Source organism: Hakea prostrata, chromosome 3 (genome assembly GCF_041222555.1).
Source record: "Hakea prostrata isolate BN-2017 chromosome 3, UWA_Hpros_2, whole genome shotgun sequence".
Taxonomy (NCBI): domain Eukaryota; kingdom Viridiplantae; phylum Streptophyta; class Magnoliopsida; order Proteales; family Proteaceae; genus Hakea; species Hakea prostrata.
In genome coordinates this window covers 74,345,706-74,397,711 of record NC_142602.1, presented here as the reverse complement: position 1 = coordinate 74,397,711, position 52,006 = coordinate 74,345,706, and the positions used below count along the sequence as shown (strand labels likewise).

Here is a 52,006-nt window from a genome sequence, read left to right as displayed (position 1 = left end):
CTAAACTATGGCACATCCAATCTAAAGATGATTGGAGACCATGGAGAGCATTGATAATAGTAAACAATCTGAATGGATATGTAAGTCAACTACTTTTAAAGAAGAGCTAAGAAGAATGCCATCTCTAATGGCTTCAAGTTCAACTAAAGATGCCGAAGAACTGTCCAAATTTGCTTTGAGCTACCACAAAACTGCCATTGTAATCCCATATGATGCAACATCTACCTATGGGACACTTTTGGATGAAAAGAATTCGATCCAAAATTTTTGGCAATTTGCCGTATACAAGGTAACCTAATTGTGTGTGTGTGTGTGTGTGTGTGTGTGTGTGTGTGTGTGTTTGTGAACCCTAGCTCAACCAACCTATGGGACATATATAATATTAGTTAATTAATATTAAATGTCTATGAGAGGCATGGATCATGGATCGTGGGCATGATCCGAAAAATCCATTTTTGGGTTTTTTTTTTTGTGGGGAAGTGATTGTACGATCAGTCACAACTCTTTCTCTTTTAGAGATGATCTTATGAACAAATGTCACTCTCCCCTACGGGTGTCCATGTGAGTTTAGGAGTCGTAATGGGAAAAAATTCAAAAAAGAGTTTTGCTCTCTGGTTTTGGTAGAAAATTTGTGTTTTGAAAAGTGAACAAATTCCGGTTTTGTTTTCTTCCCTTATTGTGTTGTATATTACCTTCGTATCTCCTTTGTAAGTAGAATCTATTGGAATGCTAACTTTCATATCTAAGGAGTTGTTGTATTTTGGAGGTGAGGACGCCAAGGGGAAATCCAGTGTACACTTAGGGGAGGGTGTTCAAATGCCTTAACGAAAAGTACTGTTCGTATGCCTCAATTCACCCTATTTGAGTTCATGTTTTAATTTCGATTATTCTATTTCCTACAGGTAAGTGCTTCTGACATAAGATTATCTTACTTAAGTTGTATTTCTTTATCATATTGCTTGATGTTGGTCTATCTTATACATTGCCTTCAGTTTTTCTGATCCTAACATGCTATGGTAATTGGAGCTTCTACATCTCTGATATATCATATATGGTATGCTTTTTTATAAAATAAATAAAAACTCATCTGTGTTTTAGAATTCAGATTGAAATAAGACTTCTTTTACATGTGATTTTTGCTTCTATTTCAATGTCCTAATTCCAGTTTATATATGAGTTTGCAAATCAATAACATCAATTGATAATGATCATCGTCTCATACTATATCGTCAAGAATTTAAATTTTTTGGAATCAAGAGCAAAGTTGTGTATATATAATAATTTTCCTCCCCTTTTATAAAAGAAGCTGTCAGTTTTATAAAAAAAAAAGTAAAAAGAGTCAATTTCTATCATCCTCCTATGCTTAGGCTTTATTTACTAAACTTTCCTGTTCAGACTTTAATATATGATTTTCCTCAAAATCCCAATGCTCACCTCTTTTTCTTCCTGATATTTTTTTATTTTCAAATTACCCTTGATTTTTTCAGCCACTCTGTTAGTTCAAACTCTCACCTCTCCTTCTTCCCTGCTACTTACTTTTTTTTTTTTTGCCAACTTGTGTCTTTCTTTCTACTTGATCCGGTTCATATTAATTGGTACCAAATGATTAAAAAAAGAAAAGAAAAAAGAAAAAAAAGAAAAGAAAAACAACAACGCTTACTTCTCCATTTATGGTATTTAGACACCCCAATTTGTGCAATACGGGTTTTACAGTGTCTTCACCCCAAGATCAGTCAGCCCAACCTTTAAAGTTGCACCCCAGAAATGTTACTTAAGGTGTATCAGGTTATGTTCACTGCTTAACAGAACAACAACAGGGAGAGAGAGAGAAAGAAAGAGGAAGAGGAAAATTCAGTGTCAAGAATGAACATGAAAATGGGTACCTTTTAGCTCAACTCCCTTCAAGAAGGTACCTATCCAGCTGACCTCTCTGCAAGAGAGTGCCTCTCTAAGTCCCAAGTCATATAGATTTATATATATATATAATCATGGCAGGGTCACAACGGGATTCAGGCTCGATTCATGTCGCACAAATTAATAATACATGAGCCCTTACTATATATAAACCATATAATCAGATCCTCTCAATCCGATGTGGGACTAAATAAAACCATGGATAAAAGACACGATTAAAACAGAAATTTATATAAAATAACATTAATAAGTTTTAAACATATTTACAACATTGAGATGTATAAAAACAAGAAACTAAAAGAATTTGATAAACTCCGCTCTTCTCTCTACCATTAGAAGATTGGAAGAGAGAAGGGTGTTTTTTTTTTCATTTTTTTTAAAAGGAAGTAAGAGTAGGGTTGGAAAAATGCCAATACAGGATTAGTAGAGTGGTAGAGATCCATACTTCTTTGTGGAGAGGTCATGAGCTCGATCTTTGCAAACAGCGTCTCCCCCCTTGTGTTAGGGAAAATGGATGGACAACTACGAATAGAGAAGAACACAAGCAAAGTACACAAAGGAAATTTAACGTGGTTCGGAGAAACCTTGCCTACGTCCACTAGAAAGAAAAGAAGTTTCACTATTTCTAGGAAACCACATACCACTCTCACACCCACAAAGTGTTACCCTTTGCTTGCCCCCAATCCTTATCCTCAGGATGGATTCCTCAATCCCCTACAAGGATTGATGCCTATAGGTTATCCCATAGAGACTATTTATAAGGAAACCTAAAACCCTAATCCCAATGTAATTACAAGTTTAACCCAGTACTAGTAATTGACCCAAACCCTATTTCAATTACAAATACAACCAAAACCATAATTGCATGGACCCACAGAATGCAAGACACCCAAACCCAACAATCTCCACCTTGGCTTGAATTCTGCAAACCACCTTGAAGAAAACCGTTGATGATGTCCCTCTGCAATCATCCATCTCTGTGTATCCACCACACCTTACTGCATGGCCCACATCCCCTCCAGGGATGCTTTTGTTACCGTCATTTCTAAACCAGCATGGCGCACCCCCCCCACCTGGGGTGTCTCGTACAACTCATTGCTACTATACGACGTGACATGGCTCCATCTCTCCTCTGTCACAGAGCAGCTCCGGAGATCACTGCCACTCACCAAATCCAAAGCGAAAGTCACTCGCTTCTTTCCAAATTTGCCCTTGTTTTGCGCTTGAACAACTTGCAAATTCTGTCTACCTGTACCCCTTGCCAAAGTGTTAACTGGAGCTCCACCTATTTCAACACTCCCTACAAGCCTGTACAATTTACCTGATTTGTGGCTTTCGTACCCATCAATCAACTTAAGAACCTCACCGTTGATCTCTGTACGAACTCACAAAATCAATACCAACGGAGCGAAATCTCCTCGATCCATCACTTCCACTGAGTCCAAAACACTCAAAAACCTTAGGAACACTTAAAACCGTACAAAAATCCTTTACAAAAAATCCTGTTGAAACAATCTATACGATCCGATAATACAAAAAAATATCGATTTTTTTTTTTTTTTTTTTTTCCCACCGAATCTTTTTCTCTTTTTTTTTTTTTCCTCCTTTTTTTCTTCTTGTCTTGATGGTCTTCCTCCACGTTCCACTTCTCAACCTTTAAAAAAAAAAAAAATCTTCTTCTTTAAAACAATGTAATAATGATTACATCAAAGGCATAAAAGAAAAGTTAAATAAAAACTTTAAAAAAGAACTAACTCACCGTTCCACCAAACCTCGCTCTGATACCATTTGTTAGGAAAAATGGATGCACAACTAAAAAGTTTCACTATTTCCAAGAAACCATACATCACTCTCACACCCACAAAGTGTTATCTTTTGTTTGCCTCCAATCCTTATCCCATGATGCCTATAGGTTATCTTACTGAGACTATTTATAGGGAAACCTAAAACCCTAATCCCAATGTAATTACAAATTTAACACAGTACTAGTAATTGACCCAAACCCTGTTTCAATTACAAATACAACCAAAACCATAATTACATAGACCCATAGAGTACAAGACACCCAAACTCAACACCTTAAGGATGTAATCAAGGTGCACGCAAACTGGTCCGAATGAACATCAGCTTCCAAAAAAAAAAAAAAAAGAGTAGGGTTGAAAAAGCACAAGATTATTTTGGTGGTTCAACTAATCATTTTCAACCAGTTAATGTAAATTGGCTCAACGTGAAAGAAAGCAATTAGTTGGACTGAAAAAATCGAGCTTTGGGGACTTTGGGGGAAATCAGATATTAAAATTTAAACAGGAAAGTTCGGTAAATAAAGCCTACATGTAAGGGATTGATAAAAATTTGCTTCAAATAAGCCGTAGTTTACAATTTGAATTCTAATAACATGTTGACATATTCAAATCTTTACATCTCCAATCAATTTCAAGTTTTGGATTGCAACTCAAACTCTTTAAACTAGGGTTTCTGAATATGACCTTTTAAAACTGATTCACGGTCACAACTAACAATCAGGAACAAACTAACTGTACTCTCCCACATTGAAGCGACTTCTTCCAATAATATTTTTGTTTTTCTTGGAAGACCTGGTAGTCTCTAGCCATGGCGGAGAACAAGGTCAATAAGAAAATAAGAAAAGATGGTGCAATGGTAACCAACAACCTCACAGAGGACATCATCTTCGACCTGCTTTCATGGCTACCGGTCAAGTCTCTTTTAAGATTTAGGTGCGTATGCAAATCTTGGTGTGCACTAATAACCAATCCTTATTTTATTAAGATGCACCTCAACCAATCCATTGCAACTAACAACCAGAGCATCATCTCAATCGAAGAATACGAAAAACCCATGGAGGAATGTGTCATCTTTTCTGTAAACCTAGATGATTGTGAACGAAGAGGAAAAGCTGCGTTTGTAGTAAAATTCGATTATCCTTTCCCCATCCCCACGGGAAACTATTTTTTGACTTCTTGTAATGGCTTAGTATATATGTGTGACGACACAGGCGTTGCTCTCAGCAAAGACTGCGACTTACCTGCATTCCTTTTTAATCCATCTATAAAACAGCACAAGAAGCTTCCGTATACGCGAACAGATTTTCCTAGCAATTCTCGCTGTGCCTTTCTCTATGCTTATGGATTTGGCTATGACCCTACTACCGATGATTATAATGTGATTAGGGTTTTAGAGTTCTCTGATGATGAGTCATATTCAAACTACATTGGCTTCGAGGTGAAGGTGTATTCTCTTAGTAGCAACTCATGGAGAAAACTGGACATTCCCTTGTTTAAAACCCAACAAACAGTTGGGGTTTTTATAAATTCTGCTTTTCATTGGGTTTTAGATCGCACTACTGCTTCCGCTCCTAATGTGATTGTTTCAGTTGACATTAAAGATGACGAGCTTCGAGAGGTGCCACTACCTGATCTTGTGGAAGATAAGTTCTACATGACCGTCGGGGTTCTAGGAGAAAAACTTCAACTTTGCATGCTGTGTGACTTCCCTGGGGTCGGTGTTGAGTTTTGGGTGATGAAGGATTATAGTGTAAGAGAATCCTGGGAGAAAAGGCTCTTGTTTGAAAAACCAGTGATGTCAAGGTATTTTGAAAATTACTTCAGACCTATATGCTATTCAAAGAAGGGTGGATTTGTACTCAAGACGGGTCAAGCATTGGTGCTTTATGATCCCCAGAAAAGAAAGTCAAGTAATCTTAAGTTTTCTAGCCCGTGGCACACAGTATGCATTGAGAGTCTCGTATCACTTGATACAAAAGATGGAGCTGCTAAGAAAAAAAAAAGAACGAATAAAAAGGGGTAATCTGGTAGAACAGATTTACACTCAGGTTAATATATCATGTTTACATTTCGTTTTCACATCATTTGTTTGTTTGTTTACAGTCTTGTTCTTATCAATTTTGGTTCCATCTCAGAATATATTGTTCCATTCTTGCAACCATCTGGAGTCTTAATGAAATCAATCGAAATTCAAGTGTTGACATTCTAAATAAAGGAAAAGTAGGTTGAAGAAATGAACATTAGTTTTAAGCTTAACAGATCTTCATTCTTCAAATCATACTAATGCATTTAGGTGATGTGAATGGGGCCTATAATTTACTTGTTAGTTGTAATTACTTGAGATTTTTTATATAAATCACAACTAGGATTTTTTTGTATCAATTCTCATTGTCATTTTTGCTCATGTTTTATTTAAAATATTAGAAAAGAGTATAAATTCAGGATTCATTCTAATCGTTTTTGTGGTAAACCTTTTAATTCAATTTATTCAAATCCCATTCTTTTTTAGAATAACCTAAAAACAATGCTCATTGTTTTCACAATACTGTTCACGACTGTGCTTGCTGCTCGCTTGCTGGGGCTTCTCCTTTGGTCAGTATGCTAGGAATATACCATGGCTCTAATTAACCTCGTCAATAAGAATGAACTCATAGATGCTATAAGAGCTTTGGTGTCTAGATAGTAGACAAAAAGTTCTACGACTCAGATATCATATGATAACTGGAAAATGGGATTTATATGGGTTGTAAGTGATATGGGTGGTTTTCTACCCGACTGGCTTTAGACCTGGGCTGGGGCTGAATCAAACACTCGGTTAGGACGGTTACCGACTAACTAAAACAAAGTGTCCATTACGTTGGACCTACATGGCAAGAACGATCTAAATAGAAGGTCAACTACAAGGCTAATTGAGCGAGATGGACGACAAGGAAGTGTAGTCCAAGGAGAGATAGCAGCTTTGACGAGAAACCCGCCCAGCACTGAAAAGGGAATATATACATTATAAAACCAGGGACTCACCCCTCTGATAAGCATCCAATACATTCTGAACATAACCCTGTGTAGCTCTTGCACGGGATCTTAATCTGTTCACTGTTTGACTTAGCCATCGGAGGCGGCTGCCCGGCATACGAGCCAGCCTGCATCTAACCTTTCTTGCAGGATTCATTGTCCCGGAAATGAGAAGGGCCTTAGTCTGAACAAGGATTATAACTGTGACACATCAGTTTGGCGCCGTCTGTGGGAACGATAGTCTTTAAGTCATGGCAAGATGAGGAGCTAATAACAGGCGTACCCGGCAAGAAACTGCTAGCCGTAACTCAAACTTAGAAGATCAAACACATCAAGACAATGGGGCTGAATACTCAACCAGAGTGGAGCAAGATCCTCCAGTGGATAATCTGATACTTGAAAACCCAAACGGGGAGGGCACCTCAAGAAGGCCCCAGGGGCATTCCACTACTACAGATGTAGATGAAATCAGAAAAGGAATGCTAGGGGTGTTGAGAGGTTTGGTCCACCAAATTGGAGTCGAGCAAGGACCAAGACAAAACACTCAGACAGGAAGGTTACTGAGAGCCTTCCAAAATGCAAGAAGAGCCCAACCGAGAGGAGGTATCTCAAGAGGAAGACAAACCGAAGGCCAGAGATCCACTCATATTGGCGCCGAGTGAGATCAAAGACAACCAAATGGAACAAGGGTCAGTGCCCTTGACCATATTTCGGTACCTTCTCGAATCGGATCCCTGCCTCAAAGAAGTCGCGGGGAAGAAATCAAACATCAAGGAGAAAGCCAGCCTCAAGCAACCCAACCGAGGGTATCGGTCTCCCGACCGCAATCCAGAAGAGAGAACACTGCGGAGTCCGATGGAAATAGAACATCGCCTTTGGAGAAGAATGGCTGAGGTCGAGCACAAATTGGAGGATCGGGATCATGATGAAGATTTGAACATGGTTGATTGGGAACCATTCTCAGACGAAATCATGAATATGCCTCTCCCTCAAAATGCTAACTTTCACTCCGTTCGAAGGAAAAACAAACCCAAAAGAGCATATTAGTTACTTCAAGTCAGTAATGACTGTACTAGGTCGGGAGGATGAACTGCTTGTCAAAACATTCCCGGCCTCATTGAAGGGTCTAGCTATTAAATGGTTCAGCAGCTTACAATTGGGATCAATTCATAATTTTAGAGAACTTGCCGGGAAGTTCATAGCCCTATTTAGAAGTGCAATCGGGAGCAAGAAAACGTCTGACAACCTATTTGCTATAAGGTAGAAATGAAGAGAATCCATCCGGGATTTTTTGAAGCGTTTCGATGAAGTGGTAATTGAGATCGAGGATCTTGATGATCAAGTTGCATACAGTGCACTCTGGAGTGGCATCACTCATCAAAGGCTTCTCGAGGTCTTATTGATAGACAAACCCAAAACATATGGGACACTATTACGTAAGAACCAGAAGCAAGCTAGTGTATATGAAGTGATAAGTGCTCGGGTGAAGGCCGACCGAGATTGAAGACCCGACAATGAAAAGAACACTTCCAATGATCGGGATCGAGGGTCAAAAAGCCGGTGGAAGAGTGACCAAGGGCGAGAAAGCTTCACCCCACTCAATACGAAACCATCAGAGATTCTAATGCAAATCCAAGACAAGAAGTTATTAAAATGGCCTGGAAAGTTATATTCCTGATTGGAAGATCGGAATATGACAAAATATTGCCGCTTTCACAAAGACTATGGCCACCACACTGACAACTATCGAATCCTCAAATCAGAGATTGAGAAATTGATCCAAGACGGGAAGCTTGGTCAGTATGTGTGAGGGTCAGGTAAATCCCGTGAAAGATCACCCGAGCCAAGAAAAAGGGCTCGATCAACTAGTCCGGGCGAAATCGCCAAAAAGGCTAACAAAGGAAAGGAGAAGGAAGGTTAGGAAGAATCACCCGTGTATGTAATCATGGGTGGCCCGACTGTGGAGTCAATAAAAAAGGCAAAATAGAAGGCCCAGTTTGTGGGAGCTGTTCATTTGCCAAAAAAGAGGAAAAAAATCCAGCATGCCTTGAAGCTATAACATTCACTGATGAAGATCTGAATGGGATAGTGGTGCCTCATGATGATGCAATCATCATCAACGTAAAAATAGCAAATCGGGAAGTTCAACGAGTCTTAGTTGACACAGGTTCCTTAGTCGACCTACTGTCATATGAGGCATTCAAGAGATTAAAGCTGGCTGATGACCTGCTAACCCCATCTACAACACCTCTTTATGGTTTTGCAGGGTCTTCGGCTTTGGATCTAAAAGATCGGGACATCTCCTCGGGACACCCTTGTACGGGTCAATTTCATGGTTGTAAAAGACCTATCTGCATATGATAAGCATGCATTTACCATTATTTATTTGATTTAATTCCCCATACTTATTTAATTAAAGAGAGCTAATTGAGTATTTTTGTGTATTTTTCAGGAATAAGGTGATTTTGAATATTAGAGATAATATGGAGTAAAGTTGGCAAATATATTAGATATTGGTGGATTTTAAATCATGGCATTCAATCTTGCTTCCCAAGAAATCATGAAACGTGAGATCTTAGCCAAATTGGAAATAGGTGGAGGTCTAAGGAACAAAATTGGTAATAAATCTGAAAATCGGGTAAACAGACCTACCTTCAGTATTTTGGGCATATATCTCTCGTATGAGCTTGGATTTCGATGATTCAAGATGCTATGAAACGATATTGAAAATATCTACAACTTTCCAGTTTTGAGTTTTTCCAAATTCCGAAAGAATAAAGGTCAAATCGACGGGTAAAGAGAGGGGATTCATTGTGTGCGGGAGACATAAAAGAGAAGCCAACCACAGAAAAGAGGACGGCGAATGCAACTCTCATCTCTCTCATTGCTGAAGAAGAAGACCACATCTCTCTCTCTCTCTCTCTCCTTATGTTTCATCTTTATTTTTCTTATGAACTTTGTGATAATGAGTAGCTAGTTCCTTTTCTTTGGGATGTAGATGAACCATGCTTATTTCATTAATTTGATTGTTCTATCTCTTCTAGTTGATTGTGTTTGAGTTTGGCCAAAGATGTTCTATAACTCAGCGAACTAAGCGTTTCAAGCTCCCTCGAAGGACGATAGTCTTGCGAAGATAGGGCATATCTAGGAAGACCATCCCTAATTTACTTTGAAGTATAGAGTTCTATTGGTTAGGGAAAAGCATTGGGGATTCAAATCCCAAAGATCTTCACATATTCAAAGTTAACGTTTTACATTAGTTAGTAGATTTAGTTTAAATTTAGTTTTGTTGAATTCAATCTTAGTGACTTAGCCTTTCAGTTTCCCATAGTTCGACCCCGTACTTTCTGCTTGCTAGATTAGTATAGGATTTTATTTTTGATTGGTTAGCGACACGATCAAATTTTGGCGCCGTTGCCGGGGAACCAAAGCACGGTTGCTAAGATTTATTTTTGTCAATTAGGCATAATTTTTAGAGTAATTTTAGGTTTTTTTTAATTTTTTATTTTTCTTTGCTTATTTAACTAATCTATTTTTCTTTGTTTTGTAGGTAACTGCAAGAGTAGCGATTCGATAATTAGTTTAGGTTGTTATCTTTTCTTTCTTAGATATAATTGTATTTAGGACTTTTCAATTGTAATATTTGCATTAGATTGGGTTGTTTAGGTTAATTTTTAAAAATCCCCATCCCTCAGATCCCACATGTGTAACTTTTGTTCGAAAGATCACGTGGATTGCGCTTCAGGTACGTCCTAAACTCTCCCTTTTGCTATAGTTATTTTCTTTTAATTTTCCTTATTTAGCTTATTCTTTTTTTTATTCTTCTGTGTGTATGCATGGTCGTCCGTCCCTAAACCCTGAGTTGACTCCACTTGACTTAGAGTTAGAAGAGACATTGGCCAACCTTAGCAGGCAAAGAACCATGGCAAACTATGAGCCTCCAATGAGGCCCTTGAGTGAGCATTTCATTCCTACGATATATACTCCGGTTTCTTGTATTAAGTTGCCTAACATAGAGGCGGCTCAATATGAGATCAAATCTAGTGTGATTCAAATGCTACCATCTTTTTATGGACTTGCCAATGAAGAGCCCTATCAGCACTTAGATGAGTTTTTAGAGGTGTCCTCCACGATTAAAATTCAAAACCTCTCAGTTGATGCTTTAATGTTATTGCTTTTCCCATTCTCCCTTAAAGATAAAGCTAAGCATTGGCTTCATTTTTTGGATAATGTTAAAATTTCCACTTGGGCAGAAATGCAACAAGAGTTCCTTAAAAAGTTCTTCCCCATTGGTCGTACCAATAGCATTAGGAGAGCAATAACAAGTTTCTCCCACCAAGAAGGAGAACAATTTCATGAGGCATGGGAAAGACTAAAAGAATTACTTCGAAAGTGCCCCCACCATGCTATTCCTAAATGGCAATTGGTTCAATGCTTTTATGATGGCCTTAGAGACCGACATAGGCAAATGGTTGATTCTTCTTGTGGTGGGACTTTCATGCACAAGAATGAGAAAGAGGCATGGGAATTCTTTGAGACCCTTAGTGAAAATTCCCAATACCATGCTTCAGCAACTAGGATTGAGATTCCACCCATTGGGCATCCAACGAGGAGCGGTCTCTATGAGATCAATCCTACTGTTGAAATGAACACTAAGGTTGACTTGCTATCAAAGAAATTGGACCATCTCTTGTCATTAGGACAACAAACCCCATATCCACCTCCATTTAATATGCACCAAAATGCCTATAGGAATGAGCAACAGCCCTCACATAATTCATCATTTGAGGATAAGGTACTAAAAACACTTAGTGGATTAGAGCAAAATACTCAATTGTTGCATTTCCATTCTCAGTCCATTAACAAATTGGAAACCCAACTTGGTCAACTAGCTGATGCGGGGGAGGCCCACCAGCACCGGAACCCAACATCAAGGGGAAAGCCCGGCCGGGGGAAATATCACCTGCCATCCAGCCTGCCCCGCGGTCGAAGAGGGTGACCCGGGGGGCCACAGCCAGTGGCCCCGGTACCCTTCCGGGGGTGCCTTGTAGATGGCCTACTCCTAAATCTTACACTCCCAAAGCCCCCTTCCCTAAAGCTCTTAAATCCTCAATTCCAGATCCTAGAAAGAATGCTAAGATGCAAGAAATGATTGATTTATTCCAACAAGTTCATATCAATCTCCCACTATTGGATGCTATCAAGCAAGTCCCAGCTTATGCTAAATTCTTAAAAGATCTATGCACCCAAAAGCGTAAGATGGGAACTCAGACTCTGAAAACTGTGCACCTAACTGAACAAGTTAGCTCTATAATTTCCAACCAACTGCCCCCTAAGCTTAAAGATCCTGGTACACCTTTAATTTCATGTGTCATTGGAGATCTATCCATAAGCAAAGCATTGCTTGATTTGGGAGCCAGTGTGAATATTTTACCCGGCTCAGTTTATGATAGGTTTGGCTTAGGAGATTTGAAATCCACTGATGTGATACTACAATTAGCAGACCGCTCAATCAAATGACCTCGTGGGCTACTTGAAAACGTTTTGGTAAAGGTGGATGATCTATATTTTCCTGTCGATTTTTTGATCCTAGATATGGATAATCCAACTACCAATAAGTTACCACTAGTCATTCTTGGACGCCCCTTTTTAGCCACTGCGAATGCTTGCATCAATTGTAGATCGGGTGTCATGGATATATCATTTGGAAATAAGAAACTTAGAGTCAACATCTTCAATGCATCCTTAAGCCCAAATAGAGATAAAGAGTGCTTTGTGAATAACCTTATTGATGAGGAAGTGGCGGATTATACTCCAAACATGCTTATTGATGATCCCCTACAACGTTACTTGTCATCTGGAGAATCTGACCAACTTATTGAGGAAGTCAACACATTGTTGGACTCTTCCACTCCTTTGGAGCAGCCACCATTTCCAAAGAGATTTGAGCCTCTACCTCCATTAGCTGCATCTCCCCAACCCTCATCCCTCATATCTCCCCCTAAGTTGGAACTTAAACCTCTCCCTTCCAATCTAAAGTATGCATTCTTAGGGGAAAATGAAACATTGCCTGTCATTATTTCTTCTGATCTATCACCTAGGCAAGAAGACCACCTTCTAGAAGTGCTTTCTGAATTCAAGTCAGCCATTGGCTGGTCCTTAGCTGATCTTAAGGGCATAGACCCTTCCATATGTATGCATAGGATATATTGTGAGGATGGAGCGAAACCCCGTAGGGATCCTCAGCGTCGTCTGAATCCTAATATGAGAGAGGTGGTGAAAAAGAGGTGATTAAGTGGTTAGATGCCGGAATTATTTACCCAATTTCTGATAGTGAATGGGTCAGTCCTACCCAGGTTGTCCCTAAGAAATCCGGCATTACTGTGGTTCCGAATGACAATGGTGATCTCGTCCCAACTCGTACCACTACAGGTTGGCGTGTCTGCATCGATTACCGAAAGTTGAACACAGTCACCAAAAAGGATCACTTTCCCTTGCCATTTATTGATCAGATTCTAGAGAGACTAGCCAGGCAAAGCCACTATTGTTTTCTTGATGGTTACTCTGGTTACAACCAAGTTCCCATTTGCCCTATTGACCAAGAGAAAACAACCTTCACTTGCCCCTTTGGTACATTTGCATTTAGACGCATGCCTTTTGGATTATGTAATGCTCCAGCCACCTTTCAAAGGTGCATGATGGCCATCTTTTCTGATATGGTTGGCCAATCCTTAGAGGTTTTCATGGATGATTTATCCGTCTTTGGATCTTCCTTTGACGAGTGTCTCAACCGGTTATCACAGGTTCTTAAAAGATGTGTGGAGACCAACCTTGTTTTAAGTTGGGAGAAGAGCCATTTTATGGTTCAAGAAGGAATTGTCCTTGGACACATAGTGTCTGCACGTGGTATTGAGGTCGATCCGGCCAAGGTTGAGGTTATTGCCAAACTACCCCCTCCCACTTTTTGTTAAGCAAGTCCGATCGTTCTTAGGCCATGCTAGATTCTATAGGCGTTTCATTAAGAACTTTAGCTTGATTTCTAGACCCTTATGCAATTTACTTGCAAAGGATGCCCCTTTTACCTTTGATGAGAAATGCCTTCATGCTTTCCATACCCTTCGAGATTTATTGTCTAAAGCACCTATCTTGAAATCACCTGATTGGTATCTCCCTTTCGAGATTATGTGTGATGCATCTGATTTTGCTCTTGGTGCTATTTTGGGTCAAAAGGTAGATGGGAAACCAGTCGTTCTTTACTATGCTAGTAAGACCCTCTCAGATGCTCAGATGCATTATACTACTACTGAGAAGAAATTACTAGCAGTGGTTTTTGCCCTTGATAAGTTTCGTTCATATCTTTTGGGCTCAAAGGTGATTATCTATTCAGATCATACAGCTCTTCGGCACCTTATCTCTAAGCCTGATGCCAAGCCTAGGCTCATCCGTTGGATTCTACTCCTTCAAGAGTTTGACCTAGAGATTAGAGATAAGAAAGGCTCAGAGAATGTTGTAGCAGATCATTTATCTCGGATTCCTCTTGATTCTATCCCCTCTAAGTTGATTAGTGAGACATTTCCTGATGAGCAATTATTCGCTATATCTTCTACATCTACACCTTGGTATGCTCATATTGTTAATTATTTTGTTACGGGGAGGATTCCTTCTGCTTGGGATAAGGCTGCTAAAGACCGCTTCTTCTCCTCACTTAAATACTATTATTGGGAAGATCCTGAGCTCTTTCGTTATTGTTTAGACCAAGTCATTCGTCGTTGTGTCCCTGAGAGTGAGATTCAAAGTATTTTATCCTTTTGTCATACTCTTGCCTGTGGGGGACACTTTAGTGGTAATAAGACCGCAGCAAAGGTGCTGCAGAGTGGTTTTTTTTGGCCTACATTGTTTAAAGATGCCCATTCTTTTTGTAGAGCATGCCTTAGATGCCAACAGGTTGGCAATATTTCCCATAGAAACATGATGCCCCTTAGCCCCATTGTTGTTGTTGAAGTTTTTGATGTATGGGGTATTGATTTTATGGGACCTTTTCCTAAATCATTTGGTCATGAATACATACTTGTAGCAGTTGACTATGTCTCTAAATGGGTAGAAGCTAAAGCTACTAGGACCAATGATCATAAGGTAGTGATGTCCTTCATCCAGAGCCATATTTTTAGCCGCTTTGGCTTTCCTAGAGCTATTATTAGTGACGGCGGTAGTCACTTCCGTCATTGGCGGGTTGGATCTTTGCTGAAGAAATACTCCATTACCCATAAGGTTGCCACTCCTTACCATCCTCAGACATCTGGTCAAGTGGAGGTTTCTAATCGTGAGATCAAGCGCATCTTGGAAAAGACCGTTAGACCTGACCGCAAAGATTGGTCTGTTAGATTAGAGGATGCATTATGGGCTTATCGGACTGCTTATAAAACTCCTATTGGTATGTCACCATACCACTTAGTCTTCGGTAAAGCTTGTCATCTTCCTGTTGAGTTAGAGCATAAGGCATTTTGGGCAATTAAGACATTTAATTTTGATATGTCTGACGCTAGTTCTACTCGCCGTCTTCAATTATCTGAATTAGAAGAATTGCGTAATGATGCTTATGATAATTCGCGCATTTATAAGGACCGAGCCAAAGCTTTTCATGATAAACATATTACTCGGAAGTCCTTTGTACCTGATCAGCGAGTGTGGTTGTTTAATTCTAAATTGCGCTTATTTCCTGGTAAGCTTCGATCTCGATGGGATGGTCCTTATGTGATTGTTCAAGTATTTCCCCCTGGTGCGATAGAGATCCGTAACCCACTCAATGGGCAAACCTTTAAGGTAAATGGCCAATGACTAAAGCCCTATATTGATGGCTTTGCTGATGGCCTTGCTGATGGCCAACTTATTGAGGAGTTGGACCTAGAAGACTTGCCTCAAGACTCTTCATGAGTCTCTCACTGAGTCTGGCTGAAGACACTAAACTTAGCGCTTTATGGGAGGCAACCCATTTGTATAGATGTTATTTCTTGTTCTTTTTCTTCTCTTTTCTTTGTTTGTTGTTAGGTTTTACTGTTGCGTGCTCTATCATGATTTTAAACATCGGGTACACTCTTTCCTCTATTTGCTTCTATTATTTTTTTTGCATGCACTGAGGTCATTGCATAATTTAAGTGTGGGGGGGGGGGTGTCAACTCGAGTAAGACTTGTTGATAGTTGGTAGAGCATTGTCACAAAGATAAAAAGTGACCAATTTTTTCTGGCTTTGGTAAGATAAATGTTTTAATTCCTTGCTTAGATACAAAATGAGAGTTTAAGTGTTTTAGAAATCCCATCTGATGTAATGAACACCCTCTTGAGAGAATAGTAATGGGTTTTACATTTCGAGACCGAGGTTGAATCGGAAAATAGGAATTCCAGGTAGTCCAAAAAGTTTGACCATCTAGTTATCTTGTATTGCCTTGTGCTTATGGTGACAAGTTGAGACCAATTTTAGACTATTTAAATGTGAAGTGAATTGAAGTATAATGTGAAAAAAGAAAAAGAAAAAAATCTGCTGAAGTTTAAAGTTTAGACCTCCTTCTTAGTAACCGGGTCTCGGTGTCACCAACATCGTGCCTTGCGTCAAACAGTTGGGGTGTCTTTGGTCCAGTCTTGGCCTGTAGCCTAGTTGGCTTGAGTAAGTAAGTTTGAGGGGTATTCTACACCTAGTCCCTTAAGGCCATCTGGCTTGAGAGCGGCTGACCCAACACTCGTTACATAGGCCATCTAGAAAGCTTAAGAGGCAAGACATTGCACGGACTAGAACTGTGACCATTAAAGAAAGAAGTGAATTTAATGTGCTTATAGAGGAGAAATGTCTAAGAAGGTCAATATTGCTTAGATCTTAAGTTCTTGGTATTATTTGGTACCTAGTTTAGTCCTATTTGAGGGTGAACTGGTAGACTGAAGATAAGAAGAGACTTCTCGATTGAATTGTTTGCCTAGAGCTAGACTCAAGAGAGGGTGTAAAGAGCTTAAGTGTGGGGGTGCCTATATTCCCTTCAATCTTTAGTGGAGTGTCCTTGTCTTGGAATCTATCTTTCTACTCTTACTACTGCCAGAATAATTAGAAGAGCACTTAAGAATTTTGTGTGTATATTCTCTACAAACACTCACGAGACATAACTCGTCCACTAGGGTAACCTAGGGGTTTAAAGGCTTGTTGCACATGCTAAGTGCAACCGTGATTCCTACGAAAGTGAGTTAGGTTTTTCTTTCTTTATTTTCTGTATTACTTTTATTGTTTTGTTTTGCTCGAGGACTAGCAAACACTCAAGTGTGGGGGTATTTGATAAACATGCATTTACCATTATTTATTTGATTTAATTCCCCATACTTATTTAATTAAAGAGAGCTAATTGAGTATTATTGTTTATTTTTCAGGAATAAGGTGATTTTGAATATTAGAGATAATATGGAGTAAAGTTGGCAAATATATTAGATATTGGTGGATTTTAAATCATGGCATTCAATCTTGCTTCCCAAGAAATCATGAAAAGTGAGATCTTAGCCAAATTGGAAATAGGTGGAGGTCTAAGGAACAAAATTGGTAATAAATCTGAAAATCGGGTAAACAGACCTACCTTCAGTATTTTGGGCATATCTCTCTTGTATGAGCTTGGATTTAGATGATTCAAGATACTATGAAACGATATTGAAAATATCTACAACTTTCCAGTTTTGAGTTTTTCCAAATTCCGAAAGAATAAAGGTCAAATCGACGGGTAAAGAGAGGGGATTCATTGTGTGCGGGAGACATAAAAGAGAAGCCAACCACAGAAAAGAGAACGGCGAATGCAGCTCTCATCTCTCTCATTGCTGAAGAAGAAGACCACATCTCTCTCTCTCTCTCTCTCTCTCTCTCTCTCTCTCTCTCTCTCTCTCTCTCTCTCTCTCTCCTTATGTTTCATCTTTATTTTTCTTATGAACTTTGTGATAATGAGTAGCTAGTTCCTTTTCTTTGGGATGTAGATGAACCATGCTTATTTCATTAATTTGATTGTTCTATCTCTTCTAGTTGATTTTGTTTGAGTTTGGCCAAAGATGTTCTATAACTCAGCGAACTAAGCGTGCCAAGCTTCCGCGAAGGACGATAGTCTTGCGAAGATAGGGCATATCTAGGAAGACCATCCCTAATTTACTTTGAAGTATAGAGTTATATTGGTTAGGGAAAAGCATTGGGGATTCGAAATCCCAAAGATCTTCACATATTCAAAGTTAACGTTTTACATTAGTTAGTAGATTTAGTTTAAATTTAGTTTTGTTGAATTCAATCTTAGTGATTTAGCCTTTCAGTTCCCCATAGTTCGACCCCGTACTTTCTGCTTGCTAGATTAGTATAGGATTTTATTTTTGATTGGTTAGCGACACGATCAAATTTTGTATAATGTGATAGTGGGACGACCAACTCTAAATGCACTAGAGGCGGTCGTGTCACCCCGACACATGAAGCTCAAGATTCCAACAGATGTTGGAGGGGTGAGTGCAGTTTCGATCAATCTACCTCTCGGCAATGGTACGTGAATTATCTAAAGCAAAAGCGGAGGGCAAAAAGCTCAGGAAGCGCCCTGACCATTGCAGTTCTAGACGACCGAGATGAAGAAAACATGCAGAGAGCCGAGCCGGTCGAGAAACTAGAAAGAATCCAATGAAATCAGGAATTTCCCAATTGACGGACATTCGTCGAATTTGAACAACCCGAGGACTTCAAGAAGGAACTGACCAAGTTCTTATGTGACAATTCAGACATCTTTGAATGGTCGGCAAGTGACATGCCATGAATAGACAGGCAGGTAGCTAAGCATAAACTCTGGCTGTCATTTGTTCATTTCATTGCTTTTGGGGATCTTATGTTTTGTTCTAAATCTATTCTTGAATCCTAGTTTTTATAATTAATCCTTGTTTATACAATAAATCCCAAGGCCTCAGTCACATTGTCTCCTATGTTACCTTTTCAGTGATTGTTGTGGAAGCATTGATGCTAAATGTGTGTTACAATTGGTATTTGGTGCAGTGCAGCAAGCATATATCACTGGAATGTTGCTGATTATATAATCTAGGCAGCAAGCATTAACCTCTCAAGGTATTTGGGCCATTTTTGGTCCAGGAAAGTTATTGAAGTGTATGAGCTCATCTATCTGGACATCGAATGGTTAGAATGGAGACTGGTTGATGGAGTGTCCCATTGGTTTTCATTTCTCTAGACGGTATCATGAGCTATGGGATCTTTTGCTGATCAATGTTTAGAGACTTTCCGGAATGTGGATCTTTCCTGTAGTTACAAAAAATTTCAGTCAATAACAAGTGGTAAATTGTTATGATTATTTTCTTTCTTGGGGTGTTAATGGTTGGAAGTTGGATATACTCCAAGAAATACTGTTTGATGCCATTTTGAAGGACCTCCTGATGTACTCTTGAGGAAGGTAGATAGTCTCCCCAAACGTTTTTTTTTCCATTCTCTCTAAGTAGGTCCTGAAAGTGACCTCATGCAGTCCTTTTTACTAAACATCATTTACAACTTTCTGCCTTGGCTGGCTCTTTGTGGCTATTTGGTTATACCACATTGGTAACACATGTAATTTAGGCTTCTGATATTTACAACTCAGTCTTATAACTGTATCTGGTTGGTTACATACTTGCGGGGATTTTTTGGAAACAAAGAGTAACTGAGATCCACACAGGAATGATGTAAGAGCAAGGAAAATGAATGAGAAAAGAGGATAGCCATGTAAATCAGGAAATTTTAGCTACATGGATCCTTGCATCAGGCAGGCTATTTCTGAGTTTATGTGGTGCAACTCCTAGACAATGCAAGCCATTTTGTATGGTCTTGCCTGTTGTCATATCTGGCTCATCAAAGAGGTTTTAGCTACTTCACTATCACTTCTGATCAAGACCTCTCCATGCCTGCATCACGCATGGTCAGACCACCTCAAGACAACATTCTAGAACTAGATTGTAACCATTTTGGAAGTGAGGGTACCTATCAAGGGGAGGGGGGGATGAAGATGGTCTTCTAAAGAATGTTGGTTAAGAGGAATAGAAGTATGGCTTAGCTCCTCATATGGTGAGGAAAGATGGCATCAATGGTGCCAGAGTTTCAATTCTTTAATAGAGTAGGAGTACTGGGGATGTTGAACTGAGATTCAAACTATGGATTGTTAGGTAGAAGGAATTCATACCAATTTCCTACTAAGGTTACACACAATTCAGCTGGGGTACGGTGTGATGGATGCTCTTTCAGGTTCAAGATCCACAGAGATTTCCCATGGAATAGTATCAAGGTCCACACTGATTTTCCAATACATACAAAGCTCTAAATAGGTTTCTTTTGCTTTGTTGTGAGGCGAAACCGACTTTCTATAGTATTGAATGCAACTCGACGCCCTTACCCAAAAATATGCAATTAAAATGCCTTGCACTTACGTCCAAACCTTCATTAGAGAGATGTCCTGCACTAAGAATTTACATTTATCTCTTACCTTCTTTATGTATCTATAGATAAGAACGTCAATATGGTATCGGTAATTTGGTACGGTACGGTTCCATACCGCATTTCAAACCGTCCAACCATAACCGTACCATACCATATAAATTCAGTATGGTATGAAAACGGTATTTTAAAAACGGTTCGGTATGAAATCGGTACGACAAAAACGAAACGAAACGGTTCGGTATGAATTCGGTATAAAATCATATCACTTTGCTAATGAACCTTAATTTAGAATGGCACTCCAATATATGAGAAAGAGAAGAGATTGATTAAGCCAAATAACAGCCAGGGGAAACATACCCTTAAGATAGTTTTGAAGGACATGGATGAGACAAAAAAATGGAGACAACATTAGTTATTCTGGAATTCAAACTTGCTTACATATTTGTCTATTCTCTCCTATACAAAACAACATTTTTTAGGCTTCCAATATAACGAAACACCCATGTAGATTTCATAGTTGAAATGCTTGGAAAATTGCAAATACAATTGAAACGCTATGCTTTCTTGGCTCTTGTTGCTAGGAGGTTAATGGTTATTAGGCAAGTAGGCAACTTGTTTGGTGGGAAAACAAATAATAGAAATACAATCCCAAATTAGCACAAGTTGTTTAGAGACTAACTGGTTAAGATCTACAGAAATGGAAGAACCATCTATTAACTATAGTCCTTTAGCACCTTGGTTATTCACCTATTAGGATTTAAAGGTTAAACTAAAATTACAAAACTAACCTTAAAACGGTATTCGGTAATTCGGTACGGTATACGGTATGTACCAACGGTATACCGTCTGAAACCAAAACCGTACCGTTTCAAATTCCAAAAAACTGTGTCGGTACATACTGTATCGAATTTGAATCAATATGGTACGATGCGGTTTTAACCGGTATGGTACGGGATGGTTAAACAGTTTCGATACCGTATTGACACCCTTATCTATAGATAACACTTATATGTATCTCTGTAGATTTTCGTATTGTTATTTTTCTACATTTTCTGTTTGATACTCTCATTCCTACAGACATCAAATTCACTGGATTCACGGATTTTCATTTGCTACAGCCTCTAGAGCATGTAGCCAACGGTGTAGATTTCATCATGTACTCAAAAAAATTAAACGGCATATAATCAAATGACGGGGCTTAGTTGTAAATATAATTTTTTATTTCTATATTGTAAGGCTTTAATAGTACACAACTTTACAAAACGAAACCATCACTCAACCCTACATTAAAATCCCCTATTCCGCCTCTTTACTTGCGATGAAGACTCCCTACACTCTTCCAGCTCCTTGTTTATGCTTTCTGAAACACATTACTTCAAAATTAAAAAGAGACCATGGAATACAGTTTCACATACATTTAAAGCAAAGATAAGAAGAAGAAAAAAGAAGTTACCTCCACTTTTAGAAACATTGTATGCTAAATCTCCGCAAGCTTTAGTTGGGGTTGATTCAGCAAATATATCGGAAGGACTTTTTCCATTCTCGCTTGCTTCACCCCATAAATTATTAGAGATTTATGTTCCAACCAAAGAGTCATTTAACACAATATATTCCACGTGTCTACTATTTAAGAAAGAATCCCAGCAAAGGGACTTACTGAAATGAGAGTTAAACACAAAAACAAATTGTTGAAGTTAAGTACAAAATTGGGAGAATCCTTGATTGTGAGAGGGCGGGGGGGGGGGGGGGGTTGGAGGGGAACCCAAATACAAAAGATCAAAATGTAAACACCAAAGAAACCTAAAAATAAAAATGGGAAAACAAATGTAGAGCGGGAGTGATGAGCACATTTATGTGTGAAATCTTAGGGCATAAATCATGCATTTTTAACACTTTGAGTGGAGCTACCTTGAGTTTTATGTTGTTTTTGCAGATTTTATGAATTTCTAGGACTTTAGCGAATATCTAGAGTTTTGGGTATTAAACATGCGATTTTACACATCAAGAGGTCCGTTCAAATTCTCAAGTGCGAAAGTGGGCCTGATTTGGAGCATGATGGGCTAGAAATGTAATTATGGGCCAACTCCAGAATATCTTGTAAAATTAGATTAGTATTTTTATTTTATTTTTGTTTATTGTAATTGAGAATTGTATGGGGCCCACAAGTAGTCAAAAACTAGGATTTTCTATTTTTTTAGAATATTTTATTTTGTTAGATTTTATTTATTTCTCTAATTAGTTTTTTCTCTTTCTTCCCACTTTCTATTTTATTTACTTTCTTATTTCCTTAATAACCAACCCACCTATATTTTTGTTAACAAAATATATATATTTTTTGTTTTATTTTATTTTCTTTCTCTTTCCTTCTTCCACTTTTCTTTCTTTCTTCCACCTTGTCTCCACGTGAACTTCAAAAGCAAGTTTTTATTTTATTTTATTTTATTTCTCCACTTATTCTCTCTCTCTCTCTCTCTTTCTTTCTCTCTTTCTTTCTAACGAATTTTTTTTGCTCCTTCTTTATTTGTTTTTTTTCTTTTTCTATTTTACTCTTATTATTATTATTATCATTATTTTTCCTTGTTTGTAAATTATTCTCATTCTTCTATAAATATTACCTCCCTCTTAGGTCTAACACACTGGATTTTCTCTTTAGTTTACTTTAGTTTTACACTTTACTTTCTCTTTAGTTTTACTTTAGTCTTGCACTTTCTATTCTCTTTAGTTTGCTCTAGTTTTCTCTAGTTCTTTGATTAATTTGTGGGCTCTAGTTCTAGTTTTTAGATTGAATGTTTAGGAAGATTGAAGTCGTGTAATTTTTCTTTTATGCAAGTGTAATTCCTTTAGTTTTATCAATGCAATTTCAAGTTCAAGTTCAAATTCAAGTTTCAAGAGGATTCGCTTTCTCTCTGGGTCTAGCAATTGCAGATCTAGTTTATTCTAGATCTGGTTGTTAGGGTTGGTTGAGATTCGAATCGTTTATTCAAGTTTTGTTTGGAAGATGCAAGTAAGTAAGATTCTTCAATAGTCTTCTCTCCCCCCCCCCCTCCATTCCTGCTTCTATCTACCCCTCCATATTCTTAATTTAGAATTTACTTTCAGCATTATTTATTGTTCTCCCTTCCCCTGAATCCTTGATCAGAGATGCCTACAGTCGTGCCTCTCTTTGGTTAAGGCTTCCTTTTCCTTTTATTGCTTTGTTATTTACTTTCTGTTATTTACTTTCTGCCTATTCATTCATTATCTCGGACCACATAACCGGAGCAAGCCTACAGTCGTGCCTCTGCTTCTGGTGACGGGTGGTGTTGCATCTGCATTTCCTTTTTATTTTTATTGTTTGCATTTTTTTTCCTGTCTTTTATTTATGCATTAGTTATGTGAAACCCAGCCCTAACCTTGACCCGGAAACCTTGTTGTTTGTAGGTCCGATGACCCGAAGTAAAGTAAGAAGTCAGCTGTGGGCCATCCCAGTAGAGGACTTGGTGTCTGGCTTTGAATCCATGAAAGTTGATGATGAGGTTCTATTTATGGAAACCGAACTCGATGAAGATCTAATTAGTTGATGGACTTGGAGTGCTCTCTATCTTGGTTTGAAGGCATTTCTACCTATTAGGTAAGTCACTTGACTTGTGTGCAAAACCCCTTTAGGTTTGGATTTGTTCTGGACCTTCAATTCCCTGTTTTGGCCTTGCCGCGCATTGGTCGACCGGGCGACCGACCAATCCACTCGACCAATGAGTCTTGTCTTTGGCAATTAGGTTGATTCTTGCTCTATTTAAGTCCAACCTCGAGTCCACTTCGTATTTGCCGCCTCCAAACCCTCGGAACGAACCAAAGACCTCCGCAAGTCATCTCTCTTGCATCCTTGGTGTTTTCTTGACGGATCTTCGCGGAACTCTTCTTTTGCATCAAAAGGTATGTCTACTCTCTCTTTTTCTCCTCCATCTTTGTTTTTCTTTCCTTTTGAGTTGAGACAGAGAAGAGATGCCGCATCCTCTCGTTGCAAACATCTCTCGAACATGTTCTCATGATCATCCTAAGGATTTAAGGCTAGAACAATGATCTTAACCATGATCATTGCAAGCTTTTGAAGGATTCATGATCAAACCATGATTTAACCTCGTAATCTTCTAATCTGAATCCGATCTCTTTGGATCTTCTTTCATTGATCATGTTAGTGGTTAATGGTTGTGTTTTCTTTCCATGATCCATAATCCATAGAATTCTAGTTGTTCTCTTCTACTTTACTATGTGTTCTTCATGATGCATGATAGTTACATATATGGTAGGTTTTATTTCCTTATTTAGATTTATGCTTCTAAGCCTTATTCCATGAAGACCTATGCATGTTTTCATGTTTTCATTACCGAAAGCAATGATCCATCCTCCTATAGTTCTTGTCCTTGTTTTCTATTTTAAATTCATCAAGATCCATGTTTGAGTTAATTATGGTAACTTTTTGTTTCCTAATTTGGATCTTGATACCTTGATTTGATTAGTGTTTTGAGGTCCCCTATATGCTAGAATACTACGATGTAGTCTACCCCTTGATTAGTACCCTTTTGAACCACCAAATTCGGATTTCATATCTTAAAACTCTGATTTTATAGGCTACTCGCATTGGTTGATTGATTGGTCGACCGGACCACTCGACCAATCCACTCGACCAATGAGTACAAGCAACTCCGAATTGGTCTGCTTTCGGATGTTTTGATATATTTTCTGTTAGGGATCTTTCCTAATATGTTGTATATACTTGTTTAGGACCTTCTTCTCAAGTTTGCCAAGATCTTACTTGATTTCTTAGGATCCTTTTGCGAGTTATAAAAGGTAAGGATGGTTATTTCCTTAATTACATAGATAGCATGAATCTAGTTTCTATATTTGAATATCATGAATATGTTTCCTAAATTAGATTCTTACAATGATATACTACCGTTGCATAACTTTGATTACCGTAGCATTACTTATTCATATTGAATTGATTCATGTATGATTTACTTACCAAAGTTATACAAGTGATTGTAATACCGATTTCTTTCCATATATGTAGTTACCATATATGTGATGATATGAATTGATGCATGTGTATGCTTACGTATGGTTTGGAAAGGAGAGGTGTCCTTTCGACACTCGTCCTTGGACTACTACGGGAATATTATGGGATGTTTCCGGAGATGCCCTCCGGACACCTTCCTAAACTGTTGGATGACATATCTAGGATTGTCTAGTAGTGTTTGGCTAGGATGTCCTGTTATGTCGACCCTAATCGGAGGGGTATTGAGACCGAACGACCCGTGGTAGCAATGGGGATTCATGGGCGCTCAAGACCGGTAACCAACCCGTGAGAGGACAGGAATCACATTGTGGGGGCCATTTATTGGTAGGGTTGCATATGATTAGACTTGGGCTCACGGGCGCTTAAGACCGGTAACCAACCCGTGAGAGGACGTGAGAGCTTCCCGTTACCATATGTGGATGATCAATAGGGTTGATGAGTCCGTAGTCCGAGTTGGTCGGTGCCATAGGATACGCCGACTCTAGTGTGAAGGATACCGGAAAGGATCGTCGGGGACGAGGAATGGAAGTATCTCGGACTCGACTTGATGTAACTAAGTAGAAGACTTGCATTTGGCTAGGTTTTACCCCGACATGCGCCGCACTTATACCAAATGGTTGTGAGAGAGTGTGTTGACCCAACCCCCGCCAAGGTTTGTCCCGAGGGATGAAGGACCCATTACCAATCGGCTGCTCAAGACCGGTGAAATGATCCGTGAGAGAATCCAAGATATCTTAAATGGTTGAGGATGTGAGTGGACTTTCCTAAAGAAGTACGGTGCTATGACTTAAAGCATGTCCGCCAATAGAGACCAGCATCCATAGAGTTAGATTCATTCATTCATTGTTTGTCTCATATCATATTGCATTTATGTTTGTTCGGAATCCTGCCATTTATGTTATTATGGATTTTAACGCCTCACCGAGTTTCTTTGAAACTCATTCCTTTATTGTACAATGTTGTTAGACTATCCTGCAGTACCGAGTATTATGACGGTCCCTATGAAGAAGCGCAAGGCGAAGAGACATATCTCCGGGAAGGTGATTGCGGTTACCACAATTACTCGAAGATCCCGCGAGTGGTTATGCTCCGACGATGCTTAGTCCGACCATTGAGTGGAAGCGTCCTTGTGCTATTTATGAGATCTATACGTACAAGGATGTCGTCTATAAAGTGGAGAATAATTTAGTTACCCAATGTACTTGCTACTGGGATTAGATTTTGTCTAGTTTATTCCTTAGAGCTACTTTTCCGCTGGATGTAAAGTGGGATTTTTGCTTCACTTTACTTATCTGTTTGATACTCTGATTATATCTATTATTCGATTCGTTTATGATTCATTCTTTCATTATTGGATCTATGATTTATCTTCCGCACTCTTGTTATGATTGTTCATGATTATGTTATTGTTTATGTGGGAGGTTGATCACTCGCTACCTGATCTTCGGGCTGTGGATCACACTCTCGGGTATGCCAGATAGGGTACCGGCTGGGAGGGCGTGACAAGTTATGTTTGCTTTATTTTGTTTCGTTTCAATTCGATTGCATTAGATGTATGGATTAGGATCGTTGGTTTAGTTTAAGTAATAAGTTAACAAAAATTGAATCTTTCCACTCTCGCATTACTATTAAGAAGTTGAATTTCTAGGTGGCATATCTCCCTGAGATCGACCCATTAGCTACACGATACTGTGCGCTTGCGGTTATTTTATTTTGCAAACAGGGAGAATCGTCGATTCTGAAGAATCAAATTCTAGAAATGCTAATCTTCAGCTAGGGCAAAACGAAATAGGGGATTTTAGAGTTGGGTAGAGTGAGGGGTTTTATTTTGTGAATTTGTAAACTTTTTTTGCTAAAAATATTATTATATTAAGCGAAGAAGAAATATTAAAAATACGTCAATTAATACCTTATAAGGAACCAACCTCTCTTACTCGCAACAACTGTTGCCCCCAATACACCCTTCCTCACTGGTTCCTATTCAGATTAGAAAACCACTAACTCATAAAACGAAATCTAGAACTTCTAGAGGCATCCATCAAGTTCATTAAGGATTGAAGCTGACCAATGAATGTTAATATCAAAAGTTCCTGTCCTAGCTGCTGAATTTGCCAAAAAATCTGCCACTGTATTAGTTTCACGATAGCAATGTGAAATCTTCCAATCTATAGTCAGCAAATATTTTTGTAACTCTCTCCACATATGAAAGATATACCAAGGTATTTTCTTCTGCTGTATTAAAGTCACCACAGCTTTTGAATCACTTTCTACCCAAAGCTTTGTAATTTGTAAATGCCTTGTCCAACGTAATCCGTGAATGAAAGTTTCTAATTCAGCCTCAAAGTTGGTTTTAACATCTAAAAAAATACTGAAATTGAAAACCACCACAGAAACTTCATTTCGAAATATTCCTCCACCGCCAGACCTTCCTGGATTGCTCAAAGAAGACCCATCAATATTTAGTTTTACCCATCCTGCAGCAAGAGGACACCAAAAATTTGCTTGTGGAGGAGCAGCATTAAAGACAGAGAAGTGAAGGCCCAGTCTTCTTGCATCCAAAAAAATGGTAGGAGTTACTTTTCTCCCATCCATTTTAAAGTCAAATTGTACTAAGTTTGAAAAAATTAAACTCACTACCTCATCAGTCCTGAAATTTAAATTTTCAAACCGGATTTGATTGCGGACCATCCAAAGAAAGTATAAAAGCAAACAACATCCATTAATCCAAGCACTCCGTAAAGGAGACTGTGAAGCCTGGTGTTTCCAAGCTTTAAACGACTCTACAATCGAATCTTTAATTGTCCAGCTATAACCAAACTTTGCTGCAAAAGCTTCTCCACATCCACGTGAAAATGAGCAGTGAAGAAAGAGATGTCCTATGTCGTCTGAAGCTTTATCACATAGATTACAACGAGAGGCCAGCATAATCCCTTTCCGAGTCAACAAGGCATCAACAGGTAGCTTATCATGAAAAAGTCTCCAACAGAAAACTTGTTGTCTAGGCCGCAAAGAAGTTTTCCAAATACTTTTTGCCCATTCCAGTTGTTCTCCTTTTCTACGATAGAGATCCCATGTCGATCGAAATTAAACTCACCCTCCACCGAACCTTGCCAATGATAAATATCAACAAAACCAGCACAAAAAACAGGATATAACATTGAATTTGTAAACTATTAAACCCTTACAATATAAAAATAAAAAGTAAAATTTACAACTAAACCCCTTTAAGCCGAAAAGCAATGGTTCAAGTTCATAAACTTCAAAGCATGGTGCATCCATTGTGCGCCTATATACTGTGGTTGTGCTATTATAGCATATATGTCGAACTAGTGATTGACGGTAGAGCTCAATTTTTTAAGCACCAAAACTTAAATTTTGAATTTGAGCTTGATTATTGGTCATAATGTATATATATGCCCTTGTGGCGTGCTCTGTTTTCGCCCTTGAGGCATGTGGTATGTAAGCCTTCGTGGCGTGATGATGTTTGCGTCAGTGTCCGCCTTTGTGGTGTGTCTCCGCAGGCGGTGGTGGTGGTTATGTTTATCATACCCATTATGTTTTTCTGGCTTTTTGGTTGTCACAACCAGTATTCTGAGGGTTTATTGGGCTCGGCCCATCCTTTAGATTTTGTTTTTTTTTCCTTTTGTTTGGTGTTTGTGTCTGTGTTTTATTTCAAGTATGAAATGTTGAACTTTTGACCCAAAAAAAGTGTATATATATATATATATATATATATATATATATATATTAATATATTAAACATTATTGATCATTACGTCAACGTTTATGCTGATACAATGCGCTCGTAATGCATGTCAAATGGAAATACAAGATTTGAAAATAATTAAGCTAGATATTTGAGTGAGAGTCTAGATCTGTAGCCCGTCAGGGGAGCACAAACGGCTTTACCACCATAAATTACAGGGGCTCAGGGGTTGGGTGATGGGTTTTCTTTTTATTTTTATGTTTTATTATTTTTTACCTATGGGTCCCACAGAATTTGTGGTGGTAAAACCGTCGGGGAGCACAAAGTGCTCCCTTGACAGGGTGATGATCCGAGTTCTCTTAGTGATACCCTCATTCAAAGCAAGTATAATTAAAGAAAAAGTATAGCAACACGGTAAATGGCAATGTTGGGTGCTAGGAAAAGAACAAGAAAGAAAAGATACTAAAAAAAATAAAATTGAAATTTGAAAAGAAAGGTAGGCACAATAATAGTTATTGTACCATCATGAATTTGCATCCTAATTTTACAAATAGAAAATAATGTTATACCCATAAGATGGTTCTTCACTACGAATGAAAACGCAGTATTATAGCTGATACGAAGGGATTATGATCAGACCGGGTTCATACCTGGTCCGACCCTCGACCCCGGTCGAGACGGAAAGAACCGATTCGCTCCCGAGCAAACCGGATCCAGAAGATGGCTTGCTGAAGAAGAAAGCTTATTCGGCTGCAAGCGTGCCCTAATCCTACTTATGGATTAGGGTAATCACCCTAATGATGGCAGACTCGAATTGACGGCTGCGGATAATCATTATCGAAGGGATAAACATCAGATAACCTAAAGGTTATCTCAGGAGTCCTCTACTAGCCCAAACAAGTAGAAGTATATTGCTCAACGGATCTCACTGATAAGATCCAACGACTACCCGAAGAAGGCTCAACTGCATCCAACGAAGGAGATTCGAAGGTACACTCTATATAAACCTCACTACCATACAAGGTGAGGGGATCGAAAAGAATACTATCTGAGACTCAGGTTCAGATACATACTGATAGACCTAAACTATCAGCGATCTGCTATCTAGATCACCTTTCCCAATTCTTCATTCCTTAGCTCTGCGCTTCTAGCAGAGCCGTTTGTGATTAAGTTATTCAACTGACTTAGCCTTCGGAGGTGGACTCCCGACCCCAACGGTCGGGCCACATCTGACGCTTTCGTTTTGCAGGACATCACCCGGAGATCCAAGGGCTGAGCAGATTTTGGACGCATCAATAGCAAACACATTTGTTTTACCCCGACTCAAACAAATGAGATGTATCTATGTTTATACAAGAGAAAACCCTAACGTAAGGGAAAAAATATTTCTTAATAGCTTGTAGTCCACAACTACTCAATTCAAGCTCTCGAGATTTTGCACACAATCCATAACTAGTTTGGCACTGGTACTCACTATTTATCAGTGATTCAGACACATTTAGACCGCAAAACATTCTGACATGACAAAAACAGGTTTCTCCTGCACCTCTTTGGATTCCACTCAACAACTTTCTTATTTTAGTTATCCTCCCTAGAAATATTATATATTATTTTAAAAATATAAACTAGATGATATTTTTCTTTTCTTCTCTTATTTTTAGAATCAGTTTGGATCAAATGACATTTCATACAGCTCGACTACATCCTCAAAGGACTAACTTTATTTGTTATCTATACGATCAGTCTTGGCTCATGACGCCAAGTGATTTGAACTATTGATGCCTTTTTTTGTCAATTGATGTCATATTACAAAATATTGATCTTTGTAAACTGAGCCAATACTTTGACATTTAAAGCAAAAGACGTTGACATAGACCAAAACATATGAGCTAATTAGGGAAAGACATGTAAATTCATTAAGAGCAACTACCACAATTGCTATATTTGGGGCAAAACTCTCGACCACACACTATTGCCTCATAAATTACATGGCACCCACATGTAAATTACAAGTTACCCACGGTTAACCTTGATGTTAAAATAAATTATGAAATTACCCAAATGCCCTTACTATTATTTAAAGCATTTAAAATTTGTGATATGAAGATCAATCTACCCCCATTTTAATTCTCTCACATCCAAACTTCACCAATCTTCTACCTACACCTACCACCTCAACCCTCCCCTACAGGCGACCACTGCGGTCACCGTCCCTTTGCCTAAGAAGGACAAATATGTAAAGACATCGGTGGCGATAAGAAGCTGGACGGAAAATCGAAGAAGAAATCAGATGACAATAAAGAAAACAAGCTGATATCTGCAATTTGATTCTTGTTTTTTAGAAAAACATAATGCTCACATATGATTCCTGCTTACATTAAGCCCGGACTCTCTGGTTCTGGTTCATCATCGTGTTAAAGTGCGCCATAATCTGTGAGGGTCCCCTCATCTCTGTCAGGGCATCAATTGATTGCTCTACAAATTCCAAGGGGAACTCACTTCACCTGAAAATTAAGAAATTAAGACGCTTTCGCCTTTCAGGTGTCCTATTGAGTTCTACACAACTAGTCAAATCTCTAGGATCATTAATTGCTTAGTTACAGTGCATTTGGCGCATTTTAGTAGAAACTTTCTCAGAACTTGTTAGGTTTTTTATTAAAATCTATATTAAGTTTCAAAATTAGTTTTTGTATTTTTTTTTATTTAATTGTTTTGTTAGTGTGTGTGACCCATAAGATAAGGGTGGTAATGAGGCACCCATGAGTAAAGGAGGCCCTCCATGACCTTGGTTGTGAGGCTTTTTATGACATTAGTCATTGGTCTTAAAGGTCTTGATCATGGTGATGAGGTGGGCTTACTTGTAGGGTGAAATTTACTTGAATTCTAACTCTTGACCTTCAATTCTTAGTTTAACTTCATGGCCATTACCATGAGTGGGGTTAAGGTTATTGAATGGATTAAATCCAATTCATTCAAAAAAGGTGAATATGAGAGTTAATTCTCTAAGTAGTGGGGAGGTTAGGTCAAGGTGGTTTATTCACATTAGTGGAGGAGGGACAAGCCCATTGATTCTCCATTAGTAGAGAATTGATTCTCCCCCTTGTGAGGAGGTGAGTCATTGTGATTCAATAACCCAATTCATTGCCTTGAGAATCTCAAGAGGTGAAAGGTGTGTTTTGGGCCTATATAAACCTAACCCTTCCTTGCATGTGGGGTAGAATAGAAACACTCCTCACACTTGCAATATTTGTTAATTATTTTAAAAGTTTCTTCCTTTGAGTTTGCCTAAGTATTGTGCTCTAGCTTTTGGCTCCTTGAAGGGACTAGAAGTAGGGTGCATCAATTAGTTTAAAGACAACACTCAAGGTGTGACTCAACCTCAACTCACTCATGGTAATGGCCATGAATAGTCATGAATGTGTAATAAGAGTTTAAGGTCAATGGCTCAAATTTGACGAGGTGAATATGAAAATTGACTCTCCATTTAGTGGGGAGGTTTTTTTGGCCAAAACATAAAGTCAATAATATATTAAATGAAAGAGTTAAAATCTAAAGACTTATACAAACGAGAAGTATCCACAATGAAGTGATTGTACGATCAGTCACAACTCTTTCTCTTTTAGAGATGATCTTATGAACAAATTTCACTCTCCTCTATGGGTGTCCATGCAAGTTTAGGAGTCTGTAATGAAAAAAATTCAAAAAAGAGTTTTCCTCTCTGGTTTTGGTAGAAATTTTGTGTTCTAGAAAAGTGAACAAATTCCGGTTTGTTTTCTTCCCTTTGTGTGTTGTATACTACCTTTGTATCTCCTTTGCAAGTAGAATCTATTGGAGTGTTAACTTTCATATCGAAGGAGTTGTTGTATTTTGGAGGTGAGAACGCCAAGGGGAAATCCAGTGTACACTTAAGGGGTTCAAATGCCTTAACGAAAAGTACTGTTCGTATGCCTCAATTCACCCTATTCGAGTTCGTGTTGTTTTATTTTCTATTATTCTATTTCCTACAGGTAAGTGCTTCTGACATAAGATTATCTTACTTAATTTGTATTTCTTTATCATATTGCTTGATGTTGGTCTATCTTATACAGTGCCTTCAGTTTTTCTGATCCTAACATGCTATGGTAATTGGAGCTTCTACATCTCTGATATATCATATATGGTATGCTTTTTTATAAAATGAAATAAAAACTCATCTGGGTTTTAGAATTTCAGATTGAAATAAGACTTCTTTTACATGTGATTTTTGCTTCTATTTCAATGTCCTAATTCCAGTTTATATATGAGTTTGGAAATCAATAACATCAATTGATGATGATCATCGTCTCATAATATATCGTCAAGAATTTAAAATTTTTTGGAATCAAGAGCAAAGTCGTGTATATATAATAATTTTCCTCCCCTTTTATAAAGAAGCCTGTCGTTTTATAAAAAAAAGGGTAATTTTCATATGGACCCCTGAGGTTTGGTCCATGTCACTTTTAGTCCAATTTAAATTTGCTTTTGCATATGGCTCCCCTGTGGTTTTAAGAAATGATTAAATAAGGACAATCTTGACAGAAAATGCCAGTTCAATAAATTTTATGACGAAAATACCCTTGTGTTCTTTGAATTTTTTTTTAAATTTTAGGTTTAATCTACTAAAATAAATATCTAAAATAAATCTAGAGCTTGAAAAAGATGAGTCAAAACGATCAAAAACAAAAACACTTCGATTGAAGGTGTTTCTTCTTTCCATTTCTTTTTTGGGGTTCCTGTTTCAGATCAAGTGTGGTTCATGAAGCTCAGAGGAGAACTTTTCTTTTTTTGTTTTTTTTTTTTTTTCAACGGTTGGGGGAAGATTGATTTTCTTGTTCAATACTAAATGGAGCTTCTGCAACTTGAAGCTCTTTTCTACTACTCTAGACAGAACGAAGAACCTAACGGTATTCATTCCTATTTCAGGCAAGATGCGAGATTTCGCTGGAGTTCACCACAGAGAAGAACTGAAAAATGAAGAACCAGCCTTGCAGGTTGCAGGCTTCAAAATTTTAAACTTAAAAAGAGGAACCCATTCAAAGAATGACTGAGCATGGCCGTAACTGGGCAGAAAAACGGTAGATGGAGGCGAAGCAGAAGATGGAACTGATGGAGGCGAAGCAGAAAATGGTAGTTCGCCGCTGGCTCGAATACTCCGGAGCTCACCTTCAAATATTCAATTCCCCTCTATATATAAACCACTCTTCTTCACCATTTTCAGTTCAGCAGCAAGAGTCGCAGATCAAAATCTGGAACGCGAACGCATCGAAGGAGAAAGACAGAGAGAGAAGATGGAATGTGGTGCTGTGGAAGGATTGTTTCAATATGTATTCGAAGGATGCATATCGATGAACATGGAGAAAGAAAGAAGACCATATTATTGCAACCAAAGTTCGCCTGATTTCAGAAATTTCGCTAATCTTCCGCTGGTTCGCCGGAAAACCGCTGATTTTCCGGCGACTTCAAGAAAACTTCGATTTTGACCACTTTTTATATCGCTTCACCGCAGCATTCCTAATCCCTTCACTTTGCAGGCACAGCACGCTCTGCTCAAGCCAAGACATATAATTCCTGACCTCCTTTTTTATCATTTCTTGCATCACATAAAGGAACTCACAACTGAAAGGAATGAACTATTTCTCTGGATAAGCCAACTCTGAAGATCCAAAATCGTTGTACTGTATATGTTGATTATTGTGTTGCTGCTGGAGCGGCAAAGACTGCAATGGAACGACTGCAGGAACAGGTACGGAAACAGGTAGCTGGGTAGGGGTTGTTGTAGCGTGATTGGAACCCCGAAAGTATGATTAGCAACCTCACAAGAATCTATTCCAGGGAGGGAGAGGCAGAGGAACGTAGGCGAATCGTTCATTCAACGAAGTGTTTTTGTTTTAGATCGTTTTGACTCATCGTTTTTCAAGCTCCAAATTTATTTTAGATATCTATTTTAGTAGATTAAACTTAAAATTTTTTTTAAAAAAAATTCAAAGGACGCAAGGGTATTTTTGTCACAAAATTTATTGAACTAACGATGTCTGTTAAGATTGTCCTTATTTAATCATTTCTTAAAACCATAGGGGAGCCATATGCAAAAGAAAATGTAAATTCGACTAAAAGTGACATGGACCAAACCTCAGGGGGTCCATATGAAAATTACCTTAAAAAAAAAGTAAAAAGAGTAAATTTTATCATCCTCCTATGCTTAGGCTTTATTTACTAAACTTTCAAGTTCAAACTTTAATATCTGATTTTCCTCAAAATCCCAAAGCTCACCTCTTTTTTTCTCCTGATATTTTTTTATTCTTAAATTACCCTTGATTTTTTTCAGCCCAACTATGCTAGTTGCTTTCTTTCTACCCCAACTCATACTTTGTTATCTAAATCCCAAAAAATTCAAACTCTCACCTCTTCTTCTTCCCTGTTGTTATTATTTTTTTTTTAATTTCCAAGTTACTTTCTACTTGATCCGGTTCATATTAACTGGTACCAAATGATAAAAATAAATAAATAAATAAATAAATAAAAGAAAAAAACAACAACAACAACGCTTACTTCTCCCGTTTATGGTTTAACTATAGGTATGACCTCTTTCCCATCTTTCTTCCTCTTCTTCTTTTGTTTTTCTCCAAGTCCTACTCTTCTCCTCTTTGGTCAACTCGATGGCGTTTGAGATGTATTTCCCCCCCCCCCAGGATGTAATCAATGTGCGCACTAGCATTGGGGACTTTGGGGGAAATCAGATATTAAAGTTTGAAGAGGAAAGTTCGGTAAATAAAGCCTACATATAAAGGGGGAGATAAAATTTTGCTTCAAATAAGCCGTAGTTTCCAATTTGATTCCCATACAAACCATGCTAGCAAGTAGCAACCGGCGGCATATGTTATTAGTAGTATAGGATGGTTAGGAACCTAACTTCTTAGTGGAGAGGTCGTTGGTTCAACCTCTATCGGCGACATATGTAATATCCCTATCCCGTATATATAAAAGCACATTTGTGGCAAAAAAAAAAAAAAAAAAAAAAAAAACATTCAAATGTTTACCAGAAAATGTTGACATATTCAAGTCTAAATATCTCCAATCAATTTCAAGTTTTGGATTGCAACTCAAATTCTTTAAATTATGTTTCTAAATATGACCTGTTAAAACTGATTCACGGTCACAGCTTATAATCAGGAACAAACTAAATGTACTCTCCCACATTGAAGCGACTTCTTCCATTAATATGATTGTTTTTCTTCCGCATTATACGCTGCAATTTTTTTTTCTAAGGAGATTTAGCAATTGTTATTCGTTGCATGTTAATTTCATTTCTTCCTTTTCAGGAAGAAGACCTGGTAGTCTCTAGCCATGGCGGAGAACGAGGTGAATAAGAAGATAAGAAAAGATGGTGCAATGGTAACCAACAACCTCACAGAGGACATCATCTTCGACCTGCTTTCATGTCTACCGGTCAAGTCTCTTTTAAGATTTAGGTGCGTATGCAAATCTTGGTGTGCACTAATAACCAATCCTCATTTTGTTAAGATGCACCTCAACCAATCCATTGCAACTAACAACCAGAGCATCATCTCAATCAAAGAATGCAAAAAAACCATGGAGGAATATGTCATAAAAGTCTTTTCTGTAAACCTAGATGATTGTGAACGAAGAGGAAAAGCTGCGTTCGTAGTAAAATTTGATTATCCTTTCCCCATCCCCACGGGTCACTATTTTTTGACTTCTTGTAATGGCTTAGTATATATGTGTGACGACATAGGCCTTGCTCTCAGCAAAGACTGCGACTTACCTGCATTCCTTTTTAATCCATCTACAAGACAGCACAAGAAGCTTCCGTATACGCGAACAGATTTTCCTAGCAATTCTCACGGTGCCTTTCTCAATGCTTATGGATTTGGTTATGACCCTACTACCGATGATTATAATGTGATTAGGGTTTTAGAGTTCTCTGATGATAAGTCATATTCAAACTACATTGGCTTCGAGGTGAAGGTGTATTCTCTTAGTAGCAACTCATGGAGAAGACTGGACATTCCCTTGTTTAAAACCCAACAAACAGTTGGGGTTTTTATAAATTCTGCTTTTCATTGGGTTTTAGATCGCACTACTGCTTCCGCTCCTAATGTGATTGTTTCAGTTGACATTAAAGATGACGAGCTTCGAGAGGTGCCACTACCTAATCTTGTGGAAGATAAGTTCTACATGACCCTCGGGGTTCTAGGAGAAAAACTTCAACTTTGCATGCTGTGTGACTTCCCTGGGGTCGGTGTTGAGTTTTGGGTGATGAAGGATTATGGTGTAAGAGAATCCTGGGAGAAAAGGCTCTTGATTGAAAAACCAGTGATGTCAAGGTATTTTGAAAATTACTTCAGACCTATATGCTATTCAAAGAAGGGTGGAGTTGTACTCAAGACGGGTCGAGCATTGGTGCTTTATGATCCTCAGAAAAGAAAGTCAAGTAATCTTAAGTTTTGTAGCCCATGGCACACAGTATGCATTGAGAGTCTCGTATCATTTGATACAAAAGATGGAGCTGATAAGAAAAAAGAATGAACAAAAAGGGATAATCTGGTACAACAGATTTATACTTCAGGTTAATATATCATGTTTACATTTCGTTTTCTCATCATTTGTTTGTTTGTTTACAGTCTTGTTCCATCTCAGAATTTATTGTTCCATTCTTGCAACCATCTGAAGTCTTAATGAAATCAATCGAAATTCAAGTGTTGACATTCTAAATAAAGGAAAAGTAGGTTGAAGAAACGAACATTAGTTTTAAGCTTAACAGATCTTCATTCTTCAAATCGTACTAATGCATTTAGGTGATGTGAATGGGGCCTATAATTTACTTGTTAGTTGTAATTACTTGAGATCTTTTTATATAAATCACACCTAGGGTTTTTTTGTATCAATTCTCATTGTCATTTTTGTTCATGTTTTATTTAAAATATTAGAAAAGAGTATAAATTCATTCTAATCGTTTTTGTGGTAAACCTTTTAATTCAATTGATTCAAATCCCATGCTTTTTTAGAAAAACCTAAAAACAATGCTCATTGCTTTCCCAATACTGTTTACGACTATGCTTGCTGCTCGCTTGCTGGGGCTTCTCCTTTGCTCAGTATGCTAGGAATATACCATGGCTCTAATTAACCTCATCGATAAGAATGAACTCATAGATGCTATAAGAGCTTTGGTGTCTAGATAGTAGACAAAAAGTTCTATGACTCAGATATCATATGATATCTAGAATATGGGATTTATATGGGTTGTAAGTGATATGAGTGGTTTTGTACCCGACTGGCTTTAGACCTAGGCTGGGGCTGAATCAAACACTCGATCGGGATGGTGACCGACTAACTAAAGCAGAGTGTCCTTTACGCTGCACCTACATGGCAAGAACGCTCTGAATAGAAGGTCAACTACAAGGCTAATTGAGTGAGACAAACAACATGGAAGCGTAGTCCAAGGAGAGATAGCAGCTCTCGACGAGAAACCCGCCCAGCACTAAAAAGGGAATACATACATTATAAAAGCAGGGATTCACCCCTCTAGTAAGCATCCAATACATTCTGAACATAACCTTTTGTAGCTCTTGCACGGGATCTTAATCTGTTCACTGTTTGACTTAGCCATTGGAGGTGGTTGCCCGGCATACGAGCCAGCCCGCGTCTAACCTTTCTTGCATGATTCATCGTCCCGGAAATGAGAAGGGGCTTAGTCGGAACCAAGACTATAACTGGGACGCATCAGTTTGGCGCCGTCTGTGGGAACAACAGTCTTTAAGTCATGGCAAGACGAGGAGCTAATAACGGGCGTACCCGCAGGAAATTGCTGCTGGTAACCCGAACTTAGAAGATCAAACACATCAAGGCAATGGGGCCGAACACTCAACCTGAGTGGAGCAAGATCCTCCCGAGGATATTCTGATACTTGAAAACCCAAACGGGGAGGGCACCTCAAGAAGGCCCCAAGGGCATGCCACTACGGCAGATGTAGATGAAATCTGAAAAGGAATGCTCAAGATGCAGGGGGTGTTGAGAGGTTTGGTCCACCAAATTGGAGTCGAGCAAGGACCAAGACAAAACACTCAGACAGGAAGGTTACTCAGAGCCTTCCAAAATGCAAGAAGAGCCCGACCGAGAGGAGGGATCTCGAGAGGAAGACAAACCAAAGGCCAGAGATCCACTCATATTGGCGGCGAGCGCGATCAAAGACAACCAAATGGAACAAGGGTCAGCGCCCTTGACCTTATTTTGGTACCTTCTCGAATTGGATCCCTGCCTCAAAGAAGTCGCGAGGAAGAAATCAAACATCAAGGAGAAAGCCAGCCTCAAGCAACCCAACCGAGGGTATTGGTCTCCCGACCACAATCCAGAAGAGAGAACATTGTGGAGTCCGAAGGAAATGGAGCGAGACAGAATTGCCTTCGAAGAAGAATGGCTGAGGTCGAGCGCAAATTGAAGGATCAGGATCATGATGAAGATCTAGACATGGTCGGTCGGAAACCATTCTCAGACGAAATCATGAATATGCCTCTCCCTCAAAATTTTATCATGCCAACTTCCACCCAGTTTGAAGGAAAAACAAACCCGAAAGAGCATATTAGTTACTTCAAGTCAGTAATGACTGTACTAGGTCGGGAGGATGAATTGCTTTGCAGAACATTCCCGATCTCATTGAAGGGTCCAGCCATTAAATGGTTCAGCAGCTTACAACCGGGATCAATTCATAATTTCAGAGAACTTGCCGGGAAGTTCATAGCCCGATTTAGAAGTGCAATCGGGAGTAAGAAAACGTCTGACAGCCTATTTGCTATAAGGCAGGGACGAACCGAATCTATCTGGGATTTTTTGAAGCGTTTCAATGAAGTGGCAATTGAGATCGAGGATCTTGATGATCAAGTTGCATACAGTGCACTCTAGAGTGGCATCACTCATCAAAGGCTTTTGGAGGTCTTATTGACAGACAAACCCAAAACATACGGGACACTATTACGTAAGTGCCAAAAGCAAGCTAGTGTATACGAAGTGATAAGTGCTCGGGTGAAGGCCGATTGAGATCGAAGACCCAACAATGAAAAGAACACTTCCAATGATCAGGATCGAGGGTCAAAAAGTTGGTGGAAGCGTGACCAAGTGCGAGAAAGCTTCACCCCACTCAATACGAAACCATCAGAGATTCTTATGCAAATCCAAGATAAGAAGTCATTAAAATGGCATGGAAAGTTACATTCTCGACCAGAAGATCAGGATATGACAAAATATTGCCGCTTTCACAAAGACTACGGCCACCACACTGACAACTGTCGAATCCTCAAATTAGAGATCGAGAAATTGATCCAAGATGGGAAGCTTGGTCAGTATGTGCGAGGGTCAGGTAAATCCCTTGAAAGATCACCTGAGCCAAGAAAAAGGGCTCGATCAACCAGTCCAGGCAAAATCACCAAAAAGGCTAACAAAGGAAAGGAGAAGGAAGGCCAGGAAGAATCACCTGTGTACATAATCATGGGTAGCCCGACTGTGGAGTCAATAAAAAAGGCAAAACAGAAGGCCTGGTTTGTGGGAGCAGTTCATTTGCCAAAAAAGAAATAAAATCCAGCATGCCTTGAACCTAAAACGTTCACCGATGATGATTTGAACGGGATAGTGGCGCCTCATGATGATGCAATCATCATTAAAGTAAAAATAGCATATCGGGAAGTTCACCGAGTCTTAGTTGACACGGGTTCCTCAGTTGACCTACTGTAGTATGAGGCATTCAAGAGATTAAAGTTGGCTAATGATCTGCTAACCCCATTTGCAACACCTCTTTACGGTTTTGCAGGGTCTTCAGCAATAGCAGAAGGAACGATCCATTTGGATCTAAAAGATCAGGACATCTCCTCAGGACACCCTTGTACGGGTCAATTTCATGGCTGTAAAAGACCTAACCGCATATAATGTGATATTGGGACGACCAACTCTAAATGCACTAGAGGCGGTCGTGTCACCCCGACACATGAAGCTCAAATTTCCAATAGATGTTGGAGTGGGCAAGTGCAGTTCCAATCAATCTACCTCCCGGCAATGTTACGTGAATTATCTAAAGCAAAAATGGAGGTTAGAAAGCTCGGGAAGCACCCTGACCATTGAAGTTCGAGATGACCGAGACGAAGAAAACATGCAGAGAGCGGAGCCGGTCAAGAAACTAGAAAGAATCCAACTAAATCAGGATTTTCCCGATCGAGGGACGTTCGTCGAATCTGAACAACCTGAGGATTTCAAGAAGGAACTGGCCAAGTTCTTATGTGACAACTCGGACATCTTCGCATGGTTGGCAAGTGACATGCCTGGAATAGACAAGTAGGTAGCTGAGCATAAACTCTGGATTTAGAAGGATGCAATCCCTATCATCTAAAGAAGAAGAAATTTCTCAATCAAGAAACATGAAGCCATTAGAGCAGAAGTTAAAAAAAAACTTGAGAAATCAGGTTTCATTGAACCGATAGAGTGCCCGACCTGGTTGGCAAATGTTGTAATGGTCAAAAAGGAAAACGGGAAATGGAGGATGTGTACTGACTACACAGATCTAAATACGGCATGTTCAAAGGACTGCTACCCTCTTCCCAGAATTGACTTGCTGATCGATGCAACGGCCGAGCACGAAGTTCTCAGCTTCATGGACGCTTATTCGGGATAAAACCAGATCCTGATGAGTCGGGAAGACGAGAAGCACACTTCCTTCATGACCGGGTGATGCCATTCACCTTAAAAAACGCAGGCGCCACATACCAGAGAGAAGTCAACAAAATCTTCCAAGACCAGATCGGGAGGAACATGGAAGTATACGTTGATGATATGCTTGTGAAAAGTTTAGTTCGGGCTCAACACTTAGCAGACCTGGAAGAGACATTTGATGTCTTAAGAACTTATCAGATGCGCCTGAATCTTGAGAAATGTGCATTCGGGGTTTCATCTGGGAAGTTTCTCAGATTCATGGTTTCTCAAAGGGGAATCGAGGCAAATCCCGAGAAGATCCATGCCTTGACTAAAATGCAACCTCCCAGAACAATAAAGGAAATTCAATGCCTGACCGGAAGAGTGGCAGTGCTAAATCGATTCATATCTCGAGCGGGAGAAAAATGTAATTCCTTTTTTAAGGCATTGAAGGCCACACCAAGCTTGGGAGAAATCATGTGGACAGATGAATGCCAAAAGGCATTCGAAGAACTCAACAAGTCACTCGGGACCACTCCGGTCTTAGCACGACCAATAACCGGGGAGAATCTAACAGTCTACCTTGCTGTTTCACCGACCGCAGTGAGCGATGTGTTGGTAAAAGGAGAAACTACACAAAACCCGGTCTACTATATGAGTCACGTACTCATTGATGCAGAAACAAGGTATCTGGATATTGATAAATAAGCTTTGGCTATCTTGGTAGCTTTGTGAAAGCTAAGGCCTTACTTTCAGGCTCATCCAATCACAATCCCGACCAACTTCCTATTGAAAAAGATTTTACAAAAGCCCGTTGTGGCCGGAAGAATGGTCGGGTGGGCGGTTGAACTTAGTGAGTACTAGATCGAGTTCAAACCAAGAACGACCATTAAAGCTCAGGTCTTAGCTGACTTCATTGTGAAAAATAGCTTACCACGAAGCAAAGACCCAATTTCAACAACTAAGGCAACAGACTTATGGATTCTGCACGTGGACGGCTCAAGTAGCAGTTCTAGTTTGGGAGCAGGTCTGACCCTTAAAAGCCCCGATGACTTCACAGTCAGCTACGCGCTAAGGTTCAATTTCCCGGCCTCAAACAATGAAGCCGAATACGAAGTTGTGCTTCCAGGCCTGCAAGTAGCCCGAGCACTCAGGGCCCGGGAGCTAGAAGTAAGAAGTGACTCCTAGCTTGTTATAAATCAAATCAAGGGAGATTTCAATGCAAAAGATGAGAGAATGGCGAAGTATTTGGCAAAGGTTGAGCAACTTCAAACATTCTTTGATTAGGTAATTTTCCAACAAATACCCAGAAAAGAAAAGATGAGAAGGCAGACGAACTCTCCCAGCTATCTTTGGCCAATTACAAAAATTTGGATTCAGCGGTCTACATAGAAGAACTAGATTGCCCGAGTACACAAGAAGCTGAAATCTTGGAAATCGAGGGTGATCCCGACTAGAGGATTCCCCTGATCCTACCTAAAGGAAAATGTGCTCCTGACCGAATCAAAGGAAGCCTAGAAGATTAAGAATCAAGCCGCCCAATTCACCATCATAGATGACCAATTATACAAGAGATCTTTCACCGAGCCTCTCCTAAGATGTGTTGGACGTTCTCCAGCCAGCTATGCCTTGGCAGAAATCCATGAGGGGATAGGTGGCGCTCACATGGGCGGGAAAGCATTGGCACAAAAGGTACTATGGTCAAGAATATACTGGCCAACCATGCAGAAGGACGCCCTTGAATATGTCTGCAAATGCGAGCAATGTCAGAAACATGCAACTGTCCCGAAGGTTCCGGCAGTACCACTCTTGCCCATTTCTTGCCCGACCCCTTTTGCAATGTGGGGAATGGTTTTAGTTAAGAAACTTCAAAGGTTTCAAGAAATCAGGAGTATCTCGTAGTCACCATTGATTACTTTACGAAGTGGGTCGAGGCGAAACCCTTAACTTCCGTCACGGAGAAACAAAAGGAGAAATTCTTCGAAGAAAAAATTATCTATAGGTTTGGAATACCTCGGGTTTTGGTAACAGACAATGGGAAGCAATTTGAGGGGTTAGGATTCAAAGCATTTATGTGGAAGGTACCACATTGAACATTGATGTTCTTCAGTAACTTACCCACAAAGCAACGGGCAAGTTGAAGTCACAAAAAAAACACTACTGGACGAGATGAAGAAAAGACTAGAGGATAGTCGGGCACTATGGATCGAGGAACTCCCAAGCGTCCTGTGGTCATATTGTACTACAACCCGAACCCCAACAGGGGAGACACCATTCTGCCTTGTATATGGCACTGAAGCTTTGGCTCCCGTGGAAGTTCTGGCCGGGTCATTTCGCTACAACACCTTTGATGAAAAGCAAAATGACCAGGACCTAAGGGAAAATTTGGACTTCCTACCGGAAACTTGAGAAAAAGCTCAACAAAGAAATCAGTTGTACCAGAAAAGGATAGCTCGATACTAGGGGTGCAAGTTTGGCCCTGGCGGCCCTGACCCGCCCTAAGCCCGCCCTGAGCCCGAATAGGGCTTGGGCTAAAGATTTTGGCCCTAAGGGCGGGCTTGGGATTACTCTCTGGCCCGCCCAGCCCATCCCGGCCCGTCCTTGATTTTTGGCCCTGACCCAGGCCCTGATCTTGGCCCTGACCTTGGCCCTAATCCTAGCCCTGATCCTGGCCCTGATTTTGGCCCTGATCTTGGCCCTAATCTTGGCCCTGATCCTGACCTTGATCCTGGCCCTGATTTGAGTCTAAAGACTCTGGACCCTCCACCCACATGGAGAGGAATTAATTGTAATACATATGGTGCATACTTGACATGTGTCAAATTTTAGAAACATGATCATGTTTTGTAGAAAATTAATAAAATAAATTATAACCTCATTACCAATGTAATAAGCATCTATTTGATTTTGGCCCTGATCCTGACCCTAATTTTGGCTCTAATCTTAATATTAATTTGACGATGATCATGTACTACAGTACTAGATTTTTACCCTGATCTTCATACTAACATTGATATGAGTCTTGATTTTGACATTTAGTCACTTTGATCATATTAGACTATAAATTCACTTTTTATATTATTTTTAAAGTATTTTTTATTTTTCCAACAAAGTCATTTTTAGTTCAATAAAATATTGATTTTGTTTTCTGACTAAGGCGAGATAATATATTATAAATAATAAAAACTATTACATAAAGAATTAATATCTAACAAATCTATACCCCAACTTCTCATCATGAATATCTAACAAATCTATACCCCAACTTCTCATCATGAATATCTAACAAATCTACTGTGATATTTCAAAAAAAATTTATTAAAAACATATAGCTATGTTTGTAACTAAAACATCATTTTATTTAACTATGAAAAAAAAAATTTGTTGAATACTAAATTATCGTCGATTTACTTGTTAACAAGGTTTTGAATATGAATTTTTTTGTATTGAATAAATATATCAATTTATTGAACAGTTGTGAATGAAAACATACCTACCTACGGCTTAAGTTCTTGACTTTGAAGATAAAATTTTCATTTATCAGATTCCTTTTGAATTTTGAATCTCTGATGTTTCTAAGTTTACAAAAAGAGTTTGTGTGACATTCTCTATAATTGACTTGACTTCAAATATGCCTAAATTTAATTACAATTCTACTTATTCTATTTCATGAATAATTTTAACTCTTTGCTGCTGGAGAAAAACCAAGGAAAAAAACCAAATGAGAGAGAGAGAGAGAGAGAGAGAGAGACTTGGGGGAAAGACAAATTGGAAATTTGGAATGAAGTTTGACCATTGTCTTAGAAGTTAGAAATTAATTGAGAATTGAGATAAATCTTTTTCTTTTTCCCTTCGATCTTACATATAATAACCATAATTTTCAGCGAATAGCAAATTAAAAAACCCTAGAAATTTGGATTTTTCTATTTCTCTAAAATCTAAATGGGTATAAATAGTTAAATACATATTGAATATAAGTTTTGGATTATTTGTTGACATCTTTACTATTTTATTTTCCAGAATTGAGTTTGGAATTTAAGAATTTAATTACTTTAATATGTATTTTAATTACTACCTGTCTTACATTTGATATTTACGACCAAAGATATGGCCAATTAAAGCTAGGGACAAGGCCAATTAGGGCCTGGGCCAATCAGGGACAGGGACAGGGCCAATCAGGGCTAGGGACAGTGCCAATCAGGGTCAGGGACAGGGCCAATCAGGGCCAATCAGGGCCAATTAGGGTCAGGGCCAACCCATCCCGACCCGGCCCAATTAGGGCCAATTAGGGCTGGAATGGGCTTGGCTTGGCCCTGTAGGGCTTAGGGCCAGGGACAATAATCAATGGCCCTGAACTAGGGCCAAGGCGGGAATGGGCTCCAATTATACCATATAGAGCTGGGCTTGGGATTGCAAAAGCCCGGCCCAGTTGCAGCCCTACTCGATACTACAATTCACGGGTGAAAGGCCGAAGACACCGATCAGGAGATTTGGTATTACGAAGGACCAGGGCTTCCGACCCTAGGAATCAAGGAAAATTAACTCCAACTTGGGAAGGACCGTATATCATTGATAAAGAAACAAAACCGAGAGCATACCGGTTAAAAGAGACAATAATAAGAAGACCCATTGATCGGTCATGGAACTCCAGCAACCTAAGAAGGTTCTATCAATAGTTTTGTATCTTTTTCAAAACAATAAACGACCTGGGGTCTAACCCGGTCACATCTCTTTGCACCTTTTCTTAAGGACTTAGCACTTTTTTAAGGCAATGAAATACTCGGGCTCTAACCTGGTCACATCGCTTTGCACCTTTCTTAAGGACAACACTTTTTTAAGGCAATAAACGACTCGGGGTCTAACCCGGTCACATCTCTTTGCACCTTTATTAAGGACTAAATACTTTTTTAAGGCAATAAACAACTCGGGGTCTAACCCGGTCACATCTCTTTGCACCTTTCTTAAGGACTTGACACTTATTTTAAGGCAATAAGGTATGCGGGGCGTAACTCGATCACACCTTTTAGCACCTTTCTTAAGGACCACTTTTTTAAAGGTAATAAACGACTCGGGGTCTAACTCGATCACAATTCTTGGCATCTCTCTTCAGGACTTGGCACTTATTTTAAAGGCAATAAAGTATTCGGGTGATAACGCGATCACACTTTTTGGCACCTTTCTTAAGGACTTGACACTTATTTTGAAAGGTAGGTAATCATATGCCTAACTTAACACTCGAGTAAGTTGCAAAAACACAACAATTGTGAAATACTTAGCCAAATTTCATTCAAAGTGCACTTCTAAATGCAAGGATTTACATGGCTTAGGATACAAGGAGTTACATGGATCGGGATAAAAGGAGTTTACATGGCTCAGGATCAAGGCATTACACGCCTCAAGATACAAAAACTTCAACAAGATCACACCGACAGAGTTCGATAATTAGTGATTGATATATTGAAACATTTTCGAACTCTTCGCAATTGCCGAGAGCAAGATTCATGTGCCGATCGAAAGCCATGAACTTACCAATGAGCTGACGATCGTCTTGGATTGTCACTTGCATCCTATCCCGAACGTCTAAGTCGACCTTCACGAATGAGCTTGGGAAGATCTCGCCTCTGCAGACTGCTCGACCAAACCTTCATTTGACACATTAGTGTCAACAATGGTGTTGGTCACGAATCCTCTAACTTAATCCTCAACTTGGGACTTCTCGAGCTCCTCATCCTTAACTTCATCCTCAGGCTCATTCTCCGGAGGAGGATCAATAAAATCAGCAGGATTGGGAATCACGAGATCAGGAAGCTCGGGGAGATCTTCTGGCTGGGGGAGATGGAGTTCTTTATACAACTTCAGATTAAGAATTTTCTTCAATTTTGAAGGATCCGGGAGGGACATCTGCTCGAGGGTGAATTTGAAGGCCCGCCTCATTCCCTTTTTATAAGCAAGAGCAGAAAGAGCCAACGCCAAATCTTTGAACTCTTTGGTGATGAAATACTCTTCCAGCACCTCCCTCTTAGAATTTCGGGACGCACCGGCCTTCAATTCCTCGATCTTCCTCGATCTTCCTCCTCAATTCGTCATTTTTCTCCTTCTCCTCACCCAAGAGAGTCTGGGCACTTGCCAAATCCTCAGTAGCCTTCCCGAGTTTCTTCTCGAGCAACCCGACCTTCCCTTTGTATTTCCCTTTGCTTTTGGAAAGGTCGTTCCTCTCTTTCTTCAACTCGGCAATCTGCTCCCGAGCTGCCTCAAGGTCCTTCCTAGCTTGGGTGGAGCTGTGGTTAGCCTTCTAATGAAGTTGCTCAGAAAGCTTCAACTCCTCCGACTGTTGACGAGCCCGACTCAACGCCTCGACAAAGCAATGAGCAATCCCAGCCAGATACCTAAAGAAAAAAACATTAGTCAAAAGTCATCAAAGGAAAAAGGACATCAGAAGGGAGGAAAGATCACCTGTACCCATCCACGAAGAACTTATCATTCGGGAGATCCTTCAAATAATCTCGATCAGACTTAAGGGTGGCGCTCCGCTGAGCCACGCTCGGGTCACCAAAGACCGAATCATGCTCAGTCAGCTCGAAAGTAGAAGAGGGCCCAACGCGAGACTCAGGCTCAAAAATCCGAACCTTTTTGGCTGGGGGAGCCCGAGGGACCTCCATTGTTGGCTCCCTTCCTCCTTCAGGAGCAGGAGGAACTTTTATTTTGGGACTTTTTACAGTCCTGATTGCAGCAGCAGAAGGCTGATCCATAGCCGCAGAAGATTTGGCCACAACAACGTCCAAAGTAGAAGGCTTTGCTTTGGAAGGAGGCTTCCTCCTCCGAGCATGAGCCATGGATCCGGTTGCCATGGCCAGGAGATCATCAGTCGGGACGTTTGCAGACACTGCACAACAGAAAAAATTAATCAGGTCAAAACACATAATACAAAGTCAAGACAATTGAAACAAAAGCTCACCCGAAGAAATGCCCCACAACTGGAGGACAGGCTCATACTCCATGGAATAACCATGGACTACATATTCATCCCCTTTTACCCGATTGATAATCCTGACTCTTTCTTCCTTGTCGGGATCCAAGTCAAAAGGGGTGTTCAAAAGGTCAATATATTTCCTCGACCTCTCTTAAAAATTAGTAAGGAAAGGCTCAGGAGCAAGAAGACTGAAGAATAAGAAAAATTCCCTCCACTTTTTGGTTGTGGACGGGAGAGTATCTTTTTCAATAAAATTCCCCTGAAAATCAAGGGAAATGGACGCCCTCTTCGCCAAGTAAAACCAGCCCCGCGTATGAGGGTGTAAAGAATAGTAATGGTGGAATAATCCGAAGGTCCGGAGAACACCTAAGTTATCACAGAAACCAACAAAGTCGATAATATTGCGTCAACTATTCAAGCTCAAGTTGACCGGACTGATGGCATAATGGTTCAGTATGTCAAGAAAAAGATTGTGCAAAGGAAGATGAAGCCCCCCGATGAAGGCATCATAGTATAAAGGATAAAAACCACTCGGGGACTATTCACCCTTTCAGAAGCTCTCGAGAGGACAACCACATACCCTTCGGGAATATTAAAACTGGAAAGAAACCAATCTAGATCAGAAGAAGAAAGAGAACAAGGATAAAATTCAAGCCCTGCTGTACTCTGAACAAAATCTACTTGCCAAGGGGTTCGAGGATGCGACTTTGCCAAAGCCAAAGCACTATCATCTAATGTCTTCCTATTCAGTTTAAGAGGAATGGCCCCTCGGAAACCACTCGGACGTTGAAAAGGTGGACAAGGAGGATGTCACGACCCTAGTTTTCACAGGTTTGGTGGGGCCCACATTAATGGACATTCAACTAAGGCACGTGACAGCTCCTCTCATTTTCACCTCTTTATAATCAATGAAACAAAATGCTAGACAAAACATTTTCACGGCAAAACAAACAACCTGCTTTGACAATCGGCCCGTATATATATACATAAAGTGTGAAGTCCTTTTACATCTACATTTGACCTTTCAACAATGTCCAATTAAGAACATATAGTCGCAAAAGAATATATATATATATTCACAGTCCAATTATACAAACATCAATCGCAACGAAAAGAAAGTGAATTTACATCTTCAACTTTAAAGGCAGTGTCAGGTGGCAGCACCCTTGCTTTTAACATGTATTTGAATACTTGTCAACATTTACAATAATGAGCTTTGTGGCCCAATAAGCAATAAAGGACAACCATGTAAGTAAGTCAGGCAGTTCATTATGCATCAATTATCACATCAAAATCATATAACATCATACATTCCAAACTTTTCTTTATTTTTCCTTTTCCTTTATCCTTTTCTTGTTCCTTTTTCCTTTTCTTTATTTTTTTCTTTTTCCTTTTTCATTAAACTAGACCTAAGCGCTACCTGTAGAGAGAGCACCATCAGTCTAAACCACACAAGTGGCATCAGTCTCTTGGCTCAAGGCCAGGTGTTCTCTACAAGAGGCCATCATCAGTCTAGTATATCTTTCCACTTTTCAGTCTCGCTTCATGCCCTCCCATTTGGATACATAAGTACCAAGACTTACATAAGCCATTACATTTTATTCCTTTCTTTATTTCTTTTATTTCCTTTCTTTTCTTTTCACTTTTCAGTCTTGCTTCATGCCCTCCCATTTGGGTACATAAGTACCAGGACTTACAGAAGCCGCTTCATGCCCTCCCATTTGGGTACATAAGAATGTAGGTCTTACAGAAGCCTTTAACATTTTATTCTTTTACTCTTTCTTATATTCACTTTCAAAATTGCCTTACCATGCTCTGCCTATTTCCATGTACATTTTTCATTTCAAGCATCATTCAGTCTCATCTGAACACAATTCATGCAATTCAATCATTTAAATATGAGAGCATGACAATTTCATATCTGATAAGCATAAGCATCATTTCAAATTCATAATTAACAGTTAAAGAATACTATTAGCATTCCAAGTCAAGCAGTTCAGTCAAATCATTAAGCTGTCATTCAATCCCATGCATTTTGTTCAATACACAAAGACACATATATCATGCACTTTCCATAAATTGCATCAATGAATAAATAAAATAGACTTTCTGTTATCATGTGCATGTTATATGTCTACTAAAAGGAATCACCCACTAACATTTACAGGTTGGTCAATATTACTTACCTAATTATGTTCCATGAGTGTGGGTCTTGAACCAAGTTCCGTTAAAATCCGCTCGCCCTCCTGCATCCCGAACAATTACCGGCAATTTACTGCTATTAAGAAACGCATGAGCCAACATGAAAATTCCCATTTTTTATATTATTTTCTCTCTCCTCCTTTCTTTCTCCTCTTTTCTCTCTCCTCCCTACGGTTTTCCTCTCTCTCCTCTCTTCTCTTTTCTTCTCTCTTTCCACTTTCTCCACTCCTCTCTCCTTTCTCCTATTCATCTTCTCTTTTGTTCTGCAACTCCTCTTTCTCTTTCTTTTCTCTCTCCTCTCTACCTCTCCTCTTACTCTTCCTCTTTCCTCTCCTCCTTAACTATCTTCTAATCGTTTCTGTAAATCTGAAATCTTTCCTTCTCTTTCCTCTTTCTCTTTTCATTCCTCTGCACGTTTCTCTTCTCCTCCACTTTCTCCTCTCTCTCTTAAAAGTTCTGCAAACTAGGTGTGGTACAACTCTTTCTCTCTCTGTTTTTTTTCTCTTTTACTCCCCATTCTGAAATTCTTTCTCTTCAACCTTCACCTCTTCTCTCTCCTCCTTAATCCTCTTCTCTTTTCTCTCCTCCCTCTGCTGTTTGTTTTGGACGCAGTTAAGTTCCCTGCATCTCCACTCCACTCTCTCTCTCCTTCCTCTTAAACCTGATCCCACGCAAATATCCTTTCTCTTAACTCTCTCTGTCACATCCACCCAGCCGGTACCCCATCTGGCATACCCGAGAATGTGATCCACAGTCCAAGGATCAAGAATCGAGGGATCATGCCTCCCACATACACGATAACATAATCATGAACAATAATAATCAAGGTAAGCAACTAATACTAAATATCATGAATAAGATAAGATTCAATAAATCGAGTGCGGAAACGCCAGATAATATCAAGGTATAAATGTGATCATAAAGGTGAGAGAATGTATGATAATCACCCTCTCAAAGCAGCGGAAATGAAGTATGATTAAGTTAATTACAATCCCAAGTATAAAAAGATAATCCAAAACAAGTTAATTACATGTCCAATGGTTCCATAAATAGACCAGCGAAATGGGGCACTAGGCTAGGGTTTCTTCTGTCCTAATGATGGTCTCCTCAATGGTGTGGATGAAGAAAGCCCAGCTCTGCCGCTCCCGCACTATCGTGGGGCTAACCCTGGTGCGAATAG

General features: G+C 39.3%; 2 protein-coding genes and 1 non-coding gene across 3 annotated transcripts; 2 read left to right on the top strand and 1 right to left on the bottom strand.

Moving 5' to 3' along the window:
* Positions 1-4,911: 4,911 nt before the first annotated feature.
* On the top strand, positions 4,912-5,925 carry LOC149023072 (F-box protein CPR1-like). Its single transcript, XM_089147760.1, has 2 exons — positions 4,912-5,519; positions 5,820-5,925. Exons 1-2 carry the CDS (start codon positions 4,912-4,914, stop codon positions 5,923-5,925), a joined length of 714 nt encoding a protein of 237 aa, XP_089003886.1.
* A 5,106-nt stretch (positions 5,926-11,031) lies between these two features.
* Positions 11,032-11,138, bottom strand: LOC149023071 (small nucleolar RNA R71). The gene has a single exon (XR_016172628.1). It is a non-coding gene; the product is annotated as a small nucleolar RNA R71 (small nucleolar RNA).
* Positions 11,139-36,701: 25,563 nt separating this feature from the next.
* LOC149023070 (F-box protein CPR1-like) lies at positions 36,702-37,511 on the top strand. The gene has a single exon (XM_089147759.1). It carries the CDS (start codon positions 36,702-36,704, stop codon positions 37,509-37,511), a length of 810 nt encoding a protein of 269 aa, XP_089003885.1.
* Positions 37,512-52,006: the final 14,495 nt, after the last annotated feature.

Coding starts and splice junctions, on each gene's coding strand:
- LOC149023072 (XM_089147760.1), top strand. CDS start 4,912: ATGTGTGACGACACAGGCGTTGCTCTCAGCAAAGACTGCGACTTACCT. Junction 5,520..5,819: donor GAAAAACCAGTGATGTCAAG/GTATTTTGAAAA, acceptor GTTTGTTTACAG/TCTTGTTCTTATCAATTTTG.
- LOC149023070 (XM_089147759.1), top strand. CDS start 36,702: ATGTGTGACGACATAGGCCTTGCTCTCAGCAAAGACTGCGACTTACCT.